This window comes from Abramis brama, assembly GCF_963993115.1.
Source record: "Abramis brama genome assembly, chromosome: 11".
NCBI classification, from domain to species: Eukaryota; Metazoa; Chordata; class Actinopteri; order Cypriniformes; family Leuciscidae; genus Abramis; species Abramis brama.
The window spans coordinates 23,563,598-23,635,686 of record NC_139973.1 but is presented as its reverse complement, the minus strand read 5'-3'; positions in this window follow the sequence as shown (position 1 = coordinate 23,635,686).

Sequence of the window (72,089 nt, the reverse complement as noted above, 5' to 3'; positions counted from 1 at the left end):
AGCTATACAGAGGGCCCCTTTTGACCTACTGAACATATTTCTGGCCAAAGAGTCCTTGATCTTGGGCTTTCTATACATTTAGATTCCTTCTGATGTTTCATAAGCCATATAGATGTCCATATCTGACCTTTTGAACTTATTTGTGGTCAAAGTGTCCTAACATTTTTTCAAACTATATAAAGTTATAGACTCCTTTTGATGATAAATCAGCTATACAGAGGGCCCCTTTTGACCTACTGAACATATTTCTGGCCAAAGAGTCCTTCAATCTTGGGCTTTCTATACATACTCATAGACTCCTTCTGATGCTTCATAAGCCATATAGATGTCCATATCTGACCTTTTGAACATATTTGTGGTCAAAGTGTCCTCAAAAGTTTTCAAACTATAGAAAGTTATAGAATCCTTTTGATGATAAATCAGCTATACAGAGATACCCTTTTGACCTCCTGAACATGTTTCTGGCCAAAGAGTCCTTGATCTTATGCTTTCTATACATACTCATAGATTCCTTCTGATGCTTCATAAGCCATATAAATGTCCATATCCGACCTTTTGAACTTATTTGTGGTCAAAGTGTCGTCAAAATTTTTCAAACTATAGAAAGTTATAGACTCCTTTTGATGATAAATTAGCTATACAGAGGTCCCCTTTTGACCTCCTGAACATATTTCTGGCCAAGGAGTCCTTGATCTTGGGCTTTCTATACATACTCATAGATTCCTTCTGATGCTTCATAAGCCATATAGATGTCCATATCTGACCTTTTGAACTTATTTGTGGTCAAAGTGTCCTAACATTTTTTCAAACTATAGAAAGTTATAGACTCCTTTTGATGATAAATCAGCTATACAGAGGGCCCCTTTTGACCTCATGAACATAATTCTGGCCAAAGAGTCCTCGATCTTGGGCTTTCTATACATACTCATAGACTCTTTCTGATGCTTCATAAGCCATATAGATTTCCATATCTGACATTTTGAACTTATTTGTGGTCAAAGTGTCCTAAAATTTTTCAAACTATATAAAGTTATAGACTCCTTTTAAAGATAAGTCAGCTATACAGAGGGCCCCTTTTGACCTACTGAACATATTTCTGGCCAAAGAGTCCTTGATCTTATGCTTTCTATACATACTCATAGATTCCTTTTGATGTTTCATAAGCCATATAGATGTCCATATCTGACCTTTTGAACTTATTTGTGGTCAAAGTGTCCTAACATTTTTTCAAACTATATAAAGTTATAGACTCCTTTTTATGATAAATCAGCTATACAGAGGGCCCCTTTTGACCTATTGAACATATTTCTGGCCAAAGAGTCCTCGATCTTGGGCTTTCGATAGATACTCATAGACTCCTTCTGATGCTTCATAAGCCATATAGATGTCCATATCTGACCTTTTGAACTTATTTGTGGTCAAAGTGTCCTCAAAATTTTTCAAACTATAGAAAGTTATAGACTCCTTTTGATGATAAATCAGCTATACAGAGGTCCCATTTTGACCTCCTGAACATATTTCTGGCCAAGGAGTCCTTGATCTTGGGCTTTCTATACATATAGATTCCTTCTGATGCTTCATAAGCCATATAGATGTCCATATCTGACCTTTTGAACTCATTTGTGGTCAAAGTGTCCAAAAAAATTTTCAATCTATATAAAGTTATAGACTCCTTTTGATGATAAATCAGCTATACAGAGGGCCCCTTTTGACCTATTGAACATATTTCTGGCCAAAGAGTCCTCGATCTTGGGCTTTCGATAGATACTCATAGACTCCTTCTGATGCTTCATAAGCCATATAGATGTCCATATCTGACCTTTTGAACATATTTGTGGTCAAAGTGTCCTCAAAAGTTTTCAAACTATAGAAAGTTATAGACTCCTTTTAAAGATAAATCAGCTATACAGAGGGCCCCTTTTGACCTACTGAACATATTTCTGGCCAAAGAGTCCTCGATCTTGCGTTTTCTATACATACTCATAGACTCCCTCTGATGCTTCATAAGCCATATAGATGTCCATATCTGACCTTTTGACCTTATTTGTGGTCAAAGTGTCCTAAAAAAAAATCAAACTATATAAAGTTATAGACTCCTTTTGATGATAAGTCAACTACAGAGGTCCCCTTTTGACCTCCTGAACATGTTTCTGGCCAAAGAGTCCTTGATCTTATGCTTTCTATACATACTCATAGATTCCTTTTGATGTTTCATAGGCCATATAGATGTCCATATCTGACCTTTTGAACTTATTTGTGGTCAAAGTGTCCTAACATTTTTTCAAACTATATAAAGTTATAGACTCCTTTTTATGATAAATCAGCTATACAGAGGGCCCCTTTTGACCTATTGAACATATTTCTGGCCAAAGAGTCCTCGATCTTGGGCTTTCTATAGATACTCATAGACTCCTTCTGATGCTTCATAAGCCATATAGATGTCCATATCTGACCTTTTGAACTTATTTGTGGTCAAAGTGTCCTAACATTTTTTCAAACTATAGAAAGTTATAGACTCCTTTTGATGATAAATCAGCTATACAGAGGTCCCATTTTGACCTCCTGAACATATTTCTGGCCAAAGAGTCCTTGATCTTGGGCTTTCTATACATACTCATAGATTCCTTCTGATGCTTCATAAGCCATATAGATGTCCATATCTGACCTTTTGAACTCATTTGTGGTCAAAGTGTCCAAAAAAATTTTCAATCTATATAAAGTTATAGACTCCTTTTGATGATAAATCAGCTATACAGAGGTCCCATTTTGACCTCCTGAACATATTTCTGGCCAAAGAGTCCTTGATCTTGGGCTTTCTATACATACTCATAGATTCCTTCTGATGCTTCATAAGCCATATAGATGTCCATATCTGACCTTTTGAACTCATTTGTGGTCAAAGTGTCCAAAAAAATTTTCAATCTATATAAAGTTATAGACTCCTTTTGATGATAAATCAGCTATACAGAGGGCCCCTTTTGGACCTACTGAACATATTTCTGGCCAAAGAGTCCTTCGATCTTGGGCTTTCTATACATACTCATAGACTCCTTCTGATGCTTCATAAGCCATATAGATGTCCATATCTGACCTTTTGAACATATTTGTGGTCAAAGTGTCCTCAAAAGTTTTCAAACTATAGAAAGTTATAGACTCCTTTTGATGATAAATCAGCTATACAGAGGTCCCCTTTTGACCTCCAGAACATAATTCTGGCCAAAGAGTCCTCGATCTTGGGCTTTCTATACATACTCCTAGACTCCTTCTGATGCGTCATAAGCCATATAGATTTCCATATCTGACCTTTTGAACTTATTTGTGGTCAAAGTGTCCTAACATTTTTTCAAACTATAGAAAGTTATAGACTCCTTTTGATGATAAATCAGCTATACAGAGGTCCCCTTTTGACCTCCAGAACATATTTCTGGCCAAAGAGTCCTAAAAGATTAACACTATACATTCAGACTGGTATCTTCGGACGTTATATCATCCTGACAAAAGTCCATATTTGACCTACCGACTTTTTTTCTGGCCAAGGAGTGAGTACTCAAAACTTGACCTTTCCATATATACTTGTTGACTCTTTCTGATGTTACGTCAGACATACAGAATTCCATATTTGACCCAGGAACATATTTATTGCCAAAGAGTCCTCGATCTTGACATTTCTATACATACTCATAGACTCCTTCTAATGTTACATAAGCCATATAGATATCCATATCTGACCTTTTGAACTTATTTCTGGTCATCAAAATCTTTCAAACTATATAAAGTTATAGACTCTTTCTAATGATAAATCAGCTATTGAGAGGTCCCCTTTTGACCTACTGAACATATTTCTGGCCAAAGAGTCCTCGATCTTGGGCTTTCTATAGATACTCATAGACTCCTTCTGATGCTTCATAAGCCATATAGATGTCCATATCTGACCTTTTGACCTTATTTGTGGTCAAAGTGTCCTAAAAAAAATTCAAACTATATAAAGTTATAGACTCCTTTTGATGATAAGTCAGCTACAGAGGTCCCCTTTTGACCTCCTGAACATGTTTCTGGCCAAAGAGTCCTTGATCTTATGCTTTCTATACATACTCATAGATTCCTTTTGATGTTTCATAAGCCATATAGATGTCCATATCTGACCTTTTGAACTTATTTGTGGTCAAAGTGTCCTAACATTTTTTCAAACTATATAAAGTTATAGACTCCTTTTTATGATAAATCAGCTATACAGAGATACCCTTTTGACCTCCTGAACATGTTTCTGGCCAAAGAGTCCTTGATCTTATGCTTTCTATACATACTCATAGATTCCTTCTGATGCTTCATAAGCCATATAAATGTCCATATCTGACCTTTTGAACTTATTTGTGGTCAAAGTGTCGTCAAAATTTTTCAAACTATAGAAAGTTATAGACTCCTTTTGATGATAAATTAGCTATACAGAGGTCCCCTTTTGACCTCCTGAACATAATTCTGGCCAAAGAGTCCTCGATCTTGGGCTTTCTATACATACTCATAGACTCTTTCTGATGCTTCATAAGCCATATAGATTTCCATATCTGACATTTTGAACTTATTTGTGGTCAAAGTGTCCTAAAATTTTTCAAACTATATAAAGTTATAGACTCCTTTTAAAGATAAATCAGCTATACAGAGGGCCCCTTTTGACCTACTGAACATATTTCTGGCCAAAGAGTCCTCGATCTTGCGTTTTCTATACATACTCATAGACTCCCTCTGATGCTTCATAAGCCATATAGATGTCCATATCTGACCTTTTGAACTTATTTGTGGTCAAAGTGTCCTCAAAATTTTTCAAACTATAGAAAGTTATAGACTCCTTTTGATGATAAATCAGCTTATACAGAGGTCCCCTTTTGACCTACTGAACATATTTCTGGCCAAAGAGTCCTCAATCTTGGGCTTTCTATACATACTCATAGACTCCTTCTGATGCTTCATAAGCCATATAGATGTCCATATCTGACCTTTTGACCTTATTTGTGGTCAAAGTGTCCTAAAAAAATTCAAACTATATAAAGTTATAGACTCCTTTTGATGATAAGTCAGCTACAGAGGTACCCTTTTGACCTCCTGAACATGTTTCTGGCCAAAGAGTCCTTGATCTTATGCTTTCTATACATACTCATAGATTCCTTTTGATGTTTCATAAGCCATATAGATGTCCATATCTGACCTTTTGAACTTATTTGTGGTCAAAGTGTCCTAACATTTTTTCAAACTATATAAAGTTATAGACTCCTTTTTATGATAAATCAGCTATACAGAGGGCCCCTTTTGACCTACTGAACATATTTCTGGCCATAGAGTCCTTGATCTTGCATTTTCTATACATACTCATAGACACCTTCTGATGCTTCATAAGCCATATAGATGTCCATATCTGACCTTTTGAACTTATTTGTGGTCAAAGTGTCCTAAAAAAATCCAAACTATATAAAGTTATAGACTCCTTTTGATGTTGTCAGCTATACAAAGGTCCCCTTTTGACCTCCTGAACATATTTCTGGCCAAAGAGTCCTCGATCTTGGGCTTTCTTTACATACTCATAAACTCCTTCTGATGCTTCATAAGCCATATAAATGTCCATTTCTGACCTTTTGAACTTATTTGTGGTCAAAGTGTCCTAAAAAAATTCAAATATATAAAGTTATAGACTCCTTTTGATGATAAGTTAGCCATACAGAGGTTCCCTTTTGACCTCCTGAACATGTTTCTGGCCAAAGAGTCCTCAATCTTGGGCTTTCTATACATACTCATAGATTCCTTCTGATGCTTTATAAGCCATATAGATGTCCATATCTGACCTTTTGAACTTATTTGTGGTCAAAGTGTCCTAACATTTTTTCAAACTATAGAAAGTTATAGAAAAAAACTTGAAAGTTATTGAAAACATTTTTCAAACCAAATAAAGTTATAGACTCCTTTTGATGATAAATCAGCTATAAAGAGGTACCCTTTTGACCTCCTGAACATGTTTCTGGCCAAAGAGTCCTCAATCTTGGGCTTTCTATACATACTCATAGACTCCTTCTGATGCTTCATAAGCCATATAGATTTCCATATCTGACATTTTGAACTTATTTGTGGTCAAAGTGTCCTAAAATTTTTCAAACTATATAAAGTTATAGACTCCTTTTAAAGATAAATCAGCTATACAGAGGGCCCCTTTTGACCTACTGAAGTCTATGAAGAGTCCTCGATCTTGCGTTTTCTATACATACTCATAGACTCCTTGTGATGCTTCATAAGCCATATAGATGTCCATATCTGACCTTTTGAACTTATTTGTGGTCAAAGTGTCCTCAAAAGTTTTCAAACTATAGAAAGTTATAGACTCCTTTTGATGATAATCAGCTATACAGAGGGCCCCCTTGACCTCCTGAACATATTTCTGGCCAAAGAGTCCTCGATCTTGGGCTTTCTATACATACTCATAGACTCCTTCTGATGCTTCATAAGCCAGATGTCCATATCTGACCTTTTGAACTTATTTGTGGTCATTTGTGGTCAAAGTGTCAAAGGGGACCCCCTTTTGACCTCCTGAACATGTTTCTGGCCAAAGAGTCCTTGATCTTATGCTTTCTATACATACTCATAGATTCCTTCTGATGCTTCATAAGCCATATAGATGTCCATATCTGACCTTTTGAACTTATTTGTGGTCAAAGTGTCCTAACATTTTTTCAAACTATATAAAGTTATAGACTCCTTTTAAAGATAAATCAGCTATACAGAGGTCCCCTTTTGACCTCCAGAACATATTTCTGGCCAAAGAGTCCTATATCTTGCGTTTTCTATACATACTCATAGACTCCTTCTGATGCTTCATAACCCATATAGATGTCCATATCTGACCTTTTGAACTTATTTGTGGTCAAAGTGTCCTAAAATTTTTTCAAACCAAATAAAGTTATAGACTCCTTTTGATGATAAATCAGCTATAAAGAGGTCCCCTTTTGACCTCCTGAATATGTTTTTGGCCAAAGAATCCTCAATCTTGGGCTTTCTATACATACTCATAGATTCATTCTGATGCTTCATAAGCCATATAGATGTCCATATCTGACCTTTTGAACTTATTTGTGGTCAAAGTGTCCTCAAAATTTTTCAAACTATAGAAAGTTATAGACTCCTTTTGATGATAAATCAGCTATACAGAGGGCCCCTTTTGACCTCATGAACATAATTCTGGCCAAAGAGTCCTCGATCTTGGGCTTTCTATACATACTCATAGATTCCTTCTGATGCTTCATAAGCCATATAGATGTCCATATCTGACCTTTTGAACTTATTTGTGGTTAAAGTGTCCTCAAAATTTTTCAAACTATAGAAAGTTATAGACTCCTTTTGATGATAAATCAGCTATAAAGAGGTCCCCTTTTGACCTCCTGAACATGTTTCTGGCCAAAGAGTCCTCAATCTTGGGCTTTCTATACATTCTCATAGATTCCTTCTGATGCTTCATAAGCCATATAGATGTCCATATCTGACCTTTTGAACTTATTTGTGGTCAAAGTGTCCTCAAAAGTTTTCAAACTATAGAAAGTTATAGACTCCTTTTGATGATAATTAGCTATACAGAGGGCCCCCTTGACCTCCTGAACATATTTCTGGCCAAAGAGTCCTCGATCTTGGGCTTTCTATACATACTCATAGACTCCTTCTGATGCTTCATAAGCCAGATTTCCATATCTGACCTTTTGAACTTATTTGTGGTCAAAGTGTCCTCAAAATTTTTCAAACTATAGAAAGTTATAGACTCCTTTTGATGATAAATCAGCTATACAGAGGTCCCCTTTTGACCTCCTGAACATATTTCTGGCCAAAGAGTCCTCGATCTTGGGCTTTCTATACATACTCATAGACTCCTTCTGATGCTTCATAAGCCATATAGATGTCCATATCTGACCTTTTGAACTTATTTGTGGTCAAAGTGTCCTAACATTTTTTCAAACTATAGAAAGTTATAGACTCCTTTTGATGATAAATCAGCTATACAGAACATAAAGAGGTCCCCTTTTGACCTCCTGAACATGTTTCTGGCCAAAGAGTCCTTGATCTTATGCTTTCTATACATACTCATAGATTCCTTCTGATGCTTCATAAGCCATATAGATGTCCATATCTGACCTTTTGAACTTATTTGTGGTCAAAGTGTCCTAACATTTTTTCAAACTATATAAAGTTATAGACTCCTTTTAAAGATAAATCAGCTATACAGAGGTCCCCTTTTGACCTCCAGAACATATTTCTGGCCAAAGAGTCCTATATCTTGCGTTTTCTATACATACTCATAGACTCCTTCTGATGCTTCATAAGCCATATAGATGTCCATATCTGACCTTTTGAACTGATTTGTGGTCAAAGTGTCCTAACATTTTTTCAAACTATAGAAATTTATAGACTCCTTTTGATGATAAATCAGCTATACAGAGGTCCCCTTTTGACCTCCAGAACATATTTCTGGCCAGAGAGTCCTCGATCTTGGGCTTTCTATACATACTCATAGACTCCTTCTGATGCTTCATAAGCCAGATGTCCATATCTGACCTTTTGAACTTATTTGTGGTCAAAGAGTCCTAAAAATTTTTCAAACCAAATAAAGTTATAGACTCCTTTTGATGATAAATCAGCTATACAGAGGTCCCCTTTTGACCTCCTGAACATGTTTCTGGCCAAAGAGTTCTCAATCTTGGGCTTTCTATACATACTCATAGATTCCTTCTGATGCTTCATAAGCCATATAGATGTCCATATCTGCCCTTTTGAACTTATTTGTGGTCAAAGTGTCCTCAACATTTTTCAAACTATAGAAAGTTATAGACTCCTTATGATGATAAATCAGCTATACAGAGGGCCCTTTTTGACCTCATGAACATAATTCTGGCCAAAGAGTCCTCGATTTTGGGCTTTCTATACATACTCATAGACTCCTTCTGATGCTTCATAAGCCATATAGATTTCCATATCTGACTTTTTGAACTTATTTGTGGTCAAAGTGTCCTAAAATTTTTCAAACTATATAAAGTTATAGACTCCTTTTATAGATAAATCAGCTATACAGAGGGCCCCTTTTGACCTACTGAAGTCTATGAAGAGTCCTCGATCTTGCGTTTTCTATACATACTCATAGACTCCTTCTGATGCTTCATAAGCCATATAGATGTCCATATCTGACCTTTTGAACTTATTTGTGGTCAAAGTGTCCTAACATTTTTTCAAACTATAGAAAGTTATTGAAAAAAATTTTCAAACCAAATAAAGTTATAGACTCCTTTTGATGATAAATCAGCTATACAGAGGTCCCCTTTTGACCTCCAGAACATATTTCTGGCCAAAGAGTCCTCGATCTTGCGTTTTCTATACATACTCATAGACTCCCTCTGATGCCATATAGATGTCCATATCTGACCTTTTGAACTTATTAGTGGTCAAAGTGTCCTCTAAATTTTTCAAACTATAGAAAGTTATAGACTCCTTTTGATGATAAATCAGCTTATACAGAGGTCCCCTTTTGACCTACTGAACATATTTCTGGCCAAAGAGTCCTCAATATTGGGCTTTCTATACATACTCATAGACTCCTTCTGATGCTTCATAAGCCATATAGATGTCCATATCTGACCTTTTGACCTTATTTGTGGTCAAAGTGTCCTAAAAAAAATTCAAACTATATAACGTTATAGACTCCTTTTGATGATAAGTCAGCTACAGAGGTCCCCTTTTGACCTCCTGAACATGTTTCTGGCCAAAGAGTCCTTGATCTTATGCTTTCTATACATACTCATAGATTCCTTTTGATGTTTCATAAGCCATATAGATGTCCATATCTGACCTTTTGAACTTATTTGTGGTCAAAGTGTCCTAACATTTTTTCAAACTATATAAAGTTATAGACTCCTTTTGATGATAAATCAGCTATACAGAGGGCCCCTTTTGACCTACTGAACATATTTCTGGCCAAAGAGTCCTTGATCTTGGGCTTTCTATACATTTAGATTCCTTCTGATGTTTCATAAGCCATATAGATGTCCATATCTGACCTTTTGAACTTATTTGTGGTCAAAGTGTCCTAACATTTTTTCAAACTATATAAAGTTATAGACTCCTTTTGATGATAAATCAGCTATACAGAGGGCCCCTTTTGACCTACTGAACATATTTCTGGCCAAAGAGTCCTTCGATCTTGGGCTTTCTATACATACTCATAGACTCCTTCTGATGCTTCATAAGCCATATAGATGTCCATATCTGACCTTTTGAACATATTTGTGGTCAAAGTGTCCTCAAAAGTTTTCAAACTATAGAAAGTTATAGAATCCTTTTGATGATAAATCAGCTATACAGAGATACCCTTTTGACCTCCTGAACATGTTTCTGGCCAAAGAGTCCTTGATCTTATGCTTTCTATACATACTCATAGACTCTTTCTGATGCTTCATAAGCCATATAGATTTCCATATCTGACATTTTGAACTTATTTGTGGTCAAAGTGTCCTAAAATTTTTCAAACTATATAAAGTTATAGACTCCTTTTAAAGATAAGTCAGCTATACAGAGGGCCCCTTTTGACCTACTGAACATATTTCTGGCCAAAGAGTCCTTGATCTTATGCTTTCTATACATACTCATAGATTCCTTTTGATGTTTCATAAGCCATATAGATGTCCATATCTGACCTTTTGAACTTATTTGTGGTCAAAGTGTCCTAACATTTTTTCAAACTATATAAAGTTATAGACTCCTTTTTATGATAAATCAGCTATACAGAGGGCCCCTTTTGACCTATTGAACATATTTCTGGCCAAAGAGTCCTCGATCTTGGGCTTTCGATAGATACTCATAGACTCCTTCTGATGCTTCATAAGCCATATAGATGTCCATATCTGACCTTTTGAACTTATTTGTGGTCAAAGTGTCCTCAAAATTTTTCAAACTATAGAAAGTTATAGACTCCTTTTTATGATAAATCAGCTATACAGAGGTCCCATTTTGACCTCCTGAACATATTTCTGGCCAAGGAGTCCTTGATCTTGGGCTTTCTATACATATAGATTCCTTCTGATGCTTCATAAGCCATATAGATGTCCATATCTGACCTTTTGAACTCATTTGTGGTCAAAGTGTCCAAAAAAATTTTCAATCTATATAAAGTTATAGACTCCTTTTGATGATAAATCAGCTATACAGAGGGCCCCTTTTGACCTATTGAACATATTTCTGGCCAAAGAGTCCTCGATCTTGGGCTTTCGATAGATACTCATAGACTCCTTCTGATGCTTCATAAGCCATATAGATGTCCATATCTGACCTTTTGAACATATTTGTGGTCAAAGTGTCCTCAAAAGTTTTCAAACTATAGAAAGTTATAGACTCCTTTTAAAGATAAATCAGCTATACAGAGGGCCCCTTTTGACCTACTGAACATATTTCTGGCCAAAGAGTCCTCGATCTTGCGTTTTCTATACATACTCATAGACTCCCTCTGATGCTTCATAAGCCATATAGATGTCCATATCTGACCTTTTGACCTTATTTGTGGTCAAAGTGTCCTAAAAAAAAATCAAACTATATAAAGTTATAGACTCCTTTTGATGATAAGTCAACTACAGAGGTCCCCTTTTGACCTCCTGAACATGTTTCTGGCCAAAGAGTCCTTGATCTTATGCTTTCTATACATACTCATAGATTCCTTTTGATGTTTCATAGGCCATATAGATGTCCATATCTGACCTTTTGAACTTATTTGTGGTCAAAGTGTCCTAACATTTTTTCAAACTATATAAAGTTATAGACTCCTTTTTATGATAAATCAGCTATACAGAGGGCCCCTTTTGACCTATTGAACATATTTCTGGCCAAAGAGTCCTCGATCTTGGGCTTTCTATAGATACTCATAGACTCCTTCTGATGCTTCATAAGCCATATAGATGTCCATATCTGACCTTTTGAACTTATTTGTGGTCAAAGTGTCCTAACATTTTTTCAAACTATAGAAAGTTATAGACTCCTTTTGATGATAAATCAGCTATACAGAGGTCCCATTTTGACCTCCTGAACATATTTCTGGCCAAAGAGTCCTTGATCTTGGGCTTTCTATACATACTCATAGATTCCTTCTGATGCTTCATAAGCCATATAGATGTCCATATCTGACCTTTTGAACTCATTTGTGGTCAAAGTGTCCAAAAAAATTTTCAATCTATATAAAGTTATAGACTCCTTTTGATGATAAATCAGCTATACAGAGGTCCCATTTTGACCTCCTGAACATATTTCTGGCCAAAGAGTCCTTGATCTTGGGCTTTCTATACATACTCATAGATTCCTTCTGATGCTTCATAAGCCATATAGATGTCCATATCTGACCTTTTGAACTCATTTGTGGTCAAAGTGTCCAAAAAAATTTTCAATCTATATAAAGTTATAGACTCCTTTTGATGATAAATCAGCTATACAGAGGGCCCCTTTTGGACCTACTGAACATATTTCTGGCCAAAGAGTCCTTCGATCTTGGGCTTTCTATACATACTCATAGACTCCTTCTGATGCTTCATAAGCCATATAGATGTCCATATCTGACCTTTTGAACATATTTGTGGTCAAAGTGTCCTCAAAAGTTTTCAAACTATAGAAAGTTATAGACTCCTTTTGATGATAAATCAGCTATACAGAGGTCCCCTTTTGACCTCCAGAACATAATTCTGGCCAAAGAGTCCTCGATCTTGGGCTTTCTATACATACTCCTAGACTCCTTCTGATGCGTCATAAGCCATATAGATTTCCATATCTGACCTTTTGAACTTATTTGTGGTCAAAGTGTCCTAACATTTTTTCAAACTATAGAAAGTTATAGACTCCTTTTGATGATAAATCAGCTATACAGAGGTCCCCTTTTGACCTCCAGAACATATTTCTGGCCAAAGAGTCCTAAAAGATTAACACTATACATTCAGACTGGTATCTTCGGATGTTATATCATCCTGACAAAAGTCCATATTTGACCTACCGACTTTTTTTCTGGCCAAGGAGTGAGTACTCAAAACTTGACCTTTCCATATATACTTGTTGACTCTTTCTGATGTTACGTCAGACATACAGAATTCCATATTTGACCCAGGAACATATTTATTGCCAAAGAGTCCTCGATCTTGACATTTCTATACATACTCATAGACTCCTTCTAATGTTACATAAGCCATATAGATATCCATATCTGACCTTTTGAACTTATTTCTGGTCATCAAAATCTTTCAAACTATATAAAGTTATAGACTCTTTCTAATGATAAATCAGCTATTGAGAGGTCCCCTTTTGACCTACTGAACATATTTCTGGCCAAGGAGTCATAAATGATTAACACTATACATTCAGATTGATATCTTTGGATGTTATATCATCCTGACAAAAGTCCATATTTGACATACTGAATTTTTTTCTGGCCAAGGAGTACTCGAAACTTGACCTTTCCATATATACTCGCTGACTTTTTCTGATGTTACGTCAGCCATACAGAAGTCCATATTTGACCTAAAGAACATATTTCTGGCCAAAGAGTCCTCGATCTTGGGCTTTCTATAGATACTCATAGACTCCTTCTGATGCTTGATAAGCCATATAGATGTCCATATCTGACCTTTTGACCTTATTTGTGGTCAAAGTGTCCTAAAAAAAATTCAAACTATATAAAGTTATAGACTCCTTTTGATGATAAGTCAGCTACAGAGGTCCCCTTTTGACCTCCTGAACATGTTTCTGGCCAAAGAGTCCTTGATCTTATGCTTTCTATACATACTCATAGATTCCTTTTGATGTTTCATAAGCCATATAGATGTCCATATCTGACCTTTTGAACTTATTTGTGGTCAAAGTGTCCTAACATTTTTTCAAACTATATAAAGTTATAGACTCCTTTTTATGATAAATCAGCTATACAGAGGGCCCCTTTTGACCTACTGAACATATTTCTGGCCAAAGAGTCCTTCGATCTTGGGCTTTCTATACATACTCATAGACTCCTTCTGATGCTTCATAAGCCATATAGATGTCCATATCTGACCTTTTGAACATATTTGTGGTCAAAGTGTCCTCAAAAGTTTTCAAACTATAGAAAGTTATAGACTCCTTTTGATGATAAATCAGCTATACAGAGATACCCTTTTGACCTCCTGAACATGTTTCTGGCCAAAGAGTCCTTGATCTTATGCTTTCTATACATACTCATAGATTCCTTCTGATGCTTCATAAGCCATATAAATGTCCATATCTGACCTTTTGAACTTATTTGTGGTCAAAGTGTCGTCAAAATTTTTCAAACTATAGAAAGTTATAGACTCCTTTTGATGATAAATTAGCTATACAGAGGTCCCCTTTTGACCTCCTGAACATAATTCTGGCCAAAGAGTCCTCGATCTTGGGCTTTCTATACATACTCATAGACTCTTTCTGATGCTTCATAAGCCATATAGATTTCCATATCTGACATTTTGAACTTATTTGTGGTCAAAGTGTCCTAAAATTTTTCAAACTATATAAAGTTATAGACTCCTTTTAAAGATAAATCAGCTATACAGAGGGCCCCTTTTGACCTACTGAACATATTTCTGGCCAAAGAGTCCTCGATCTTGCGTTTTCTATACATACTCATAGACTCCCTCTGATGCTTCATAAGCCATATAGATGTCCATATCTGACCTTTTGAACTTATTTGTGGTCAAAGTGTCCTCAAAATTTTTCAAACTATAGAAAGTTATAGACTCCTTTTGATGATAAATCAGCTTATACAGAGGTCCCCTTTTGACCTACTGAACATATTTCTGGCCAAAGAGTCCTCAATCTTGGGCTTTCTATACATACTCATAGACTCCTTCTGATGCTTCATAAGCCATATAGATGTCCATATCTGACCTTTTGACCTTATTTGTGGTCAAAGTGTCCTAAAAAAAATTCAAACTATATAAAGTTATAGACTCCTTTTGATGATAAGTCAGCTACAGAGGTCCCCTTTTGACCTCCTGAACATGTTTCTGGCCAAAGAGTCCTTGATCTTATGCTTTCTATACATACTCATAGATTCCTTTTGATGTTTCATAAGCCATATAGATGTCCATATCTGACCTTTTGAACTTATTTGTGGTCAAAGTGTCCTAACATTTTTTCAAACTATATAAAGTTATAGACTCCTTTTTATGATAAATCAGCTATACAGAGGGCCCCTTTTGACCTACTGAACATATTTCTGGCCATAGAGTCCTTGATCTTGCATTTTCTATACATACTCATAGACACCTTCTGATGCTTCATAAGCCATATAGATGTCCATATCTGACCTTTTGAACTTATTTGTGGTCAAAGTGTCCTAAAAAAATCCAAACTATATAAAGTTATAGACTCCTTTTGATGATGTCAGCTATACAAAGGTCCCCTTTTGACCTCCTGAACATATTTCTGGCCAAAGAGTCCTCGATCTTGGGCTTTCTTTACATACTCATAAACTCCTTCTGATGCTTCATAAGCCATATAAATGTCCATTTCTGACCTTTTGAACTTATTTGTGGTCAAAGTGTCCTAAAAAAATTCAAATATATAAAGTTATAGACTCCTTTTGATGATAAGTTAGCCATACAGAGGTTCCCTTTTGACCTCCTGAACATGTTTCTGGCCAAAGAGTCCTCAATCTTGGGCTTTCTATACATACTCATAGATTCCTTCTGATGCTTCATAAGCCATATAGATGTCCATATCTGACCTTTTGAACTTATTTGTGGTCAAAGTGTCCTAACATTTTTTCAAACTATAGAAAGTTATAGAAAAAAACTTGAAAGTTATTGAAAACATTTTTCAAACCAAATAAAGTTATAGACTCCTTTTGATGATAAATCAGCTATAAAGAGGTACCCTTTTGACCTCCTGAACATGTTTCTGGCCAAAGAGTCCTCAATCTTGGGCTTTCTATACATACTCATAGACTCCTTCTGATGCTTCATAAGCCATATAGATTTCCATATCTGACATTTTGAACTTATTTGTGGTCAAAGTGTCCTAAAATTTTTCAAACTATATAAAGTTATAGACTCCTTTTAAAGATAAATCAGCTATACAGAGGGCCCCTTTTGACCTACTGAAGTCTATGAAGAGTCCTCGATCTTGCGTTTTCTATACATACTCATAGACTCCTTCTGATGCTTCATAAGCCATATAGATGTCCATATCTGACCTTTTGAACTTATTTGTGGTCAAAGTGTCCTCAAAAGTTTTCAAACTATAGAAAGTTATAGACTCCTTTTGATGATAATCAGCTATACAGAGGGCCCCCTTGACCTCCTGAACATATTTCTGGCCAAAGAGTCCTCGATCTTGGGCTTTCTATACATACTCATAGACTCCTTCTGATGCTTCATAAGCCAGATGTCCATATCTGACCTTTTGAACTTATTTGTGGTCATTTGTGTCAAAGTGTCAAAGGGGACCCCCTTTTGACCTCCTGAACATGTTTCTGGCCAAAGAGTCCTTGATCTTATGCTTTCTATACATACTCATAGATTCCTTCTGATGCTTCATAAGCCATATAGATGTCCATATCTGACCTTTTGAACTTATTTGTGGTCAAAGTGTCCTAACATTTTTTCAAACTATATAAAGTTATAGACTCCTTTTAAAGATAAATCAGCTATACAGAGGTCCCCTTTTGACCTCCAGAACATATTTCTGGCCAAAGAGTCCTATATCTTGCGTTTTCTATACATACTCATAGACTCCTTCTGATGCTTCATAACCCATATAGATGTCCATATCTGACCTTTTGAACTTATTTGTGGTCAAAGTGTCCTAAAACATTTTCAAACCAAATAAAGTTATAGACTCCTTTTGATGATAAGTCAGCTATACAGAGTTCCCCTTTTGACCTCCTGAACATATTTCTGGCCAAAGAGTCCTCGATCTTGGGCTTTCTATACATACTCATAGACTCCTTCTGATGCTTCATAAGCCATATAGATGTCCATATCTGACCTTTTGAACTGATTTGTGGTCAAAGTGTCCTAACATTTTTTCAAACTATAGAAAGTTATAGACTCCTTTTGATGATAAATCAGCTATACAGAGGTCCCCTTTTGACCTCCAGAACATATTTCTGGCCAGAGAGTCCTCGATCTTGGGCTTTCTATACATACTCATAGACTCCTTCTGATGCTTCATAAGCCAGATGTCCATATCTGACCTTTTGAACTTATTTGTGGTCAAAGAGTCCTAAAAATTTTTCAAACCAAATAAAGTTATAGACTCCTTTTGATGATAAATCAGCTATACAGAGGTCCCCTTTTGACCTCCTGAACATGTTTCTGGCCAAAGAGTTCTCAATCTTGGGCTTTCTATACATACTCATAGATTCCTTCTGATGCTTCATAAGCCATATAGATGTCCATATCTGCCCTTTTGAACTTATTTGTAGTCAAAGTGTCCTCAACATTTTTCAAACTATAGAAAGTTATAGACTCCTTATGATGATAAATCAGCTATACAGAGGGCCCTTTTTGACCTCATGAACATAATTCTGGCCAAAGAGTCCTCGATTTTGGGCTTTCTATACATACTCATAGACTCCTTCTGATGCTTCATAAGCCATATAGATTTCCATATCTGACATTTTGAACTTATTTGTGGTCAAAGTGTCCTAAAATTTTTCAAACTATATAAAGTCATAGACTCCTTTTATAGATAAATCAGCTATACAGAGGGCCCCTTTTGACCTACTGAAGTCTATGAAGAGTCCTCGATCTTGCGTTTTCTATACATACTCATAGACTCCTTCTGATGCTTCATAAGCCATATAGATGTCCATATCTGACCTTTTGAACTTATTTGTGGTCAAAGTGTCCTAACATTTTTTCAAACTATAGAAAGTTATTGAAAAAAAATTTCAAACCAAATAAAGTTATAGACTCCTTTTGATGATAAATCAGCTATACAGAGGTCCCCTTTTGACCTCCAGAACATATTTCTGGCCAAAGAGTCCTCGATCTTGCGTTTTCTATACATACTCATAGACTCCCTCTGATGCTTCATAAGCCATATAGATGTCCATATCTGACCTTTTGAACTTATTAGTGGTCAAAGTGTCCTCTAAATTTTTCAAACTATAGAAAGTTATAGACTCCTTTTGATGATAAATCAGCTTATACAGAGGTCCCCTTTTGACCTACTGAACATATTTCTGGCCAAAGAGTCCTCAATATTGGGCTTTCTATACATACTCATAGACTCCTTCTGATGCTTCATAAGCCATATAGATGTCCATATCTGACCTTTTGACCTTATTTGTGGTCAAAGTGTCCTAAAAAAAATTCAAACTATATAAAGTTATAGACTCCTTTTGATGATAAGTCAGCTACAGAGGTCCCCTTTTGACCTCCTGAACATGTTTCTGGCCAAAGAGTCCTTGATCTTATGCTTTCTATACATACTCATAGACTCCTTTTGATGTTTCATAAGCCATATAGATGTCCATATCTGACCTTTTGAACTTATTTGTGGTCAAAGTGTCCTAACATTTTTTCAAACTATATAAAGTTATAGACTCCTTTTTATGATAAATCAGCTATACAGAGGGCCCCTTTTGACCTATTGAACATATTTCTGGCCAAAGAGTCCTCGATCTTGGGCTTTCGATAGATACTCATAGACTCCTTCTGATGCTTCATAAGCCATATAGATGTCCATATCTGACCTTTTGAACTTATTTGTGGTCAAAGTGTCCTCAAAATTTTTCAAACTATAGAAAGTTATAGACTCCTTTTGATGATAAATCAGCTATACAGAGGTCCCATTTTGACCTCCTGAACATATTTCTGGCCAAGGAGTCCTTGATCTTGGGCTTTCTATACATATAGATTCCTTCTGATGCTTCATAAGCCATATAGATGTCCATATCTGACCTTTTGAACTCATTTGTGGTCAAAGTGTCCAAAAAAATTTTCAATCTATATAAAGTTATAGACTCCTTTTGATGATAAATCAGCTATACAGAGGGCCCCTTTTGGACCTACTGAACATATTTCAGGCCAAAGAGTCCTTCGATCTTGGGCTTTCTATACATACTCATAGACTCCTTCTGATGCTTCATAAGCCATATAGATGTCCATATCTGACCTTTTGAACATATTTGTGGTCAAAGTGTCCTCAAAAGTTTTCAAACTATAGAAAGTTATAGACTCCTTTTGATGATAAATCAGCTATACAGAGGTCCCCTTTTGACCTCCAGAACATAATTCTGGCCAAAGAGTCCTCGATCTTGGGCTTTCTATACATACTCCTAGACTCCTTCTGATGCGTCATAAGCCATATAGATTTCCATATCTGACCTTTTGAACTTATTTGTGGTCAAAGTGTCCTAACATTTTTTCAAACTATAGAAAGTTATAGACTCCTTTTGATGATAAATCAGCTATACAGAGGTCCCCTTTTGACCTCCAGAACATATTTCTGGCCAAAGAGTCCTAAAAGATTAACACTATACATTCAGACTGGTATCTTCGGATGTTATATCATCCTGACAAAAGTCCATATTTGACCTACCGACTTTTTTTCTGGCCAAGGAGTGAGTACTCAAAACTTGACCTTTCCATATATACTTGTTGACTCTTTCTGATGTTACGTCAGACATACAGAATTCCATATTTGACCCAGGAACATATTTATTGCCAAAGAGTCCTCGATCTTGACATTTCTATACATACTCATAGACTCCTTCTAATGTTACATAAGCCATATAGATATCCATATCTGACCTTTTGAACTTATTTCTGGTCATCAAAATCTTTCAAACTATATAAAGTTATAGACTCTTTCTAATGATAAATCAGCTATTGAGAGGTCCCCTTTTGACCTACTGAACATATTTCTGGCCAAGGAGTCATAAATGATTAACACTATACATTCAGATTGATATCTTTGGATGTTATATCATCCTGACAAAAGTCCATATTTGACATACTGAATTTTTTTCTGGCCAAGGAGTACTCGAAACATGACCTTTCCATATATACTCGCTGACTTTTTCTGATGTTACGTCAGCCATACAGAAGTCCATATTTGACCTAAAGAACATATTTCTGGCCAAAGAGTCCTCGATCTTGGGCTTTCTATAGATACTCATAGACTCCTTCTGATGCTTCATAAGCCATATAGATGTCCATATCTGACCTTTTGACCTTATTTGTGGTCAAAGTGTCCTAAAAAAAATTCTAACTATATAAAGTTATAGACTCCTTTTGATGATAAGTCAGCTACAGAGGTCCCCTTTTGACCTCCTGAACATGTTTCTGGCCAAAGAGTCCTTGATCTTATGCTTTCTATACATACTCATAGATTCCTTTTGATGTTTCATAAGCCATATAGATGTCCATATCTGACCTTTTGAACTTATTTGTGGTCAAAGTGTCCTAACATTTTTTCAAACTATAGAAAGTTATAGACTCCTTTTGATGATAAATCAGCTATACAGAGGGCCCCTTTTGACCTCATGAACATAATTCTGGCCAAAGAGTCCTCGATCTTGGGCTTTCTATACATACTCATAGACTCTTTCTGATGCTTCATAAGCCATATAGATTTCCATATCTGACCTTTTGAACTTATTTGTGGTCAAAGTGTCCTAACATTTTTTCAAACTATATAAAGTTATAGACTCCTTTTTATGATAAATCAGCTATACAGAGGGCCCCTTTTGACCTATTGAACATATTTCTGGCCAAAGAGTCCTCGATCTTGGGCTTTCTATAGATACTCATAGACTCCTTCTGATGCTTCATAAGCCATATAGATGTCCATATCTGACCTTTTGAACTTATTTGTGGTCAAAGTGTCCTAACATTTTTTCAAACTATAGAAAGTTATAGACTCCTTTTGATGATAAATCAGCTATACAGAGGTCCCATTTTGACCTCCTGAACATATTTCTGGCCAAAGAGTCCTTGATCTTGGGCTTTCTATACATACTCATAGATTCCTTCTGATGCTTCATAAGCCATATAGATGTCCATATCTGACCTTTTGAACTCATTTGTGGTCAAAGTGTCCAAAAAAATTTTCAATCTATATAAAGTTATAGACTCCTTTTGATGATAAATCAGCTATACAGAGGTCCCATTTTGACCTCCTGAACATATTTCTGGCCAAAGAGTCCTTGATCTTGGGCTTTCTATACATACTCATAGATTCCTTCTGATGCTTCATAAGCCATATAGATGTCCATATCTGACCTTTTGAACTCATTTGTGGTCAAAGTGTCCAAAAAAATTTTCAATCTATATAAAGTTATAGACTCCTTTTGAGATAAATCAGCTATACAGAGGGCCCCTTTTGGACCTACTGAACATATTTCTGGCCAAAGAGTCCTTCGATCTTGGGCTTTCTATACATACTCATAGACTCCTTCTGATGCTTCATAAGCCATATAGATGTCCATATCTGACCTTTTGAACATATTTGTGGTCAAAGTGTCCTCAAAAGTTTTCAAACTATAGAAAGTTATAGACTCCTTTTGATGATAAATCAGCTATACAGAGGTCCCCTTTTGACCTCCAGAACATAATTCTGGCCAAAGAGTCCTCGATCTTGGGCTTTCTATACATACTCCTAGACTCCTTCTGATGCGTCATAAGCCATATAGATTTCCATATCTGACCTTTTGAACTTATTTGTGGTCAAAGTGTCCTAACATTTTTTCAAACTATAGAAAGTTATAGACTCCTTTTGATGATAAATCAGCTATACAGAGGTCCCCTTTTGACCTCCAGAACATATTTCTGGCCAAAGAGTCCTAAAAGATTAACACTATACATTCAGACTGGTATCTTCGGATGTTATATCATCCTGACAAAAGTCCATATTTGACCTACCGACTTTTTTTCTGGCCAAGGAGTGAGTACTCAAAACTTGACCTTTCCATATATACTTGTTGACTCTTTCTGATGTTACGTCAGACATACAGAATTCCATATTTGACCCAGGAACATATTTATTGCCAAAGAGTCCTCGATCTTGACATTTCTATACATACTCATAGACTCCTTCTAATGTTACATAAGCCATATAGATATCCATATCTGACCTTTTGAACTTATTTCTGGTCATCAAAATCTTTCAAACTATATAAAGTTATAGACTCTTTCTAATGATAAATCAGCTATTGAGAGGTCCCCTTTTGACCTACTGAACATATTTCTGGCCAAGGAGTCATAAATGATTAACACTATACATTCAGATTGATATCTTTGGATGTTATATCATCCTGACAAAAGTCCATATTTGACATACTGAATTTTTTTCTGGCCAAGGAGTACTCGAAACATGACCTTTCCATATATACTCGCTGACTTTTTCTGATGTTACGTCAGCCATACAGAAGTCCATATTTGACCTAAAGAACATATTTCTGGCCAAAGAGTCCTCGATCTTGGGCTTTCTATAGATACTCATAGACTCCTTCTGATGCTTCATAAGCCATATAGATGTCCATATCTGACCTTTTGACCTTATTTGTGGTCAAAGTGTCCTAACATTTTTTCAAACTATAGAAAGTTATAGACTCCTTTTGATGATAAATCAGCTATACAGAGATACCCTTTTGACCTCCTGAACATGTTTCTGGCCAAAGAGTCCTTGATCTTATGCTTTCTATACATACTCATAGATTCCTTCTGATGCTTCATAAGCCATATAAATGTCCATATCTGACCTTTTGAACTTATTTGTGGTCAAAGTGTCGTCAAAATGTTTCAAACTATAGAAAGTTATAGACTCCTTTTGATGATAAATTAGCTATACAGAGGTCCCCTTTTGACCTCCTGAACATAATTCTGGCCAAAGAGTCCTCGATCTTGGGCTTTCTATACATACTCATAGACTCTTTCTGATGCTTCATAAGCCATATAGATTTCCATATCTGACATTTTGAACTTATTTGTGGTCAAAGTGTCCTAAAATTTTTCAAACTATATAAAGTTATAGACTCCTTTTAAAGATAAATCAGCTATACAGAGGGCCCCTTTTGACCTACTGAACATATTTCTGGCCAAAGAGTCCTCGATCTTGCGTTTTCTATACATACTCATAGACTCCCTCTGATGCTTCATAAGCCATATAGATGTCCATATCTGACCTTTTGAACTTATTTGTGGTCAAAGTGTCCTAAAAAAATCCAAACTATATAAAGTTATAGACTCCTTTTGATGATGTCAGCTATACAAAGGTCCCCTTTTGACCTCCAGAACATATTTCTGGCCAAAGAGTCCTCGATCTTGGGCTTTCTTTACATACTCATAAACTCCTTCTGATGCTTCATAAGCCATATAAATGTCCATTTCTGACCTTTTGAACTTATTTGTGGTCAAAGTGTCCTAAAAAAATTCAAATATATAAAGTTATAGACTCCTTTTGATGATAAGTTAGCCATACAGAGGTTCCCTTTTGACCTCCTGAACATGTTTCTGGCCAAAGAGTCCTTGATCTTATGCTTTCTATACATACTCATAGATTCCTTCTGATGCTTTATAAGCCATATAGATGTCCATATCTGACCTTTTGAACTTATTTGTGGTCAAAGTGTCCTAACATTTTTTCAAACTATAGAAAGTTATAGAAAAAAACTTGAAAGTTATTGAAAACATTTTTCAAACCAAATAAAGTTATAGACTCCTTTTGATGATAAATCAGCTATAAAGAGGTACCCTTTTGACCTCCTGAACATGTTTCTGGCCAAAGAGTCCTCAATCTTGGGCTTTCTATAGATACTCATAGACTCCTTCTGATGCTTGATAAGCCATATAGATGTCCATATCTGACCTTTTGACCTTATTTGTGGTCAAAGTGTCCTAAAAAAAATTCAAACTATATAAAGTTATAGACTCCTTTTTATGATAAATCAGCTATACAGAGGGCCCCTTTTGACCTACTGAACATATTTCTGGCCAAAGAGTCCTTCGATCTTGGGCTTTCTATACATACTCATAGACTCCTTCTGATGCTTCATAAGCCATACAGATGTCCATATCTGACCTTTTGAACATATTTGTGGTCAAAGTGTCCTCAAAAGTTTTCAAACTATAGAAAGTTATAGACTCCTTTTGATGATAAATCAGCTATACAGAGATACCCTTTTGACCTCCTGAACATGTTTCTGGCCAAAGAGTCCTTGATCTTATGCTTTCTATACATACTCATAGATTCCTTCTGATGCTTCATAAGCCATATAAATGTCCATATCTGACCTTTTGAACTTATTTGTGGTCAAAGTGTCGTCAAAATGTTTCAAACTATAGAAAGTTATAGACTCCTTTTGATGATAAATTAGCTATACAGAGGTCCCCTTTTGACCTCCTGAACATAATTCTGGCCAAAGAGTCCTCGATCTTGGGCTTTCTATACATACTCATAGACTCTTTCTGATGCTTCATAAGCCATATAGATTTCCATATCTGACATTTTGAACTTATTTGTGGTCAAAGTGTCCTAAAATTTTTCAAACTATATAAAGTTATAGACTCCTTTTAAAGATAAATCAGCTATACAGAGGGCCCCTTTTGACCTACTGAACATATTTCTGGCCAAAGAGTCCTCGATCTTGCGTTTTCTATACATACTCATAGACTCCCTCTGATGCTTCATAAGCCATATAGATGTCCATATCTGACCTTTTGAACTTATTTGTGGTCAAAGTGTCCTAAAAAAATCCAAACTATATAAAGTTATAGACTCCTTTTGATGATGTCAGCTATACAAAGGTCCCCTTTTGACCTCCTGAACATATTTCTGGCCAAAGAGTCCTCGATCTTGGGCTTTCTTTACATACTCATAAACTCCTTCTGATGCTTCATAAGCCATATAAATGTCCATTTCTGACCTTTTGAACTTATTTGTGGTCAAAGTGTCCTAAAAAAATTCAAATATATAAAGTTATAGACTCCTTTTGATGATAAGTTAGCCATACAGAGGTTCCCTTTTGACCTCCTGAACATGTTTCTGGCCAAAGAGTCCTTGATCTTATGCTTTCTATACATACTCATAGATTCCTTCTGATGCTTTATAAGCCATATAGATGTCCATATCTGACCTTTTGAACTTATTTGTGGTCAAAGTGTCCTAACATTTTTTCAAACTATAGAAAGTTATAGAAAAAAACTTGAAAGTTATTGAAAACATTTTTCAAACCAAATAAAGTTATAGACTCCTTTTGATGATAAATCAGCTATAAAGAGGTACCCTTTTGACCTCCTGAACATGTTTCTGGCCAAAGAGTCCTCAATCTTGGGCTTTCTATACATACTCATAGACTCCTTCTGATGCTTCATAAGCCATATAGATTTCCATATCTGACATTTTGAACTTATTTGTGGTCAAAGTGTCCTAAAATTTTTCAAACTATATAAAGTTATAGACTCCTTTTAGAGATAAATCAGCTATACAGAGGGCCTCTTTTGACCTACTGAAGTCTATGAAGAGTCCTCGATCTTGCGTTTTCTATACATACTCATAGACTCCTTCTGATGCTTCATAAGCCATATAGATGTCCATATCTGACCTTTTGAACTTATTTGTGGTCAAAGTGTCCTAACATTTTTTCAAACTATAGAAAGTTATAGACTCCTTTTAAAGATAAATCAGCTATACAGAGGGCCCCCTTTGACCTCCTGAACATATTTCTGGCCAAAGAGTCCTCGATCTTGGGCTTTCTATACATACTCATAGACTCCTTCTGATGCTTCATAAGCCAAATGTCCATATCTGAGCTTTTGAACTTATTTGTGGTCAAAGTGTCCTAAAAAAATGTCATACCAAATAAAGTTATAGACTCCTTTTGATGATAAATCAGCTATAAAGAGATCCCCTTTTGACCTACTGAAAATATTTCTGGCCAAAGACTCCTAGATCTTGCGTTTTCTATACATACTCATAGACTGCTTCTGATGCTTCATAAGCCATATAGATGTCCATATCTGACCTTTTGAACTGATTTGTGGTCAAAGTGTCCTAACATTTTTTCAAACTATAGAAAGTTATAGACTCCTTTTGATGATAAATCAGCTATAAAGCTTTCAATCAGTCAAATATGGACTACTGTCTGCCTGATTTTACATTACGAGAAGTCAGTCTATATGTATAGTGAGTTGATGTTCACGGACTCTGGCCAGAAATATGTTCAGTAGGTCAAAAATAGACTACTGGCTGGTTAATATAACATCACAAGTCAATCTGTAGTATAGCAAGATAATGTTCAAGAACTCTTTGGCCAGAAATATGTTCAGAAGGTCAAAAGGTGACCTTTGTATAGCTGATTTCTTATCAGAAGGAGTCTATAACTTTACATAGTTTGAAAAATTTTGAGGACACTTTGACCAGAAATAAGTTCAAAAGGTCAGATATGGACATCTATATGGCTTATGAAGCATCAGAAGGAGTCTATGAGTATGTATAGAAAGCCCAAGATCGAGGACTCTTTGGCAAGAAATATGTTCCTTGGGTCAAATATGGAATTCTGTATGTCTGACGTAACATCAGAAAGAGTCAACAAGTATATATGGAAAGGTCAAGTTTAGAGTACTCACTCCTTGGCCAGAAAAAATTCGGTAGGTCAAATATGGACTTTTGTCAGGATGATATAACATCCGAAGAAATCAGTCTGAATGTATAGTGTTAATCTTTTAGGACTCTTTGGCCAGAAATATGTTCAGGAGGTCAAAAGGGGCCCTCTGTATAGCTGATTTATCAGCAAAAGGAGTCTATCACTTTATACAATTTGAAATATTTTGAGGACACTTTGACCACAAATAAGTTCAAAAGGTCAGATATGGACATCTATATGGCTTATGAAGCATCAGAAGGAGTCTATGAGTATGTATAGAAAACGCAAGATCGAGAACTCTTTGGCCAGAAATATGTTCAGGAGGCCAAAAGGGGCCCTCTGTATAGCTGATTTATCATCTAAAGGAGTCTATAACTTTATAAAGTTTGAAAAATTTTGAGGACACTTTGATCACAAATAAGTTCAAAAGGTCAGATACGGACATCTATATGGCTAATGAAGCATCAGAAGATGCAAAGAAGATATCTTTGACAAGATTTCTGGACTCTATGAGTATGTATAGAAAGCTCAAGATCGAGGACTCTTTTGCCAGAAATATGTTCAGGAGGTCAAAAGGGGACCTCTGTATAGCTGATTTATCATCAAAAGGAGTCTATTACTTTCTATAATTTGAAAAATTTTGAGGACACTTTGACCACAAGTTCAAAAGGTCAGATATGGACATCTATATGGCTTATGAAGCATCAGAAGGAGTCTATGAGTATGTATAGATAGCCCAAGATCAAGGACTCTTTGGCAAGAAATATGTTCCTTGGGTCAAATATGGACTTCTGTATTGTTGATGTAACATCAGAAAAAGTCAACAAGTATGTATAGAAAGTTCAAGTTTGAGTACTCTTTGGCCCGAATTATGTTTAGTAGGTAAAAAAAGGGACCTCTATATGGCTGATTTAACATCAGAATTAGTCTATAAGATTAAAAACCTTTTAAGGACCCATTGACCAGAAATAAGTTTAACAGTTTCGATATGGACTTCTAAATGGCTTATGAAGCATCAGAAGATGTCTAAAGTATGTATAGAAAGTTCAAGATCGAGTACTCTTTTCCCAGCACTTGAAATATGGACTTCTATATGGCAGATTTAACATCAGAAGGAGTCTATAAATTTATAAGAGTAAAAAAAATACATTTCGAGGACTCTTTGGCCAAAAATGTGTTCAATCGGTCAAATATCGTCTACTCCTTGCCTGAGTTCACATCACGAGAACTCAGTATGTACGTATAGTAAGTTAAGTTTCATGGTCTCTTGGCAGAAATATGTTTAGTAGGTCAAAAATGTACTTTTTTTATGGGTGATGTAACATCAGAAGGAGTCTATAAGTTTGTTTAAAAACCTTTGAGGACCCTTTGACCAAAAATAAGTTCAATAGGTCAAATATGCACCTCTATATGGCTGATTTAACACCAGAAGGAGTCTATAAGTTTATAATATACACAAAATACCTTTTGAGCACTCTTTTGCCAAAAATATGTTCAATCAGTCAAATATGGACTACTGTCTGGCTTATATAACATCACAAGAAGTCAGTCTTGTTTGTTTAGTAAGTTAATGTTCAAGGACTCTTTATTAAGAAATGTTTTCAGTAGGTCAAACATGGACTACTATCTTGCTAATACAATATCACAAGAAGTCAGTAAGTAAGAAGTCGGTAAGAACTCTTTGGACAGAAAATATGTTCTGTAGGTCAAAGAGGGACCTCTCATGTGGAAATATAACATGAGTGAACAATGAAAACATAACATGAGTGTTGCATTGCACAAACGATCAAAGACTTGCGTTGAATAATAATGTATTATTATTATAACTATATCAGTTAGATCTTTTATGCAGTGGAATGTAACTCCAAAAATGGTATCTCTTCAATGCACATCGGAATAAGATAGTTATTGTATGTTTGTGATGCACTCATAGCTTATATGTTATTCTTCAATGCACAAAGTTTGATCTTGTGTGAAATGCAATGCAATAGCACATATTGTATTTCCTCAAAGCAAAACGCAATGGAGTTTGGGAATGAGTTACTTCTGGTGTATAATGCAATGCAAGAAGTGGATAGCCTATATGTTATTCTTCAATGCACAACGTTAGATCGTTAGTGCAATGCAATGCAACAACACATATGTTATCTCTTTAATGAACATGGGAATGAGTTAGTTCTGGTGTGCAATGCAAAGCAAAAAGTGCATAACCTATATGTTATTCTTCAGTGCACAACGTTAGATCGTTAGTGCAATGCAATGCAATGCAATGCAATGCAATGCAATGCAAATCAATGTAATGCAACAACACACGTTATGTCTTTAATGAACATGGGAATAATTTAGTTATGGTGTGCAATGCAATGCAATGCAAAAAGTGCATAACCTATATGGTATTCTTCAGTGCACAATCTTAGATCGTTAGTGTAATGCAAAGCAATGCAATGCAGTGCAATGCAATGCAATGCAATTCAACACCCTTTATGTCTAATGAACATGGGAATGATTTAGTTCTGGTGTGCAATGCAATGCAATGCAAAAAGTGCATACCTATATGTTATTCTTCATTGCACAACGTTAGATCGTTTGTGCAATACAATGTAATGCATTGCAACAACACACATTATCTCTTTAAAGAACATGGGAATGATTTAGTTCTGGTGTGCAATTCAATGCGAAAAGTGCATAACCTATATGTTATTCTTCAGTGCACAACGTTACATCGCTAGTGCAATGCAATGCAATGCAATGCAACAACACAAATATCATCTCTTTAAAGAACATGGGAATGATTTAGATCTGGTGTGCAATGCAATGCGAAAAGTGCATAACCTATATGTTAATTTTTAAGTGCACAACGTTAGATCGTTGGTGCAATGCAATGCAACAACACACATACCATCTCTTCAATGAACATGGGAATGGTTAAGTTCTAGTGTGCAATGCAATGCAAAAAGCGCATAACCTATATGTTATTCTTCAGTGCACAAAGTTAGATCGTTAGTGCAATGCAATGCAGTGCAAAGCAATGCAAATCAATGCAATGCAATACAATGCAATGCAACAACACACATACCATCTCTTCAATGAACATGGGAATGGTTAAGTTCTAGTGTGCAATGCAATGCAAAAAGTGCATAACCTATATGTTATTCTTCAGTGCACAACGTTAGATCGTTTGTGCAATGCAATGCACCAACAAACGTTATCTCTTTAATGAACATGGGAATGATTTAGGTCTGGTGTGCAATGCAATGCAGTGCAAAAAGTGCATACCTATATGTTATTCTTCAGTGCACAACGTTAGATCGTTAGTGCAATGTAATGCAATGCAATGCAAAGCAAAGCAATGCAATGCAATGCAATGCAATGCAACAACACACATATCATCTCTATAATGAACATGGGAATGATTTTGTTCTGGTGTGCAATGCAATGCAAATGCGAAAAGTGCATAACCTATATGTTATTCTTCAGTGCACAACGTTAGATCGTTTGTGCAATGCAATGCAATGCACCAACACACGTTATCTCTTTAATGAACATGGGAATGATTTAGTTCTAGTGTGCAATGCAATGCAAAAAGTGCATAACCTATATGTTATTCTTCAGTGCACAACGTTAGATCGTTAGTGTAATGCAATGCAATGCAGTGCAATGCAGTGCAATGCAGTGCAATGCAATGCAAATCAATATAATGCAATACAATGCAATGCAAAAACACTCGTTATGTCTTTAATCAACATGGGAATGAGGTAGTTCTGGTGTGCAATGCAATGCGAAAAGTGCATAACCTATATGCTATTCTTCAGTGCACAACGTTAGATCGTTAGTGCAGTGCAATGCAATGCAATGCAATGCAATGCAATGCAGTGCAAAGCAATGCAAATCAATGCAATGCAATGCAATACAATGCAATGCAACAACACACGTTATGTCTTTAATCAACATGGGAATGAGGTAGTTCTGGTGTGCAATGCAATGCAAAAAGTGCATAACCTATATGTTATTCTTCAGTGCACAACGTTAGATCGTTAGTGCAATGCAATTCAATTCAATGCATTGCAATGCAATGTAATGCAATGCAATGCAATGCAACAACACACATATCATCTCTATAATGAACTTGGGAATGATTTTGTTCTGGTGTGCAATGCGAAAAGAGCATAACCTATATGTTATTCTTCAGTGCACAACGTTAGATCGTTTGTGCAATGCAATGCAATGCACCAACAAACGTTATCTCTTTAATTGAACATATGAATGATTTAGTTCTGGTATGCAATGCAATGCAATGCAAAAAGTGCATAACCTATATGTTATTTTTCAGTGCACAAAGTTAGATCGTTAGTGCAATGCAATGCAACAACACACATACTATCTCTTTAATGAACATGGGAATGGTTAAGTTCTAGTGTGCAATGCAATGCAATGCAAAAAGTGCATAACCTATATGTTTTTCTTCAGTGCACAACGTTAGATCGTTTGTGCAATGCAATGCAATGCAATGCAACAACACACGTTATCTCTTTAATTGAACATATGAATGATTTAGTTCTGGTATGCAATGCAATGCGAAAAGTGCATAACCTATATGTTATTCTTCAGTGCACAACGTTAGATCGTTAGTGCAGTGCAGTGCAATGCAATGCAATGCAATGCAGTGCAAAGCAATGCAATACAATGCAATACAACAACACACATTATCTCTTTAATGAACATGGGAATGATTTAGTTCTGGTGTGCAATGCAATGCAAAAAGTGCATAACCTATATGTTTTTCTTCTGTGCACAACGTTAGATCGTTTGTGTAATGCAATGCAATGCAACAACACACGTTATCTCTTTAATGAACATGGGAATGATTTAGTTCTGGTATGCAATGCAATGCAATGCGAAAAGTGCATAACCTATATGTTATTCTTCAGTGCACAACGTTAGATCGTTTGTGCAATGCAATGCAATGCACCAACACACGTTATCTCTTTAATGAACATGGGAATGATTTAGTTCTAGTGTGCAATGCAATGCAAAAAGTGCATAACCTATATGTTTTTCTTCAGAGCACAACGTTAGATCGTTAGTGCAATGCAATGCAACAACACACATACCATCTCTTCAATGAACATGGGAATGGTTAAGTTCTAGTGTGCAATGCAATGCAAAAAGTGCATAACCTATATGTTTTTCTTCAGAGCACAACGTTAGATCGTTAGTGCAATGCAATGCAATGCAGTGCAATGCAGTGCAATGCAGTGCAATGCAGTGCAATGCAGTGCAAAGCAATGCAAATCAATATAATGCAATACAATGCAATGCAAAAACACTCGTTATGTGTTTAATCAACATGGGAATGAGGTAGTTCTGGTGTGCAATGCAATGCGAAAAGTGCATAACCTATATGCTATTCTTTCAGTGCACAACGTTAGATCGTTAGTGCAATGCAATGCAATGCAGTGCAAAGCAATGCAAATCAATGCAATGCAATGCAATGCAATGCAATGCAATGCAATACAATGCAATGCAACAACACACGTTATGTCTTTAATCAACATGGGAATGAGGTAGTTCTGGTGTGCAATGCAATGCAAAAAGTGCATAACCTATATGTTATTCTTCAGTGCACAACGTTAGATCGTTAGTGCAATGCAATTCAATTCAATGCAATGCAATGCAATGCAATGCAATGCAATGCAATGCAATGCAATGCAACAACACACATATCATCTCTATAATGAACTTGGGAATGATTTTGTTCTGGTGTGCAATGCAATGCGAAAAGAGCATAACCTATATGTTATTCTTCAGTGCACAACGTTAGATCGGTTGTGCAATGCAATGCAATGCACCAACAAACGTTATCTCTTTAATTGAACATATGAATGATTTAGTTCTGGTATGCAATGCAATGCGAAAAGTGCATAACCTATATGTTATTCTTCAGTGCACAACGTTAGATCGTTAGTGCAATCCAATGCAATGCAATGCAGTGCAGTGCAAAGCAATGCAAATCAATGCAATGCAATACAATGCAATTCAACAACACACATTATCTCTTTAATGAACATGGGAATGATTTAGTTCTGGTGTGCAATGCAATGCAAAGCAAAAAGTGCATAACCTATATGTTATTCTTCAGTGCACAACGTTAGATCGTTAGTGAAGTGCAGTGCAATGCAATGCAATGCAATGCAGTGCAAAGCAATGCAAATCAATGCAATGCAATACAATGCAATTCAACAATACACATTATCTCTTTAATGAACATGGGAATGATTTAGTTCTGGTATGCAATGCAATGCAATGCGAAAAGTGCATAACCTTTATGTTATTCTTCAGTGCACAACGTTAGATCGTTAGTGCAAAGCAATGCAAATCAATGCAATGCAATGCAGTGCAAAGCAATGCAAAACAATGTAATGCAATGCAGTGCAATGCAATGCAATGCAATGCAATGCAATACAATGCAATGCAAAAACACTCGTTATGTCTTTAATCAACATGGGAATGAGGTAGTTCTGGTGTGCAATGCAATGCGAAAAGTGCATACCTATATGTTATTCTTCAGTGTACAACGTTAGATCGTTAGTGCAATGCAATGCAGTGCAAAGCAATGCAATGCACCAACAAACGTTATCTCTTTAATGAACATGGGAATGATTTAGGTCTGGTGTGCAATGCAATGCAGTGCAAAAAGTGCATACCTATATGTTTTTCTTCAGTGCACAACGTTAGATCGTTAGTGCAATGTAATGCAATGCAATGCAATGCAAAGCAAAGCAAAGCAAAGCAAAGCAAAGCAATGCAATGCAATGCAATGCAATGCAACAACACACATATCATCTCTATAATGAACATGGGAATGATTTTGTTCTGGTGTGCAATGCAATGCAAATGCGAAAAGTGCATAACCTAGGGGAGAGTGGGGTGATTTGTGCCAGGGGGGGAAGTAGTTCCACCCTTGTTTCTGGAAAACCATAGAAGAAATTGGTCATGTGACCACATAATTTTGAAAAGCAATCACTTTTACTCGTCCTCCAAAGAAGAGAGACACATGGCATGAGAGTTAAGCATATTTTAGTGCAAAAATCTGTTTTTTCCCTTTCAAAGTAAAATTTCTATGATTAAGGTTTTTTGATTGTGTCTGAACAATTATAGACAAGTTTGAAAACATTTCACACATGTTTTAGTGCTTTAGTAGGCTACACAATGAGTCTATACAGTTAGCATGATGTTAGCTCTTAACTGCTGGATCATGCTAGTTTTTCAAACTTGTGGGTCTGGGGTGATTTGTGCCAAAGGGCCTGGGTTAAGTTGTGCCAGATCCAGACCACCTAGACCTACATACTCACAGGGGATAATCTTGAGAAGTGAGGAGATGGGCATGCCTCATCATTGTTTGACTTAGGCCTGCCTGCTATTTGTTTAATTTAGCTAACACTGATTTCAGTTTTGAGTTTGCACTATGTTATTAAAGAGAAGTTTTATTCCGTTTTTAAGTGGCCTATGTCACAATAGGATGTTTAGAAATTAGCCTAGTCACTTTATTCTTATATGTTACATAATTGACAGACAGCGCTGTCAACAGGCATCTATTGCCAAAGCCTTTTTGCCTGAAATGATTCACAAATATCATATATTGTGTTGCTATGGTGCTCTAAATGGTTGCTAGGGCGTAGCTTGATAGCTTCACAATGATCCTGAGAGACTGATTGGTCGTCTGAGTAAAATGAGCCCGCCCCCTTGTCTCTATGACACTGTGATCCAGAGTTATGTTCAATACAAAATCCCTATGCAATTGACCATAGTAGGAAAAACGCATGCTATGGTATTCCAGGGTGACAATATCTAAATAAACCTTAAATTAGTCATTTTGTATTGAATTTATCTTGCTTTCATATAGCATTACGGTTCATAACATTAAAATGTTCTGTTTTACTTCAGAAATCACTGGCACAATTTACCCCCAATGTATTCCCCCAAAGGCACAACTTCCCCTGCACCAGGGGCAAGTTGTGCCATGAGACCACTTTTTTCCCAAGAGCTATATTTCTGAAACAGTTTATTTCAGATCCAAAGTTATTGTTCTCAGGGATGCACCACATCCTGAAATATATGTACATCCTTAAGTTGAAGGCATTACTGCCATGGCCTCACTTTAAAGTCACTTTGAGTAAAAACTGGCACAACTCACCCCACTCTCCCCTATATGTTATTCTTCAGTGCACAACGTTAGATCGTTTGTGCAATGCAATGCAATGCACCAACACACCTTATCTCTTTAATGAACATGGGAATGATTTAGTTCTTTTGTGCAATGCAATGCAAAAAGTGCATAACCTATATGTTATTCTTCAGTGAACAACGTTAGATCGTTAGTGCAATGCAATTCAATGCAATGCAATGCATCAACACACATATCATCTCTATAATGAACATGGGAATGATTTAGTTCTGGTGTGCAATGCAATGCAATGCGAAATATGCATAACCTATAAGTTATTCTTCAGTGCACAACGTTAGATCGTTTGTGCAATGCAATTGCAACAACACATATGTTATCTCTTTAATGAACATGGGAATGAGTTAGTTCTGGTGTGCAATGCAATGCAAGAAGTGCATAGCCTATGTTATTCTTCAATGCACAACGTTAGATCGTGTGTGCAATGCAATGCAATGCAACAACACACGTTATCTCTTTAATGAACATGGGATCGAGTTAGTTCTGTTGTGCAATGCAAGTAGTGCACAGACTATATGTTATTCTTCAATGCACAATGTTAGACAGTTTGTGCAAAGCAACAACACATATGTTATCTCTCTAATGAACATGGCATTAAGCTAGTTTTGGTGTGCAATGCAATGCAATGCACGAAGTGCATAACCTATGTTTCTTTCAACGTTAGATCGTTTGAGCAAAGCACATAATGTTATAACAATGAGCTAATCATAGGTACGCTTTTGACCTCCTGAACATAATTCTGGCCAAAGAGTCCTCAATCTTGGGCTTTCTATACATACTCATAGATTCCTTCTGATGCTTCATAAGCCATATAGATGTCCATATCTGACCTTTTGAACTTATTTGTGGTCAAAGTGTCCTCAAAATTTTTCAAACTATAGAAAGTTATAGACTCCTTTTGATGATAAATCAGCTATAAAGAGGTCCCCTTTTGACCTCCTGAACATGTTTCTGGCCAAAGAGTCCTCAATCTTGGGCTTTCTATACATTCTCATAGATTCCTTCTGATGCTTCATAAGCCATATAGATGTCCATATCTGACCTTTTGAACTTATTTGTGGTCAAAGTGTCCTCAAAAGTTTTCAAACTATAGAAAGTTATAGACTCCTTTTGATGATAATTAGCTATACAGAGGGCCCCCTTGACCTCCTGAACATATTTCTGGCCAAAGAGTCCTCGATCTTGGGCTTTCTATACATACTCATAGACTCCTTCTGATGCTTCATAAGCCAGATGTCCATATCTGACCTTTTGAACTTATTTGTGGTCAAAGTGTCCTCAAAATTTTTCAAACTATAGAAAGTTATAGACTCCTTTTGATGATAAATCAGCTATACAGAGGTCCCCTTTTGACCTCCTGAACATATTTCTGGCCAAAGAGTCCTCGATCTTGGGCTTTCTATACATACTCATAGACTCCTTCTGATGCTTCATAAGCCATATAGATGTCCATATCTGACCTTTTGAACTTATTTGTGGTCAAAGTGTCCTAACATTTTTTCAAACTATAGAAAGTTATAGACTCCTTTTGATGATAAATCAGCTATACAGAACATAAAGAGGTCCCCTTTTGACCTCCTGAACATGTTTCTGGCCAAAGAGTCCTCAATCTTGGGCTTTTTATACATTCTCATAGATTCCTTCTGATGCTTCATAAGCCAAATAGATGTCCATATCTGACCTTTTGAACTTATTTGTGGTCAAAGTGTCCTCAAAATTTTTCAAACTATAGAAAGTTATAGACTCCTTTTGATGATAAATCAGCTATACAGAGGTCCCCTTTTGACCTCCTGAACATATTTCTGGCCAAAGAGTCCTCAATCTTGGGCTTTTTATACATTCTCATAGATTCCTTCTGATGCTTCATAAGCCAAATAGATGTCCATATCTGACCTTTTGAACTTATTTGTGGTCAAAGTGTCCTCAAAAGTTTTCAAACTATAGAAAGTTATAGACTCCTTTTGATGATAATCAGCTATACAGAGGGCCCCCTTGACCTCCTGAACATGTTTCTGGCCAAAGAGTCCTTGATCTTATGCTTTCTATACATACTCATAGATTCCTTCTGATGCTTCATAAGCCATATAGATGTCCATATCTGACCTTTTGAACTTATTTGTGGTCAAAGTGTCCTAACATTTTTTCAAACTATATAAAGTTATAGACTCCTTTTAAAGATAAATCAGCTATACAGAGGTCCCCTTTTGACCTCCAGAACATATTTCTGGCCAAAGAGTCCTATATCTTGCGTTTTCTATACATACTCATAGACTCCTTCTGATGCTTCATAAACCATATAGATGTCCATATCTGACCTTTTGAACTTATTTGTGGTCAAAGTGTCCTAAAACATTTTCAAACCAAATAAAGTTATAGACTCCTTTTGATGATAAGTCAGCTATACAGAGTTCCCCTTTTGACCTCCTGAACATATTTCTGGCCAAAGAGTCCTCGATCTTGGGCTTTCTATACATACTCATAGACTCCTTCTGATGCTTCATAAACCATATAGATGTCCATATCTGACCTTTTGAACTTATTTGTGGTCAAAGTGTCCTCAAAATTTTTCAAACTATAGAAAGTTATAGACTCCTTTTGATGATAAATCAGCTATACAGAGGGCCCCTTTTGACCTCATGAACATATTTCTGGCCAAAGAGTCCTCGATCTTGGGCTTTCTATACATACTCATAGACTCCTTCTGATGCTTCATAAACCATATAGATGTCCATATCTGACCTTTTGAACTTATTTGTGGTCAAAGTGTCCTAAAATTTTTTCAAACCAAATAAAGTTATAGACTCCTTTTGATGATAAATCAGCTATAAAGAGGTCCCATTTTGACCTCATGAATATGTTTTTGGCCAAAGAATCCTCAATCTTGGGCTTTCTATACATACTCATAGATTCCTTCTGATGCTTCATAAGCCATATAGATGTCCATATCTGACCTTTTGAACTTATTTGTGGTTAAAGTGTCCTCAAAATTTTTCAAACTATAGAAAGTTATAGACTCCTTTTGATGATAAATCAGCTATACAGAGGGCCCCTTTTGACCTCATGAACATAATTCTGGCCAAAGAGTCCTCGATCTTGGGCTTTCTATACATACTCATAGATTCCTTCTGATGCTTCATAAGCCATATAGATGTCCATATCTGACCTTTTGAACTTATTTGTGGTTAAAGTGTCCTCAAAATTTTTCAAACTATAGAAAGTTATAGACTCCTTTTGATGATAAATCAGCTATAAAGAGGTCCCCTTTTGACCTCCTGAACATGTTTCTGGCCAAAGAGTCCTCAATCTTGGGCTTTCTATACATTCTCATAGATTCCTTCTGATGCTTCATAAGCCATATAGATGTCCATATCTGACCTTTTTAACTTATTTGTGGTCAAAGTGTCTTCAAAATTTTTCAAACTATAGAAAGTTATAGACTCCTTTTGATGATAAATCAGCTATACAGAGGTCCCCTTTTGACCTCCTGAACATATTTCTGGCCAAAGAGTCCTCGATCTTGGGCTTTCTATACATACTCATAGACTCCTTCTGATGCTTCATAAGCCATATAGATGTCCATATCTGACCTTTTGAACTTATTTGTGGTCAAAGTGTCCTAACATTTTTTTAAACTATAGAAAGTTATAGACTCCTTTTGATGATAAAACAGCTATACAGAACATAAAGAGGTCCCCTTTTGACCTCCTGAACATGTTTCTGGCCAAAGAGTCCTCAATCTTGGGCTTTTTATACATTCTCATAGATTCCTTCTGATGCTTCATAAGCCATATAGATGTCCATATCTGACCTTTTGAACTTATTTGTGGTCAAAGTGTCCTCAAAAGTTTTCAAACTATAGAAAGTTATAGACTCCTTTTGATGATAATCAGCTATACAGAGGGCCCCCTTGACCTCCTGAACATATTTCTGGCCAAAGAGTCCTCGATCTTGGGCTTTCTATACATACTCATAGACTCCTTCTGATGCTTCATAAGCCAGATGTCCATATCTGACCTTTTGAACTTATTTGTGGTCAAAGTGTCCTAACATTTTTTTCAAACTATAGAAAGTTATAGACTCCTTTTGATGATAAATCAGCTATACAGAACATAAAGAGGTCCCCTTTTGACCTCCTGAACATGTTTCTGGCCAAAGAGTCCTTGATCTTATGCTTTCTATACATACTCATAGATTCCTTCTGATGCTTCATAAGCCATATAGATGTCCATATCTGACCTTTTGAACTGATTTGTGGTCAAAGTGTCCTAACATTTTTTCAAACTATAGAAATTTATAGACTCCTTTTGATGATAAATCAGCTATACAGAGGTCCCATTTTGACCTCCAGAACATATTTCTGGCCAGAGAGTCCTCGATCTTGGGCTTTCTATACATATTCATAGACTCCTTCTGATGCTTCATAAGCCAGATGTCCATATCTGACCTTTTGAACTTATTTGTGGTCAAAGTGTCCTCAAAATTTTTCAAACTATAGAAAGTTATAGACTCCTTTTGATGATAAATCAGCTATAAAGAGGTCCCCTTTTGACCTCCTGAACATGTTTCTGGCCAAAGAGTCCTCAATCTTGGGCTTTCTATACATTCTCATAGATTCCTTCTGATGCTTCATAAGCCATATAGATGTCCATATCTGACCTTTTGAACTTATTTGTGGTCAAAGTGTCCTCAAAAGTTTTCAAACTATAGAAAGTTATAGACTCCTTTTGATGATAATTAGCTATACAGAGGGCCCCCTTGACCTCCTGAACATATTTCTGGCCAAAGAGTCCTCGATCTTGGGCTTTCTATACATACTCATAGACTCCTTCTGATGCTTCATAAGCCAGATGTCCATATCTGACCTTTTGAACTTATTTGTGGTCAAAGTGTCCTCAAAATTTTTCAAACTATAGAAAGTTATAGACTCCTTTTGATGATAAATCAGCTATACAGAGGTCCCCTTTTGACCTCCTGAACATATTTCTGGCCAAAGAGTCCTCGATCTTGGGCTTTCTATACATACTCATAGACTCCTTCTGATGCTTCATAAGCCATATAGATGTCCATATCTGACCTTTTGAACTTATTTGTGGTCAAAGTGTCCTAACATTTTTTCAAACTATAGAAAGTTATAGACTCCTTTTGATGATAAATCAGCTATACAGAACATAAAGAGGTCCCCTTTTGACCTCCTGAACATGTTTCTGGCCAAAGAGTCCTCAATCTTGGGCTTTTTATACATTCTCATAGATTCCTTCTGATGCTTCATAAGCCAAATAGATGTCCATATCTGACCTTTTGAACTTATTTGTGGTCAAAGTGTCCTCAAAAGTTTTCAAACTATAGAAAGTTATAGACTCCTTTTGATGATAATCAGCTATACAGAGGGCCCCCTTGACCTCCTGAACATATTTCTGGCCAAAGAGTCCTCGATCTTGGGCTTTCTATACATACTCATAGACTCCTTCTGATGCTTCATAAGCCAGATGTCCATATCTGACCTTTTGAACTTATTTGTGGTCATTTGTGGTCAAAGTGTCAACGGGGACCCCCTTTTGACCTCCTGAACATGTTTCTGGCCAAAGAGTCCTTGATCTTATGCTTTCTATACATACTCATAGATTCCTTCTGATGCTTCATAAGCCATATAGATGTCCATATCTTTTTTTGTGACTTATTTTTTATTAACAATTATTTTTTGTGTACAACATTCCCAAGAACCGCCCAAGATAACAAATATACATATATTTTAAAAGATAAAGGTATGTTCATGTAAGAAAAAAAAAAAAAAAAAAAAAAAAAAACACTCTGGAAAACAATAAATCAAAATCCTTAATATAGCTGTATTAGTTGTCTGATAGATTAGCAATGAAGTCCATCCAAAACTGTATCGTTTTCCCAGGGGCACCAAGAATCCTTGCAGTAGTACATTCCAGACGAGTAATGTCCAACAGATAAGATCTCCATATGCACCTAACCGGTATGGATGGTTCCATCCATAACTTTAGGATTACTTTTTTAGCCGCAGTAAGGGCAGCGGTCAAAATCCTCCTTTGACTGAGAGACAATGACAACCTCGAATCGTCCAGCAACAGGAAAAGCAATGGTTCCTTCTGAATCTCAGTGTTCATTAAGACCGACAGCTCTGTCTGCACCAGTGACCAAAACGATGTAACCCGAGGACAAAACCAAAACATATGTATATACGTGCCATGATTAGAACTCTCACATAGGTGGCAAAATGGATTTTGCCTTCTTTTCATTTTAAACAATAGGCATGGAGTCGTATATGCCTTATGAATGAGTTTGAAATGAATCATTTGGTGAGCTGGATTTTTAGAGCAGGCAAAACAATTTTTCCAAACAGTGTCCCAATCAATTGTCATGTTGAGTTCCTTTTCCCAGAAGTTCTCAATCGGCATTTTTGAATATTGGTGTACCACAATCTGTTCAATAATCCTACTAACACTTCCTTTAGAGCCCATACTGGAGTCTATCCATTTTAACATAGGATGAGGAGTCAATTTAGCCGACCAAGGCACACCAAAGGTTTTCAATGCAGATCTTAAACCTAAGTATAATGAGAATGAGGATCTAGGAACAGAAAACTCATCTTGTAGGACCTGAAAGGACTTAAGCCCATCAGCATTGTATAAATCCTTAAGGGTGAATATGCCGGAATCCGTCCAGGGCTTAAAGATAAATGTCTTTTTTGCCATACAAAGATTAGTATTATGCCAAATAGGGGTGGATTTGCAATATTTAACTGAAGCTCCCATACTCTTTTCTGCTGCTTTCCAAATTTTGATAGATTGCCTAATAATTGGGCCAAATCGTGACATCATTGACCTAGATAATCCTGTAAAGGGTAAATCCTGTAGGCGCAGTGGATATATGATATTATTTTCTATTGCTCGCCAAGGTACATGTGATTCTGTATCCACCCATGTCCTAAGTGGTCTCATCTGATATGCTAAATAATAGGATTGAAAATCTGGTAAAGATAGTCCACCATGTGGTTTTAATCGGTGCATAAATTTCAGTCGAATTCTAGGACGTTTGTTATTCCATATAAATTTTGTCACTATCGAATTAAGTACTTTAAAATAGTCAGTAGGAGGCGCCAGAGGCAAGGTTGAAAATAAAAAGCCTAGTCTTGGGAGTATATTCATTTTAACTGTAGCAATACGGCCATGGACAGCCAAACAGAGAGGGGTCCAACATTGAAGATCCTTTTTTATGTTATCCAGAAGGGACTGATAATTCCATTTAGCAATGCGAGGTAACGATGGAAAGATTTTAATTCCAAGATATGTAAACTGGTCAGCAATTGGAATTAAGGTATCAAGAGTCTGAATCTCTAATTTAGCTGTTGTATTAAGGGGCATAAAGACAGACTTATTCCAATTAATTTTATAGCCGGATAATTTTCCAAAAGTATAGAATAGATGTAGGCATTCCTTGATTGACTCTTTAATATTTGACATATATAGTAAACTATCATCTGCATAAAGTGAAATTTTATGAGAGGTGTTCACACAGGTAATTGGAGATATTAAAGCACATTGTCTGATTGCTTGAGCCAGAGGCTCTAATGATAAATTAAAAAGCAGAGGTGATAATGGACAACCTTGTCGAGTACCTCTACCAAGATAAAACGGAGCGGAGATAAGAGAACCGGTGAGAATTTTAGCTGAACATTCCGAATAGATGGTTTTAACGGCTCGTTGAAAGAAAGGGCCAAAACCGAAATGCTCCAAAACTGACCATAAAAAATTCCACTCAATTCGATCGAAGGCTTTCTCTGCATCCAGAGAAAGGATTGCAGAGGAAGTCGGGTAATTGTCAGATTGTTCAATGACATGAAGCAGTCTACGTATGTTATCTGCTGCAAATCTCCCCATCATAAAACCGGTTTGATCACCCCCAATCAAATCTCCAACACACCTGTTTAATCTTAGAGCTAGTACTTTTGCCATCAATTTCGAGTCGGTGGATAGAAGACTAATTGGTCTATAACTGGAACATTCTAGTGGGTCCTTCTCCTTCTTCAGTATTAAAGTTATTAAAGCTGTGGTTTGGTCTCTGTGCAAAGCTCCCTTCTCTAAGGCAAAATTGAATGAGTCAAGAATTAAGGGTGCAACTAAATCCCAAATTGATTTCAATAATTCCGGGGGAATTCCATCTAGTCCCGGAGCCTTATTATTGTTTAAAGAATCTAGAGCGGATTTTAATTCCTCAATTGTCAGAGGACTGTCTAATATTTCCCGCTGAGTGTCATTTAGTTTGGGGAGAGTTATTGAATTAAGGAATGAGTTTATATGTATTGGTGTGGATCTGGATTCTGAAGTATATAGCTGTTTGTAGTATTGTTCAAATACACTGTTCACCTTTTCAGGTTGGGTGTATACCGAGCCTTCTTGTCTAATAGCTGATATGTTGGCCTTAGCTTCGTTCCCTTTCAACCTCCAGGCCAACAATTTTGACGAACGTTCTCCGTGGAAATAATAAGATTGTCTGGTACGGTGTATGATAAATTCAGCTCTGTGAGAATAAATAGATTGTAATTCCGTTTTGTAAGCTTTAAGTTCTTTAGCTCTAGACTCACAAAACCTTTCCTTTAATTCTTTCTCTATCAGATCAATTTGTTTTTCCAGTTCAGTTTTGCGATTCTCTCTACATTTTTTTATATAGGCAGAAAAGCTTATACATCTACCCCTTATAAAACATTTAGTGGTTTCCCACAGTATTTGAGGATTTGAGGCTGAATCTCTATTTATTTGTAGGAAATTCACCAGGGAGTTACGTAGATCAGTCACAAATGCATCATTTTGTAACAGAGAAGTGTTAAATCTCCATCGATTGTTTGTGGCTCTCAGTGAAATTGGGGTTAGTGATGTCACTAAAGGAGAATGATCTGATATGATAATAGGGAGAATATCAACTTTCGCTATATGAGGTGTAAGAGATGGAGATGTAAGGATATAATCAATTCTAGAATAACTTTTGTGACGTGCTGAGAAAAATGTATAATCCTTGGTGCCATCATTTTGTAGCCGCCAGACATCATTTAAATTAGCCTGAAGCAAAAAGTCCTTAAAGTATTGAGAGATCGGTGCATCGTATTTAGAAAAGTGGGATCTATCCAATTGAGTATCTAGCACAGTATTGAAGTCTCCTCCAATCACCAATTGACATTCTTCCAAACTCATTACCAAACTTAATAGTTCCTGAAAGAAAGAGGTATCCCATTCTGTAGGAGCGTATACAGACATAAAGGCATATTTAACATTGTTTAGGGTCCCAACTGCATAAGCAATTCGGCCTGCAGAGTCTCCTCCCGAGCTTAAAATTTTAAAAGTCGTATTGCGCCTGGAAACAATCAATACCCCTTTAGTTTTATTAGCAGCAGAAGAAGAGGAGATCAGTTTAAAATACTTATTTTGAAAGCGATGTACATCTACTGCTTTTAAATGAGATTCTTGTATTAAAGCGATGGTTATCTTTTTGCCTCTAAGATAGTCTAAACATTTAGTTCGTTTAATGGGGCTATTTAATCCGTTAACATTCCAAGATATAATGTTTATAGCCATATATTTTTTAAAAGATAAATTCCAAATCTAAACTGAGAAGGGATGGGAAGACCAAAATATAATCCCCCGGTAAAATTAAAGCAGAAGTTAAAGAAGTTAGCATACATACCTAACTTAAACGGGCATTCTTGGGTATAGAACATAGTAACAAAAACAAGAACATGAACAAAAGTAACATGGGCAGCAAGCAAAGAGTTAGAACACACTCTTCTATCTACCCTCAAGGTCTTTATACTGGGGTATATGACCACCATTGCAAGGACGGTTCGTTCCTCCATGCCCAACCCGAACTAGAAACGGATGTGAAAGAATCAAATATTCCGGATAGGGATCTCCATGAGGTTTGCAGGGACATCCTCCTCAGATTCAGATTCTGGAAGTAAGATTGCTGTAGTTTTCAGAGAAACTCTTTCAGCGGAATACAGTTCAGTGATGAATTTCTCAATCTCCTCTGGCGTCTGGAAGAGGGATGACTTTCCTCCGTGATTAACTTTAACCGTCGCAGGGTAAAGCAGGAAGGATGATATCCCTTTTTGGGTCAGTTTCTTTCTCGCCGAGGTCATTTCTCTTCTTTTAGTCGCCGTGTGTGTACTGTAGTCCGGGAAAAAAAGCAGTGGTGTTCCTTGATGAAGAATTTGACCAACTCCCCGAGCTCCGTTAAGAATAGCATTTCGATCTTGATAACGAAGCATCTTGAAGATGATCGTGCGATGAGATGACTTTGTATGTGTTCCGTTGTAAATACGATGAGCTCTCTCAATCTCCAATTCCTTACCAGCAAGAGAAGGGATCCATTTTGGTAGATGGTTTTGAATGAATCTTACAGGGTCATCTCCTTCCATGCCTTCTTTTAGACCCACCAAGCGGATGTTTGACTGACGATTTTGTCCTCCAGTTTAGCCAATTTCTCTTGTAAATCGCCGACTGCCATCTTAACCTCACTCGTCTCTTTTTTCGCGTGACGGAGAGCGGTTTGCATGTGGTCAAATTGATTCCTTATTCGACGAACGTCCTCTTCCAAAGTGCCGAGTCTGTCGATAATAGGCGCGAGTTCTTCCTTAAACAACTCTCTGATAAGACCGAATTGTGTCTTCAATTCCTCGACAACAATGGCGCGGATATCTTCCCCCTGCTCGTCCCTGAGGTCCTTAATTCGCTTTTTCTCAGGAGAAAACTTCGTCATTTGACGTTTTGACATGTTGTATCACTTCAACGTTGATGATTCGGTTAAAATGCGATCAGATATGGAGAATATCTCTGAGAAATTGTTAAATAACGGATGTCGAGTCGGAGAACAGACGAACTACACCGCCATTACCTTCAGTGGGTCACGTGCCTCCCATAGATGTCCATATCTGACCTTTTGAACTTATTTGTGGTCAAAGTGTCCTAACATTTTTTCAAACTATATAAAGTTATAGACTCCTTTTAAAGATAAATCAGCTATACAGAGGTCCCCTTTTGACCTCCAGAACATATTTCTGGCCAAAGAGTCCTATATCTTGCGTTTTCTATACATACTCATAGACTCCTTCTGATGCTTCATAAACCATATAGATGTCCATATCTGACCTTTTGAACTTATTTGTGGTCAAAGTGTCCTAAAACATTTTCAAACCAAATAAAGTTATAGACTCCTTTTGATGATAAGTCAGCTATACAGAGTTCCCCTTTTGACCTCCTGAACATATTTCTGGCCAAAGAGTCCTCGATCTTGGGCTTTCTATACATACTCATAGACTCCTTCTGATGCTTCATAAACCATATAGATGTCCATATCTGACCTTTTGAACTTATTTGTGGTCAAAGTGTCCTCAAAATTTTTCAAACTATAGAAAGTTATAGACTCCTTTTGATGATAAATCAGCTATACAGAGGGCCCCTTTTGACCTCATGAACATATTTCTGGCCAAAGAGTCCTCGATCTTGGGCTTTCTATACATACTCATAGACTCCTTCTGATGCTTCATAAACCATATAGATGTCCATATCTGACCTTTTGAACTTATTTGTGGTCAAAGTGTCCTAAAATTTTTTCAAACCAAATAAAGTTATAGACTCCTTTTGATGATAAATCAGCTATAAAGAGGTCCCATTTTGACCTCATGAATATGTTTTTGGCCAAAGAATCCTCAATCTTGGGCTTTCTATACATACTCATAGATTCCTTCTGATGCTTCATAAGCCATATAGATGTCCATATCTGACCTTTTGAACTTATTTGTGGTTAAAGTGTCCTCAAAATTTTTCAAACTATAGAAAGTTATAGACTCCTTTTGATGATAAATCAGCTATACAGAGGGCCCCTTTTGACCTCATGAACATAATTCTGGCCAAAGAGTCCTCGATCTTGGGCTTTCTATACATACTCATAGATTCCTTCTGATGCTTCATAAGCCATATAGATGTCCATATCTGACCTTTTGAACTTATTTGTGGTTAAAGTGTCCTCAAAATTTTTCAAACTATAGAAAGTTATAGACTCCTTTTGATGATAAATCAGCTATAAAGAGGTCCCCTTTTGACCTCCTGAACATGTTTCTGGCCAAAGAGTCCTCAATCTTGGGCTTTCTATACATTCTCATAGATTCCTTCTGATGCTTCATAAGCCATATAGATGTCCATATCTGACCTTTTTAACTTATTTGTGGTCAAAGTGTCTTCAAAATTTTTCAAACTATAGAAAGTTATAGACTCCTTTTGATGATAAATCAGCTATACAGAGGTCCCCTTTTGACCTCCTGAACATATTTCTGGCCAAAGAGTCCTCGATCTTGGGCTTTCTATACATACTCATAGACTCCTTCTGATGCTTCATAAGCCATATAGATGTCCATATCTGACCTTTTGAACTTATTTGTGGTCAAAGTGTCCTAACATTTTTTTAAACTATAGAAAGTTATAGACTCCTTTTGATGATAAAACAGCTATACAGAACATAAAGAGGTCCCCTTTTGACCTCCTGAACATGTTTCTGGCCAAAGAGTCCTCAATCTTGGGCTTTTTATACATTCTCATAGATTCCTTCTGATGCTTCATAAGCCATATAGATGTCCATATCTGACCTTTTGAACTTATTTGTGGTCAAAGTGTCCTCAAAAGTTTTCAAACTATAGAAAGTTATAGACTCCTTTTGATGATAATCAGCTATACAGAGGGCCCCCTTGACCTCCTGAACATATTTCTGGCCAAAGAGTCCTCGATCTTGGGCTTTCTATACATACTTATAGACTCCTTCTGATGCTTCATAAGCCAGATGTCCATATCTGACCTTTTGAACTTATTTGTGGTCAAAGTGTCCTAACATTTTTTTCAAACTATAGAAAGTTATAGACTCCTTTTGATGATAAATCAGCTATACAGAACATAAAGAGGTCCCCTTTTGACCTCCTGAACATGTTTCTGGCCAAAGAGTCCTTGATCTTATGCTTTCTATACATACTCATAGATTCCTTCTGATGCTTCATAAGCCATATAGATGTCCATATCTGACCTTTTGAACTGATTTGTGGTCAAAGTGTCCTAACATTTTTTCAAACTATAGAAATTTATAGACTCCTTTTGATGATAAATCAGCTATACAGAGGTCCCATTTTGACCTCCAGAACATATTTCTGGCCAGAGAGTCCTCGATCTTGGGCTTTCTATACATATTCATAGACTCCTTCTGATGCTTCATAAGCCAGATGTCCATATCTGACCTTTTGAACTTATTTGTGGTCAAAGAGTCCTAAAAATTTTTCAAACCAAATAAAGTTATAGACTCCTTTTGATGATAAATCAGCTATACAGAGGTCCCCTTTTGACCTCCTGAACATGTTTCTGGCCAAAGAGTTCTCAATCTTGGGCTTTCTATACATACTCATAGATTCCTTCTGATGCTTCATAAGCCATATAGATGTCCATATCTGCCCTTTTGAACTTATTTGTGGTCAAAGTGTCCTCAACATTTTTCAAACTATAGAAAGTTATAGACTCCTCATGATGATAAATCAGCTATACAGAGGGCCCTTTTTGACCTCATGAACAAAATTCTGGCCAAAGAGTCCTCGATTTTGGGCTTTCTATACATACTCATAGACTCCTTCTGATGCTTCATAAGCCATATAGATTTCCATATCTGACATTTTGAACTTATTTGTGGTCAAAGTGTCCTAAAATTTTTCAAACTACATAAAGTTATAGACTCCTTTTATAGATAAATCAGCTATACAGAGGGCCCCTTTTGACATACTGAAGTCTATGAAGAGTCCTCGATCTTGCGTTTTCTATACATACTCATAGACTCCTTCTGATGCTTCATAAGCCATATAGATGTCCATATCTGACCTTTTGAACTTATTTGTGGTCAAAGTGTCCTAACATTTTTTCAAACTATAGAAAGTTATTGAAAAAAATTTTCAAACCAAATAAAGTTATAGACTCCTTTTGATGATAAATCATCTATACAGAGGTCCCCTTTTGACCTCCAGAACATATTTCTGGCCAAAGAGTCCTCGATCTTGCGTTTTCTATACATACTCATAGACTCCCTCTGATGCTTCATCAGCCATATAGATGTCCATATCTGACCTTTTGAACTTATTTGTGGTCAAAGTGTCCTCTAAATTTTTCAAACTATAGAAAGTTATAGACTCCTTTTGATGATAAATCAGCTTATATAGAGGTCCCCTTTTGACCTACTGAACATATTTCTGGCCAAAGAGTCCTCAATCTTGGGCTTTCTATACATACTCATAGAGTCCTTCTGATGCTTCATAAGCCATATAGATGTCCATATCTGACCTTTTGACCTTATTTGTGGTCAAAGTGTCCTAAAAAAAATTCAAACTATATAAAGTTATAGACTCCTTTTGATGATAAGTCAGCTACAGAGGTCCCCTTTTGACCTCCTGAACATGTTTCTGGCCAAAGAGTCCTTGATCTTATGCTTTCTATACATACTCATAGATTCCTTTTGATGTTTCATAAGCCATATAGATGTCCATATCTGACCTTTTGAACTTATTTGTGGTCAAAGTGTCCTAACATTTTTTCAAACTATATAAAGTTATAGACTCCTTTTTATGATAAATCAGCTATACAGAGGGCCCCTTTTGACCTATTGAACATATTTCTGGCCAAAGAGTCCTCGATCTTGGGTTTTCTATAGATACTCATAGACTCCTTCTGATGCTTCATAAGCCATATAGATGTCCATATCTGACCTTTTGAACTTATTTGTGGTCAAAGTGTCCTCAAAATTTTTCAAACTATAGAAAGTTATAGACTCCTTTTGATGATAAATTAGCTATACAGAGGTCCCCTTTTGACCTCCTGAACATATTTCTGGCCAAAGAGTCCTTGATCTTGGGCTTTCTATACATACTCATAGATTCCTTCTGATGCTTCATAAGCCATATAGATGTCCATATCTGACCTTTTGAACTTATTTGTGGTCAAAATGTCCTAACATTTTTTCAAACTATATAAAGTTATAGACTCCTTTTGATGATAAATCAGCTATACAGAGGGCCCCTTTTGACCTACTGAACATATTTCTGGCCAAAGAGTCCTTCGATCTTGGGCTTTCTATACATACTCATAGACTCCTTCTGATGCTTCATAAGCCATATAGATGTCCATATCTGACCTTTTGAACATATTTGTGGTCAAAGTGTCCTCAAAAGTTTTCAAACTATAGAAAGTTATAGACTCCTTTTGATGATAAATCAGCTATACAGAGATACCCTTTTGACCTCCTGAACATGTTTCTGGCCAAAGAGTCCTTGATCTTATGCTTTCTATACATACTCATAGATTCCTTCTGATGCTTCATAAGCCATATAAATGTCCATATCTGACCTTTTGAACTTATTTGTGGTCAAAGTGTCGTCAAAATTTTTCAAACTATAGAAAGTTATAGACTCCTTTTGATGATAAATCAGCTTATACAGAGGTCCCCTTTTGACCTCCTGAACATATTTCTGGCCAAAGAGTCCTCAATCTTGGGCTTTCTATACATACTCATAGACTCCTTCTGATGCTTCATAAGCCATATAGATGTCCATATCTGACCTTTTGACCTTATTTGTGGTCAAAGTGTCCTAAAAAAAATTCAAACTATATAAAGTTATAGACTCCTTTTGATGATAAGTCAGATACAGAGGTCCCCTTTTGACCTCCTGAACATGTTTCTGGCCAAAGAGTCCTTGATCTTATGCTTTCTATACATACTCATAGATTCCTTTTGATGTTTCATAAGCCATATAGATGTCCATATCTGACCTTTTGAACTTATTTGTGGTCAAAGTGTCCTAACATTTTTTCAAACTATATAAAGTTATAGACTCCTTTTTATGATAAATCAGCTATACAGAGGGCCCCTTTTGACCTATTGAACATATTTCTGGCCAAAGAGTCCTCGATCTTGGGCTTTCTATAGATACTCATAGACTCCTTCTGATGCTTCATAAGCCATATAGATGTCCATATCTGACCTTTTGAACTTATTTGTGGTCAAAGTGTCCTCAAAATTTTTCAAACTATAGAAAGTTATAGACTCCTTTTGATGATAAATTAGCTATACAGAGGTCCCCTTTTGACCTCCTGAACATATTTCTGGCCAAAGAGTCCTAAAAGATTAACACTATACATTCAGACTGGTATCTTCGGATGTTATATCATCCTGACAAAAGTCCATATTTGACCTACCGACTTTTTTTCTGGCCAAGGAGTGAGTACTCAAAACTTGACCTTTCCATATATACTTGTTGACTCTTTCTGATGTTACGTCAGACATACAGAATTCCATATTTGACCCAGGAACATATTTATTGCCAAAGAGTCCTCGATCTTGACATTTCTATACATACTCATAGACTCCTTCTAATGTTACATAAGCCATATAGATATCCATATCTGACCTTTTGAACTTATTTCTGGTCATCAAAATCTTTCAAACTATATAAAGTTATAGACTCTTTCTAATGATAAATCAGCTATTGAGAGGTCCCCTTCTGACCTACTGAACATATTTCTGGCCAAGGAGTCATAAATGATTAACACTGTACATTCAGATTGATATCTTTGGATGTTATATCATCCTGACAAAAGTCCATATTTGACATACTGAATTTTTTTCTGGCCAAGGAGTACTCGAAACTTGACCTTTCCATATATACTCGCTGACTTTTTCTGATGTTACGTCAGCCATACAGAAGTCCATATTTGACCTAAAGAACATATTTCTGGCCAAAGAGTCCTCGATCTTGGGCTTTCTATACATACTCATAGACTCCTTCTGATGCTTCATAAGCCATATAGATGTCCATATCTGACCTTTTGACCTTATTTGTGGTCAAAGTGTCCTAAAAAAAATTCAAACTATATAAAGTTATAGACTCCTTTTGATGATAAGTCAGCTACAGAGGTCCCCTTTTGACCTCCTGAACATGTTTCTGGCCAAAGAGTCCTTGATCTTATGCTTTCTATACATACTCATAGATTCCTTTTGATGCTTCATAAGCCATATAGATGTCCATATCTGACCTTTTGAACTTATTTGTGGTCAAAATGTCCTAACATTTTTTCAAACTATAGAAAGTTATAGACTCCTTTTGATGATAAATCAGCTATACAGAGGTCCCCTTTTGACCTCCTGAACATATTTCTGGCCAAAGAGTCCTTGATCTTATGCTTTCTATACATACTCATAGATTCCTTCTGATGCTTCATAAGCCATATAGATGTCCATATCTGACCTTTTGAACTTATTTGTGGTCAAAGTGTCCTAACATTTTTTCAAACTATATAAAGTTATAGACTCCTTTTTATGATAAATCAGCTATACAGAGGGCCCCTTTTGACCTATTGAACATATTTCTGGCCAAAGAGTCCTCGATCTTGGGCTTTCTATAGATACTCATAGACTCCTTCTGATGCTTCATAAGCCATATAGATGTCCATATCTGACCTTTTGAACTTATTTGTGGTCAAAGTGTCCTCAAAATTTTTCAAACTATAGAAAGTTATAGACTCCTTTTGATGATAAATTAGCTATACAGAGGTCCCCTTTTGACCTCCTGAACATATTTCTGGCCAAAGAGTCCTAAAAGATTAACACTATACATTCAGACTGGTATCTTCGGATGTTATATCATCCTGACAAAAGTCCATATTTGACCTACCGACTTTTTTTCTGGCCAAGGAGTGAGTACTCAAAACTTGACCTTTCCATATATACTTGTTGACTCTTTCTGATGTTACGTCAGACATACAGAATTCCATATTTGACCCAGGAACATATTTATTGCCAAAGAGTCCTCGATCTTGACATTTCTATACATACTCATAGACTCCTTCTAATGTTACATAAGCCATATAGATATCCATATCTGACCTTTTGAACTTATTTCTGGTCATCAAAATCTTTCAAACTATATAAAGTTATAGACTCTTTCTAATGATAAATCAGCTATTGAGAGGTCCCCTTCTGACCTACTGAACATATTTCTGGCCAAGGAGTCATAAATGATTAACACTGTACATTCAGATTGATATCTTTGGATGTTATATCATCCTGACAAAAGTCCATATTTGACATACTGAATTTTTTTCTGGCCAAGGAGTACTCGAAACTTGACCTTTCCATATATACTCGCTGACTTTTTCTGATGTTACGTCAGCCATACAGAAGTCCATATTTGACCTAAAGAACATATTTCTGGCCAAAGAGTCCTCGATCTTGGGCTTTCTATACATACTCATAGACTCCTTCTGATGCTTCATAAGCCATATAGATGTCCATATCTGACCTTTTGACCTTATTTGTGGTCAAAGTGTCCTAAAAAAAATTCAAACTATATAAAGTTATAGACTCCTTTTGATGATAAGTCAGCTACAGAGGTCCCCTTTTGACCTCCTGAACATGTTTCTGGCCAAAGAGTCCTTGATCTTATGCTTTCTATACATACTCATAGATTCCTTTTGATGCTTCATAAGCCATATAGATGTCCATATCTGACCTTTTGAACTTATTTGTGGTCAAAATGTCCTAACATTTTTTCAAACTATAGAAAGTTATAGACTCCTTTTGATGATAAATCAGCTATACAGAGGTCCCCTTTTGACCTCCTGAACATATTTCTGGCCAAAGAGTCCTTGATCTTATGCTTTCTATACATACTCATAGATTCCTTCTGATGCTTCATAAGCCATATAGATGTCCATATCTGACCTTTTGAACTTATTTGTGGTCAAAGTGTCCTAACATTTTTTCAAACTATATAAAGTTATAGACTCCTTTTAAAGATAAATCAGCTATAGAGAGGTCCCCTTTTGACCTCCAGAACATATTTCTGGCCAAAGAGTCCTATATCTTGCGTTTTCTATACATACTCATAGACTCCTTCTGATGCTTCATAAGCCATATAGATGTCCATATCTGACCTTTTGAACTTATTTGTGGTCAAAGTGTCCTCAAAATTTTTCAAACTATAGAAAGTTATAGACTCCTTTTGATGATAAATTAGCTATACAGAGGTCCCCTTTTGACCTCCTGAACATATTTCTGGCCAAAGAGTCCTAAAAGATTAACACTATACATTCAGACTGGTATCTTCGGATGTTATATCATCCTGACAAAAGTCCATATTTGACCTACCGACTTTTTTTCTGGCCAAGGAGTGAGTACTCAAAACTTGACCTTTCCATATATACTTGTTGACTCTTTCTGATGTTACGTCAGACATACAGAATTCCATATTTGACCCAGGAACATATTTATTGCCAAAGAGTCCTCGATCTTGACATTTCTATACATACTCATAGACTCCTTCTAATGTTACATAAGCCATATAGATATCCATATCTGACCTTTTGAACTTATTTCTGGTCATCAAAATCTTTCAAACTATATAAAGTTATAGACTCTTTCTAATGATAAATCAGCTATTGAGAGGTCCCCTTCTGACCTACTGAACATATTTCTGGCCAAGGAGTCATAAATGATTAACACTGTACATTCAGATTGATATCTTTGGATGTTATATCATCCTGACAAAAGTCCATATTTGACATACTGAATTTTTTTCTGGCCAAGGAGTACTCGAAACTTGACCTTTCCATATATACTCGCTGACTTTTTCTGATGTTACGTCAGCCATACAGAAGTCCATATTTGACCTAAAGAACATATTTCTGGCCAAAGAGTCCTCGATCTTGGGCTTTCTATACATACTCATAGACTCCTTCTGATGCTTCATAAGCCATATAGATGTCCATATCTGACCTTTTGACCTTATTTGTGGTCAAAGTGTCCTAAAAAAAATTCAAACTATATAAAGTTATAGACTCCTTTTGATGATAAGTCAGCTACAGAGGTCCCCTTTTGACCTCCTGAACATGTTTCTGGCCAAAGAGTCCTTGATCTTATGCTTTCTATACATACTCATAGATTCCTTTTGATGCTTCATAAGCCATATAGATGTCCATATCTGACCTTTTGAACTTATTTGTGGTCAAAATGTCCTAACATTTTTTCAAACTATAGAAAGTTATAGACTCCTTTTGATGATAAATCAACTATACAGAAGTCCCCTTTTGACCTCCTGAACATATTTCTGGCCAAAGAGTCCTTGATCTTATGCTTTCTATACATACTCATAGATTTCTTCTGATGCTTCATAAGCCATATAGATGTCCATATCTGACCTTTTGAACTTATTTGTGGTCAAAGTGTCCTAACATTTTTTCAAACTATATAAAGTTATAGACTCCTTTTAAAGATAAATCAGCTATACAGAGGTCCCCTTTTGACCTCCAGAACATATTTCTGGCCAAAGAGTCCTATATCTTGCGTTTTCTATACATACTCATAGACTCCTTCTGATGCTTCATAAGCCATATAGATGTCCATATCTGACCTTTTGAACTTATTTGTGGTCAAAGTGTCCTAACATTTTTTCAAACTATATAAAGTTATAGACTCCTTTTAAAGATAAATCAGCTTATACAGAGGTCCCCTTTTGACCTCCTGAACATATTTCTGGCCAAAGAGTCCTCAATCTTGGGCTTTCTATACATACTCATAGACTCCTTCTGATGCTTCATAAGCCATATAGATGTCCATATCTGACCTTTTGACCTTATTTGTGGTCAAAGTGTCCTAAAAAAAATTCAAACTATATAAAGTTATAGACTCCTTTTGATGATAAGTCAGATACAGAGGTCCCCTTTTGACCTCCTGAACATGTTTCTGGCCAAAGAGTCCTTGATCTTATGCTTTCTATACATACTCATAGATTCCTTTTGATGTTTCATAAGCCATATAGATGTCCATATCTGACCTTTTGAACTTATTTGTGGTCAAAGTGTCCTAACATTTTTTCAAACTATATAAAGTTATAGACTCCTTTTTATGATAAATCAGCTATACAGAGGGCCCCTTTTGACCTATTGAACATATTTCTGGCCAAAGAGTCCTCGATCTTGGGCTTTCTATAGATACTCATAGACTCCTTCTGATGCTTCATAAGCCATATAGATGTCCATATCTGACCTTTTGAACTTATTTGTGGTCAAAGTGTCCTCAAAATTTTTCAAACTATAGAAAGTTATAGACTCCTTTTGATGATAAATTAGCTATACAGAGGTCCCCTTTTGACCTCCTGAACATATTTCTGGCCAAAGAGTCCTAAAAGATTAACACTATACATTCAGACTGGTATCTTTGGATGTTATATCATCCTGACAAAAGTCCATATTTGACCTACCGACTTTTTTTCTGGCCAAGGAGTGAGTACTCAAAACTTGACCTTTCCATATATACTTGTTGACTCTTTCTGATGTTACGTCAGACATACAGAATTCCATATTTGACCCAGGAACATATTTATTGCCAAAGAGTCCTCAATCTTGACATTTCTATACATACTCATAGACTCCTTCTAATGTTACATAAGCCATATAGATATCCATATCTGACCTTTTGAACTTATTTCTGGTCATCAAAATCTTTCAAACTATATAAAGTTATAGACTCTTTCTAATGATAAATCAGCTATTGAGAGGTCCCCTTTTGACCTACTGAACATATTTCTGGCCAAGGAGTCATAAATGATTAACACTATACATTCAGATTGATATCTTTGGATGTTATATCATCCTGACAAAAGTCCATATTTGACATACTGAATTTTTTTCTGGCCAAGGAGTACTCGAAACATGACCTTTCCATATATACTCGCTGACTTTTTCTGATGTTACGTCAGCCATACAGAAGTCCATATTTGACCTAAAGAACATATTTCTGGCCAAAGAGTCCTCGATCTTGGGCTTTCTATAGATACTCATAGACTCCTTCTGATGCTTCATAAGCCATATAGATGTCCATATCTGACCTTTTGACCTTATTTGTGGTCAAAGTGTCCTAAAAAAAATTCAAACTATATAAAGTTATAGACTCCTTTTGATGATAAGTCAGCTACAGAGGTCCCCTTTTGACCTCCTGAACATGTTTCTGGCCAAAGAGTCCTTGATCTTATGCTTTCTATACATACTCATAGATTCCTTTTGATGTTTCATAAGCCATATAGATGTCCATATCTGACCTTTTGAACTTATTTGTGGTCAAAGTGTCCTAACATTTTTTCAAACTATATAAAGTTATAGACTCCTTTTTATGATAAATCAGCTATACAAGAGGGCCCCTTTTGACCTATTGAACATATTTCTGGCCAAAGAGTCCTCGATCTTGGGCTTTCTATAGATACTCATAGACTCCTTCTGATGCTTCATAAGCCATATAGATGTCCATATCTGACCTTTTGAACTTATTTGTGGTCAAAGTGTCCTCAAAATTTTTCAAACTATAGAAAGTTATAGACTCCTTTTGATGATAAATTAGCTATACAGAGGTCCCCTTTTGACCTCCTGAACATATTTCTGGCCAAAGAGTCCTAAAAGATTAACACTATACATTCAGACTGGTATCTTCGGATGTTATATCATCCTGACAAAAGTCCATATTTGACCTACCGACTTTTTTTCTGGCCAAGGAGTGAGTACTCAAAACTTGACCTTTCCATATATACTTGTTGACTCTTTCTGATGTTACGTCAGACATACAGAATTCCATATTTGACCCAGGAACATATTTATTGCCAAAGAGTCCTCGATCTTGACATTTCTATACATACTCATAGACTCCTTCTAATGTTACATAAGCCATATAGATATCCATATCTGACCTTTTGAACTTATTTCTGGTCATCAAAATCTTTCAAACGATATAAAGTTATAGACTCTTTCTAATGATAAATCAGCTATTGAGAGGTCCCCTTTTGACCTACTGAACATATTTCTGGCCAAGGAGTCATAAATGATTAACACTATACATTCAGATTGATATCTTTGGATGTTATATCATCCTGACAAAAGTCCATATTTGACATACTGAATTTTTTTCTGGCCAAGGAGTACTCGAAACTTGACCTTTCCATATATACTCGCTGACTTTTTCTGATGTTACGTCAGCCATACAGAAGTCCATATTTGACCTAAAGAACATATTTCTGGCCAAAGAGTCCTCGATCTTGGGCTTTCTATAGATACTCATAGACTCCTTCTGATGCTTGATAAGCCATATAGATGTCCATATCTGACCTTTTGACCTTATTTGTGGTCAAAGTGTCCTATAAAAAATTCAAACTATAGAAAGTTATAGACTCCTTTTGATGATAAGTCAGCTACAGAGGTCCCCTTTTGACCTCCTGAACATGTTTCTGGCCAAAGAGTCCTTGATCTTATGCTTTCTATACATACTCATAGATTCCTTTTGATGTTTCATAAGCCATATAGATGTCCATATCTGACCTTTTGAACTTATTTGTGGTCAAAGTGTCCTAACATTTTTTCAAACTATAGAAAGTTATAGACTCCTTTTTATGATAAATCAGCTATACAGAGGTCCCCTTTTGACCTCCTGAACATATTTCTGGCCAAAGAGTCCTTGATCTTGGGCTTTCTATACATACTCATAGATTCCTTCTGATGCGTCATAACCCATATAGATGTCCATATCTGACCTTTTGAACTTATTTGTGGTCAAAATGTCCTAACATTTTTTCAAACTATATAAAGTTATAGACTCCTTTTGATGATAAATCAGCTATACAGAGGGCCCCTTTTGACCTACTGAACATATTTCTGGCCAAAGAGTCCTTCGATCTTGGGCTTTCTATACATACTCATAGACTCCTTCTGATGCTTCATAAGCCATATAGATGTCCATATCTGACCTTTTGAACATATTTGTGGTCAAAGTGTCCTCAAAAGTTTTCAAACTATAGAAAGTTATAGACTCCTTTTGATGATAAATCAGCTATACAGAGATACCCTTTTGACCTCCTGAACATGTTTCTGGCCAAAGAGTCCTTGATCTTATGCTTTCTATACATACTCATAGATTCCTTCTGATGCTTCATAAGCCATATAAATGTCCATATCCGACCTTTTGAACTTATTTGTGGTCAAAGTGTCGTCAAAATTTTTCAAACTATAGAAAGTTATAGACTCCTTTTGATGATAAATTAGCTATACAGAGGTCCCCTTTTGACCTCCTGAACATATTTCTGGCCAAGGAGTCCTTGATCTTGGGCTTTCTATACATACTCATAGATTCCTTCTGATGCTTCATAAGCCATATAGATGTCCATATCTGACCTTTTGAACTTATTTGTGGTCAAAGTGTCCTAACATTTTTTCAAACTATATAAAGTTATAGACTCCTTTTTATGATAAATCAGCTATACAGAGGGCCCCTTTTGACCTATTGAAAATATTTCTGGCCAAAGAGTCCTCGATCTTGGGCTTTCTATAGATACTCATAGACTCCTTCTGATGCTTCATAAGCCATATAGATGTCCATATCTGACCTTTTGACCTTATTTGTGGTCAAAGTGTCCTAAAAAAAATTCAAACTATATAAAGTTATAGACTCCTTTTGATGATAAGTCAGCTACAGAGGTCCCCTTTTGACCTCCTGAACATGTTTCTGGCCAAAGAGTCCTTGATCTTATGCTTTCTATACATACTCATAGATTCCTTTTGATGTTTCATAAGCCATATAGATGTCCATATCTGACCTTTTGAACTTATTTGTGGTCAAAGTGTCCTAACATTTTTTCAAACTATATAAAGTTATAGACTCCTTTTTATGATAAATCAGCTATACAAGAGGGCCCCTTTTGACCTATTGAACATATTTCTGGCCAAAGAGTCCTCGATCTTGGGCTTTCTATAGATACTCATAGACTCCTTCTGATGCTTCATAAGCCATATAGATGTCCATATCTGACCTTTTGAACTTATTTGTGGTCAAAGTGTCCTCAAAATTTTTCAAACTATAGAAAGTTATAGACTCCTTTTGATGATAAATTAGCTATACAGAGGTCCCCTTTTGACCTCCTGAACATATTTCTGGCCAAAGAGTCCTAAAAGATTAACACTATACATTCAGACTGGTATCTTCGGATGTTATATCATCCTGACAAAAGTCCATATTTGACCTACCGACTTTTTTTCTGGCCAAGGAGTGAGTACTCAAAACTTGACCTTTCCATATATACTTGTTGACTCTTTCTGATGTTACGTCAGACATACAGAATTCCATATTTGACCCAGGAACATATTTATTGCCAAAGAGTCCTCGATCTTGACATTTCTATACATACTCATAGACTCCTTCTAATGTTACATAAGCCATATAGATATCCATATCTGACCTTTTGAACTTATTTCTGGTCATCAAAATCTTTCAAACGATATAAAGTTATAGACTCTTTCTAATGATAAATCAGCTATTGAGAGGTCCCCTTTTGACCTACTGAACATATTTCTGGCCAAAGAGTCCTTGATCTTGGGCTTTCTATACATACTCATAGATTCCTTCTGATGCTTCATAAGCCATATAGATGTCCATATCTGACCTTTTGAACTTATTTGTGGTCAAAATGTCCTAACATTTTTTCAAACTATATAAAGTTATAGACTCCTTTTGATGATAAATCAGCTATACAGAGGGCCCCTTTTGACCTACTGAACATATTTCTGGCCAAAGAGTCCTTCGATCTTGGGCTTTCTATACATACTCATAGACTCCTTCTGATGCTTCATAAGCCATATAGATGTCCATATCTGACCTTTTGAACATATTTGTGGTCAAAGTGTCCTCAAAAGTTTTCAAACTATAGAAAGTTATAGACTCCTTTTGATGATAAATCAGCTATACAGAGATACCCTTTTGACCTCCTGAACATGTTTCTGGCCAAAGAGTCCTTGATCTTATGCTTTCTATACATACTCATAGATTCCTTCTGATGCTTCATAAGCCATATAAATGTCCATATCCGACCTTTTGAACTTATTTGTGGTCAAAGTGTCGTCAAAATTTTTCAAACTATAGAAAGTTATAGACTCCTTTTGATGATAAATTAGCTATACAGAGGTCCCCTTTTGACCTCCTGAACATATTTCTGGCCAAGGAGTCCTTGATCTTGGGCTTTCTATACATACTCATAGATTCCTTCTGATGCTTCATAAGCCATATAGATGTCCATATCTGACCTTTTGAACTTATTTGTGGTCAAAGTGTCCTAACATTTTTTCAAACTATATAAAGTTATAGACTCCTTTTTATGATAAATCAGCTATACAGAGGGCCCCTTTTGACCTATTGAAAATATTTCTGGCCAAAGAGTCCTCGATCTTGGGCTTTCTATAGATACTCATAGACTCCTTCTGATGCTTCATAAGCCATATAGATGTCCATATCTGACCTTTTGAACATATTTGTGGTCAAAGTGTCCTCAAAAGTTTTCAAACTATAGAAAGTTATAGACTCCTTTTAAAGATAAATCAGCTATACAGAGGGCCCCTTTTGACCTACTGAACATATTTCTGGCCAAAGAGTCCTCGATCTTGCGTTTTCTATACATACTCATAGACTCCCTCTGATGCTTCATAAGCCATATAGATGTCCATATCTGACCTTTTGACCTTATTTGTGGTCAAAGTGTCCTAAAAAAAAATCAAACTATATAAAGTTATAGACTCCTTTTGATGATAAGTCAACTACAGAGGTCCCCTTTTGACCTCCTGAACATGTTTCTGGCCAAAGAGTCCTTGATCTTATGCTTTCTATACATACTCATAGATTCCTTTTGATGTTTCATAGGCCATATAGATGTCCATATCTGACCTTTTGAACTTATTTGTGGTCAAAGTGTCCTAACATTTTTTCAAACTATATAAAGTTATAGACTCCTTTTTATGATAAATCAGCTATACAGAGGGCCCCTTTTGACCTATTGAACATATTTCTGGCCAAAGAGTCCTCGATCTTGGGCTTTCTATAGATACTCATAGACTCCTTCTGATGCTTCATAAGCCATATAGATGTCCATATCTGACCTTTTGAACTTATTTGTGGTCAAAGTGTCCTAACATTTTTTCAAACTATAGAAAGTTATAGACTCCTTTTGATGATAAATCAGCTATACAGAGGTCCCATTTTGACCTCCTGAACATATTTCTGGCCAAAGAGTCCTTGATCTTGGGCTTTCTATACATACTCATAGATTCCTTCTGATGCGTCATAAGCCATATAGATTTCCATATCTGACCTTTTGAACTTATTTGTGGTCAAAGTGTCCTAACATTTTTTCAAACTATAGAAAGTTATAGACTCCTTTTGATGATAAATCAGCTATACAGAGGTCCCCTTTTGACCTCCAGAACATATTTCTGGCCAAAGAGTCCTAAAAGATTAACACTATACATTCAGACTGTTATCTTCGGATGTTATATCATCCTGACAAAAGTCCATATTTGACCTACCGACTTTTTTTCTGGCCAAGGAGTGAGTACTCAAAACTTGACCTTTCCATATATACTTGTTGACTCTTTCTGATGTTACGTCAGACATACAGAATTCCATATTTGACCCAGGAACATATTTATTGCCAAAGAGTCCTCGATCTTGACATTTCTATACATACTCATAGACTCCTTCTAATGTTACATAAGCCATATAGATATCCATATCTGACCTTTTGAACTTATTTCTGGTCATCAAAATCTTTCAAACTATATAAAGTTATAGACTCTTTCTAATGATAAATCAGCTATTGAGAGGTCCCCTTTTGACCTACTGAACATATTTCTGGCCAAGGAGTCATAAATGATTAACACTATACATTCAGATTGATATCTTTGGATGTTATATCATCCTGACAAAAGTCCATATTTGACATACTGAATTTTTTTCTGGCCAAGGAGTACTCGAAACTTGACCTTTCCATATATACTCGCTGACTTTTTCTGATGTTACGTCAGCCATACAGAAGTCCATATTTGACCTAAAGAACATATTTCTGGCCAAAGAGTCCTCGATCTTGGGCTTTCTATAGATACTCATAGACTCCTTCTGATGCTTGATAAGCCATATAGATGTCCATATCTGACCTTTTGACCTTATTTGTGGTCAAAGTGTCCTAAAAAAAATTCAAACTATATAAAGTTATAGACTCCTTTTGATGATAAGTCAGCTACAGAGGTCCCCTTTTGACCTCCTGAACATGTTTCTGGCCAAAGAGTCCTTGATCTTATGCTTTCTATACATATTCATAGATTCCTTTTGATGTTTCATAAGCCATATAGATGTCCATATCTGACCTTTTGAACTTATTTGTGGTCAAAGTGTCCTAACATTTTTTCAAACTATATAAAGTTATAGACTCCTTTTTATGATAAATCAGCTATACAGAGGGCCCCTTTTGACCTACTGAACATATTTCTGGCCAAAGAGTCCTTCGATCTTGGGCTTTCTATACATACTCATAGACTCCTTCTGATGCTTCATAAGCCATACAGATGTCCATATCTGACCTTTTGAACATATTTGTGGTCAAAGTGTCCTCAAAAGTTTTCAAACTATAGAAAGTTATAGACTCCTTTTGATGATAAATCAGCTATACAGAGATACCCTTTTGACCTCCTGAACATGTTTCTGGCCAAAGAGTCCTTGATCTTATGCTTTCTATACATACTCATAGATTCCTTCTGATGCTTCATAAGCCATATAAATGTCCATATCTGACCTTTTGAACTTATTTGTGGTCAAAGTGTCGTCAAAATTTTTCAAACTATAGAAAGTTATAGACTCCTTTTGATGATAAATTAGCTATACAGAGGTCCCCTTTTGACCTCCTGAACATAATTCTGGCCAAAGAGTCCTCGATCTTGGGCTTTCTATACATACTCATAGACTCTTTCTGATGCTTCATAAGCCATATAGATTTCCATATCTGACATTTTGAACTTATTTGTGGTCAAAGTGTCCTAAAATTTTTCAAACTATATAAAGTTATAGACTCCTTTTAAAGATAAATCAGCTATACAGAGGGCCCCTTTTGACCTACTGAACATATTTCTGGCCAAAGAGTCCTCGATCTTGCGTTTTCTATACATACTCATAGACTCCCTCTGATGCTTCATAAGCCATATAGATGTCCATATCTGACCTTTTGACCTTATTTGTGGTCAAAGTGTCCTAAAAAAAATTCAAACTATATAAAGTTATAGACTCCTTTTGATGATAAGTCAGCTTTTGACCTCCTGAACATGTTTCTGGCCAAAGAGTCCTTGATCTTATGCTTTCTATACATACTCATAGATTCCTTTTGATGTTTCATAAGCCATATAGATGTCCATATCTGACCTTTTGAACTTATTTGTGGTCAAAGTGTCCTAACATTTTTTCAAACTATATAAAGTTATAGACTCCTTTTTATGATAAATCAGCTATACAGAGGGCCCCTTTTGACCTATTGAACATATTTCTGGCCATAGAGTCCTCGATCTTGGGTTTTCTATAGATACTCATAGACTCCTTCTGATGCTTCATAAGCCATATAGATGTCCATATCTGACCTTTTGAACTTATTTGTGGTCAAAGTGTCCTCAAAATTTTTCAAACTATAGAAAGTTATAGACTCCTTTTGATGATAAATTAGCTATACAGAGGTCCCCTTTTGACCTCCTGAACATATTTCTGGCCAAAGAGTCCTTGATCTTGGGCTTTCTATACATACTCATAGATTCCTTCTGATGCTTCATAAGCCATATAGATGTCCATATCTGACCTTTTGAACTTATTTGTGGTCAAAATGTCCTAACATTTTTTCAAACTATATAAAGTTATAGACTCCTTTTGATGATAAATCAGCTATACAGAGGGCCCCTTTTGACCTACTGAACATATTTCTGGCCAAAGAGTCCTTCGATCTTGGGCTTTCTATACATACTCATAGACTCCTTCTGATGCTTCATAAGCCATATAGATGTCCATATCTGACCTTTTGAACATATTTGTGGTCAAAGTGTCCTCAAAAGATTTCAAACTATAGAAAGTTATAGACTCCTTTTGATGATAAATCAACTATACAGAGATACCCTTTTGACCTCCTGAACATGTTTCTGGCCAAAGAGTCCTTGATCTTATGCTTTCTATACATACTCATAGATTCCTTCTGATGCTTCATAAGCCATATAAATGTCCATATCTGACCTTTTGAACTTATTTGTGGTCAAAGTGTCGTCAAAATTTTTCAAACTATAGAAAGTTATAGACTCCTTTTGATGATAAATCAGCTTATACAGAGGTCCCCTTTTGACCTCCTGAACATATTTCCGGCCAAAGAGTCCTCAATCTTGGGCTTTCTATACATACTCATAGACTCCTTCTGATGCTTCATAAGCCATATAGATGTCCATATCTGACCTTTTGACCTTATTTGTGGTCAAAGTGTCCTAAAAAAAATTCAAACTATATAAAGTTATAGACTCCTTTTGATGATAAGTCAGATACAGAGGTCCCCTTTTGACCTCCTGAACATGTTTCTGGCCAAAGAGTCCTTGATCTTATGCTTTCTATACATACTCATAGATTCCTTTTGATGTTTCATAAGCCATATAGATGTCCATATCTGACCTTTTGAACTTATTTGTGGTCAAAGTGTCCTAACATTTTTTCAAACTATATAAAGTTATAGACTCCTTTTTATGATAAATCAGCTATACAGAGGGCCCCTTTTGACCTATTGAACATATTTCTGGCCAAAGAGTCCTCGATCTTGGGCTTTCTATAGATACTCATAGACTCCTTCTGATGCTTCATAAGCCATATAGATGTCCATATCTGACCTTTTGAACTTATTTGTGGTCAAAGTGTCCTCAAAATTTTTCAAACTATAGAAAGTTATAGACTCCTTTTGATGATAAATTAGCTATACAGAGGTCCCCTTTTGACCTCCTGAACATATTTCTGGCCAAAGAGTCCTAAAAGATTAACACTATACATTCAGACTGGTATCTTCGGATGTTATATCATCCTGACAAAAGTCCATATTTGACCTACCGACTTTTTTTCTGGCCAAGGAGTGAGTACTCAAAACTTGACCTTTCCATATATACTTGTTGACTCTTTCTGATGTTACGTCAGACATACAGAATTCCATATTTGACCCAGGAACATATTTATTGCCAAAGAGTCCTCGATCTTGACATTTCTATACATACTCATAGACTCCTTCTAATGTTACATAAGCCATATAGATATCCATATCTGACCTTTTGAACTTATTTCTGGTCATCAAAATCTTTCAAACTATATAAAGTTATAGACTCTTTCTAATGATAAATCAGCTATTGAGAGGTCCCCTTCTGACCTACTGAACATATTTCTGGCCAAGGAGTCATAAATGATTAACACTGTACATTCAGATTGATATCTTTGGATGTTATATCATCCTGACAAAAGTCCATATTTGACATACTGAATTTTTTTCTGGCCAAGGAGTACTCGAAACTTGACCTTTCCATATATACTCGCTGACTTTTTCTGATGTTACGTCAGCCATACAGAAGTCCATATTTGACCTAAAGAACATATTTCTGGCCAAAGAGTCCTCGATCTTGGGCTTTCTATACATACTCATAGACTCCTTCTGATGCTTCATAAGCCATATAGATGTCCATATCTGACCTTTTGACCTTATTTGTGGTCAAAGTGTCCTAAAAAAAATTCAAACTATATAAAGTTATAGACTCCTTTTGATGATAAGTCAGCTACAGAGGTCCCCTTTTGACCTCCTGAACATGTTTCTGGCCAAAGAGTCCTTGATCTTATGCTTTCTATACATACTCATAGATTCCTTTTGATGTTTCATAAGCCATATAGATGTCCATATCTGACCTTTTGAACTTATTTGTGGTCAAAGTGTCCTAACATTTTTTCAAACTATATAAAGTTATAGACTCCTTTTTATGATAAATCAGCTATACAGAGGGCCCCTTTTGACCTACTGAACATATTTCTGGCCAAAGAGTCCTTCGATCTTGGGCTTTCTATACATACTCATAGACTCCTTCTGATGCTTCATAAGCCATATAGATGTCCATATCTGACCTTTTGAACATATTTGTGGTCAAAGTGTCCTCAAAAGTTTTCAAACTATAGAAAGTTATAGACTCCTTTTGATGATAAATCAGCTATACAGAGATACCCTTTTGACCTCCTGAACATGTTTCTGGCCAAAGAGTCCTTGATCTTATGCTTTCTATACATACTCATAGATTCCTTCTGATGCTTCATAAGCCATATAAATGTCCATATCTGACCTTTTGAACTTATTTGTGGTCAAAGTGTCGTCAAAATTTTTCAAACTATAGAAAGTTATAGACTCCTTTTGATGATACATTAGCTATACAGAGGTCCCCTTTTGACCTCCTGAACATATTTCTGGCCAAGGAGTCCTTGATCTTGGGCTTTCTATACATACTCATAGATTCCTTCTGATGCTTCATAAGCCATATAGATGTCCATATCTGACCTTTTGAACTTATTTGTGGTCAAAGTGTCCTAAAATTTTTTCAAACTATAGAAAGTTATAGACTCCTTTTGATGATAAATCAGCTATACAGAGGGCCCCTTTTGACCTCATGAACATAATTCTGGCCAAAGAGTCCTCGATCTTGGGCTTTCTATACATACTCATAGACTCTTTCTGATGCTTCATAAGCCATATAGATTTCCATATCTGACATTTTGAACTTATTTGTGGTCAAAGTGTCCTAAAATTTTTCAAACTATATAAAGTTATAGACTCCTTTTAAAGATAAATCAGCTATACAGAGGGCCCCTTTTGACCTACTGAACATATTTCTGGCCAAAGAGTCCTCGATCTTGCGTTTTCTATACATACTCATAGACTCCCTCTGATGCTTCATAAGCCATATAGATGTCCATATCTGACCTTTTGAACTTATTTGTGGTCAAAGTGTCCTCAAAATTTTCCAAACTATAGAAAGTTATAGACTCCTTTTGATGATAAATCAGCTTATACAGAGGTCCCCTTTTGACCTCCTGAACATATTTCTGGCCAAAGAGTCCTCAATCTTGGGCTTTCTATACATACTCATAGACTCCTTCTGATGCTTCATAAGCCATATAGATGTCCATATCTGACCTTTTGACCTTATTTGTGGTCAAAGTGTCCTAAAAAAAATTCAAACTATATAAAGTTATAGACTCCTTTTGATGATAAGTCAGCTACAGAGGTCCCCTTTTGACCTCCTCAACATGTTTCTGGCCAAAGAGTCCTTGATCTTATGCTTTCTATACATACTCATAGATTCCTTTTGATGTTTCATAAGCCATATAGATGTCCATATCTGACCTTTTGAACTTATTTGTGGTCAAAGTGTCCTAACATTTTTTCAAACTATATAAAGTTATAGACTCCTTTTTATGATAAATCAGCTATACAGAGGTCCCCTTTTGACCTCCAGAACATATTTCTGGCCAGAGAGTCCTCGATCTTGGGCTTTCTATACATACTCATAGACTCCTTCTGATGCTTCATAAGCCAGATGTCCATATCTGACCTTTTGAACTTATTTGTGGTCAAAGAGTCCTAAAAATTTTTCAAACCAAATAAAGTTATAGACTCCTTTTGATGATAAATCAGCTATACAGAGGTCCCCTTTTGACCTCCTGAACATGTTTCTGGCCAAAGAGTTCTCAATCTTGGGCTTTCTATACATACTCATAGATTCCTTCTGATGCTTCATAAGCCATATAGATGTCCATATCTGCCCTTTTGAACTTATTTGTGGTCAAAGTGTCCTCAACATTTTTCAAACTATAGAAAGTTATAGACTCCTCATGATGATAAATCAGCTATACAGAGGGCCCTTTTTGACCTCATGAACAAAATTCTGGCCAAAGAGTCCTCGATTTTGGGCTTTCTATACATACTCATAGACTCCTTCTGATGCTTCATAAGCCATATAGATTTCCATATCTGACATTTTGAACTTATTTGTGGTCAAAGTGTCCTAAAATTTTTCAAACTATATAAAGTTATAGACTCCTTTTATAGATAAATCAGCTATACAGAGGGCCCCTTTTGACATACTGAAGTCTATGAAGAGTCCTCGATCTTGCGTTTTCTATACATACTCATAGACTCCTTCTGATGCTTCATAAGCCATATAGATGTCCATATCTGACCTATTGAACTTATTTGTGGTCAAAGTGTCCTCTAAATTTTTCAAACTATAGAAAGTTATAGACTCCTTTTGATGATAAATCAGCTTATACAGAGGTCCCCTTTTGACCTACTGAACATATTTCTGGCCAAAGAGTCCTCAATCTTGGGCTTTCTATACATACTCATAGAGTCCTTCTGATGCTTCATAAGCCATATAGATGTCCATATCTGACCTTTTGACCTTATTTGTGGTCAAAGTGTCCTAAAAAAAATTCAAACTATATAAAGTTATAGACTCCTTTTGATGATAAGTCAGCTACAGAGGTCCCCTTTTGACCTCCTGAACATGTTTCTGGCCAAAGAGTCCTTGATCTTATGCTTTCTATACATACTCATAGATTCCTTTTGATGTTTCATAAGCCATATAGATGTCCATATCTGACCTTTTGAACTTATTTGTGGTCAAAGTGTCCTAACATTTTTTCAAACTATATAAAGTTATAGACTCCTTTTTATGATAAATCAGCTATACAGAGGGCCCCTTTTGACCTATTGAACATATTTCTGGCCAAAGAGTCCTCGATCTTGGGTTTTCTATAGATACTCATAGACTCCTTCTGATGCTTCATAAGCCATATAGATGTCCATATCTGACCTTTTGAACTTATTTGTGGTCAAAGTGTCCTCAAAATTTTTCAAACTATAGAAAGTTATAGACTCCTTTTGATGATAAATTAGCTATACAGAGGTCCCCTTTTGACCTCCTGAACATATTTCTGGCCAAAGAGTCCTTGATCTTGGGCTTTCTATACATACTCATAGATTCCTTCTGATGCTTCATAAGCCATATAGATGTCCATATCTGACCTTTTGAACTTATTTGTGGTCAAAATGTCCTAACATTTTTTCAAACTATATAAAGTTATAGACTCCTTTTGATGATAAATCAGCTATACAGAGGGCCCCTTTTGACCTACTGAACATATTTCTGGCCAAAGAGTCCTTCGATCTTGGGCTTTCTATACATACTCATAGACTCCTTCTGATGCTTCATAAGCCATATAGATGTCCATATCTGACCTTTTGAACATATTTGTGGTCAAAGTGTCCTCAAAAGTTTTCAAACTATAGAAAGTTATAGACTCCTTTTGATGATAAATCAGCTATACAGAGATACCCTTTTGACCTCCTGAACATGTTTCTGGCCAAAGAGTCCTTGATCTTATGCTTTCTATACATACTCATAGATTCCTTCTGATGCTTCATAAGCCATATAAATGTCCATATCTGACCTTTTGAACTTATTTGTGGTCAAAGTGTCGTCAAAATTTTTCAAACTATAGAAAGTTATAGACTCCTTTTGATGATAAATCAGCTTATACAGAGGTCCCCTTTTGACCTCCTGAACATATTTCTGGCCAAAGAGTCCTCGATCTTGGGCTTTCTATACATACTCATAGACTCCTTCTGATGCTTCATAAGCCATATAGATGTCCATATCTGACCTTTTGACCTTATTTGTGGTCAAAGTGTCCTAAAAAAAATTCAAACTATATAAAGTTATAGACTCCTTTTGATGATAAGTCAGCTACAGAGGTCCCCTTTTGACCTCCTCAACATGTTTCTGGCCAAAGAGTCCTTGATCTTATGCTTTCTATACATACTCATAGATTCCTTTTGATGTTTCATAAGCCATATAGATGTCCATATCTGACCTTTTGAACTTATTTGTGGTCAAAGTGTCCTAACATTTTTTCAAACTATATAAAGTTATAGACTCCTTTTTATGATAAATCAGCTATACAGAGGTCCCCTTTTGACCTCCAGAACATATTTCTGGCCAGAGAGTCCTCGATCTTGGGCTTTCTATACATACTCATAGACTCCTTCTGATGCTTCATAAGCCAGATGTCCATATCTGACCTTTTGAACTTATTTGTGGTCAAAGAGTCCTAAAAATTTTTCAAACCAAATAAAGTTATAGACTCCTTTTGATGATAAATCAGCTATACAGAGGTCCCCTTTTGACCTCCTGAACATGTTTCTGGCCAAAGAGTTCTCAATCTTGGGCTTTCTATACATACTCATAGATTCCTTCTGATGCTTCATAAGCCATATAGATGTCCATATCTGCCCTTTTGAACTTATTTGTGGTCAAAGTGTCCTCAACATTTTTCAAACTATAGAAAGTTATAGACTCCTCATGATGATAAATCAGCTATACAGAGGGCCCTTTTTGACCTCATGAACAAAATTCTGGCCAAAGAGTCCTCGATTTTGGGCTTTCTATACATACTCATAGACTCCTTCTGATGCTTCATAAGCCATATAGATTTCCATATCTGACATTTTGAACTTATTTGTGGTCAAAGTGTCCTAAAATTTTTCAAACTATATAAAGTTATAGACTCCTTTTATAGATAAATCAGCTATACAGAGGGCCCCTTTTGACATACTGAAGTCTATGAAGAGTCCTCGATCTTGCGTTTTCTATACATACTCATAGACTCCTTCTGATGCTTCATAAGCCATATAGATGTCCATATCTGACCTTTTGAACTTATTTGTGGTCAAAGTGTCCTAACATTTTTTCAAACTATAGAAAGTTATTGAAAAAAATTTTCAAACCAAATAAAGTTATAGACTCCTTTTGATGATAAATCATCTATACAGAGGTCCCCTTTTGACCTCCAGAACATATTTCTGGCCAAAGAGTCCTCGATCTTGCGTTTTCTATACATACTCATAGATTCCTTCTGATGCTTCATAAGCCATATAGATGTCCATATCTGACCTTTTGAACTTATTTGTGGTCAAAGTGTCCTCAAAAGTTTTCAAACTATAGAAAGTTATAGACTCCTTTTGATGATAAATCAGCTATACAGAGATACCCTTTTGACCTCCTGAACATGTTTCTGGCCAAAGAGTCCTTGATCTTATGCTTTCTATACATACTCATAGATTCCTTCTGATGCTTCATAAGCCATATAAATGTCCATATCTGACCTTTTGAACTT